The sequence below is a fragment of the Mustela nivalis genome, assembly GCF_964662115.1.
Source record: "Mustela nivalis genome assembly, chromosome: 6".
NCBI lineage: Eukaryota > Metazoa > Chordata > Mammalia > Carnivora > Mustelidae > Mustela > Mustela nivalis.
Genome location: NC_139025.1, coordinates 124,216,298 through 124,285,798, shown reverse-complemented (window position 1 = coordinate 124,285,798; position 69,501 = coordinate 124,216,298). Strand labels below are relative to the sequence as shown.

The 69,501-nt window shown below is 39.0% G+C and overlaps 1 protein-coding gene across 1 annotated transcript; it reads right to left on the bottom strand.

The window, feature by feature from the left end:
• Positions 1 to 31,524: 31,524 nt before the first annotated feature.
• On the bottom strand, positions 31,525 to 35,691 carry MAGEL2 (MAGE family member L2). Its single transcript, XM_082734214.1, has one exon. It carries the CDS (start codon positions 35,537 to 35,539, stop codon positions 31,979 to 31,981), a length of 3,561 nt encoding a protein of 1,186 aa, XP_082590340.1. The 5' UTR covers positions 35,540 to 35,691; the 3' UTR covers positions 31,525 to 31,978.
• Positions 35,692 to 69,501: the final 33,810 nt, after the last annotated feature.

Here is a 69,501-nt window from a genome sequence, read left to right as displayed (position 1 = left end):
CCTGGGACAGTGGTTCAGCTTCATTAACTGTGGCTTTTCCTATTTCTTCCAACATTGCCTCTTGCAGAATGGTGTTACCTAAATGGTTAACAAAAAATGGTAGTTAGGGTCATCTGGGAAGCAGGCACCAAGAGAAAGTTAAATATGAAAAGATGTTACTTGGGTAAACTTCTATCTGAAAAAAATGGCCAGAGGCCTAGGAAGACTGGGGGATAATCAGACAAAGTCTGATTGCAAATGAAGGACAGAGAGAATAAAGGTAGAATGGAAGGATTCTAGACTGCTGTGAAGTCTAGTGGAGGCTCAAAAGGACATCCGTAAGTCTTAAGCCACAGTCCATCATCACTGGGGTTCCACATCTTTCAGAAATAGATGTATCCACATTCAGTCATTAGCTTGGAGCAGCCCACGGGATGTATGACTTTGATATAAATGCAACAATGGATTTCAAAGAACAGTAGTTAGGGCCCTTGGTCAATTAAACTCATTATAGTTGGAATATTTCAGTTGCATTCTCATGACCGGTCAAATGCACCAGAAGGCTCGTTTCACCTGTGCTGTGATGCATGGTGACAAGCATATGATGAGATTTTAATCATGACCCAGCCATTAATACACCAAGATTCTTAATAGAGTTTATCTTTTAGGTCTTTGATTAGCCAAGCAACTATAGAATGAGAACAATGTCATGTTTCCTGACTCTGTAGTAATAAAAGCAGGCATTCCAAAAAATAAGGGCAGTGTAGTACACTAGGGCAGTTAGAACAGTTCTAAAGAAGAGGCATTTAGACTGGACCTTGACAGTGGATTTTCTCCTATGCTATGTTCCTCATAACTGCATGTGCCGTGTTTTATTTTACATATATGTTATATACACACACATATAAAATGTAAAATTATGTATGTGTATACATGTAGTTGTGTGTGTGTGTGTATATATATATATATATATAATATATGCTATATGTAATGGCACCATATATATTATATTTAATGGTACCATTTATGCAGACTGTCACAGTAAGCAGCAGAAGACACTAAACTGTGTTCAGAGAAAATGAAGTCATTTAGGGGCCAGATACATTGGAAGATGACACTATCTATTTGTCTTACTAACTTGGCCAAGTTACTTAAGTGTCCTATAGCTCAGTTTACTCATCTGAGAACAAATGGGAACAGCACCTCATTTCAAAGTTGTTTATATAAAATCTAGATGATGGAAGTCAAGTGACATCTAGATACAGTTTAAATGAAGAACTTTCGAGTGTATGGTGATCTCTGATACCAGATCATGCTGCTCATACTCAAGGATCTACAATACTCAGATAGAGACAACATATAATAATCTTCTCATGCGTTGGAGGAAGCATATCTCCCATTTCTCACCTTTCATTAATTCATTGTCCTATATATATTAGCCTGTGCAAGTTTGCCACCTTCCATTGGGGTGAGGTCCAACAGTGTACTTTAGAAGCTGTGCAGCAGGCAGTCTAATAGGGCTTACCTTTAGTGCCACCTGGATTCACATTCTAAATCAAGTCCTTCACCATATCTGACTGTGCCTTCTGGAGTCTCTGTACCAGACATGAGTCTATCTGCCTTTCTATGGGGTTTTAGACTAAGCACCCACCCCTGGGAGAAGTCTAATATATTCCCCTTGAATCCCAACATTTCTCATCCTGTTTTAGAAACTGAAGTCCTAACTAGCTGCTCCTGCACTTCTTTTTACCCAAATTTCTTTTTTTAAAATATTTTATTTATTTATTTATTTGACAGAGATCACAAGTAGGCAGAGAGGCAGGTGGGGGTGGGGGGGAAGACTACTTGCTGAGCAGAGAGCTTGATGTAAGACTTGATCCCAGGACCCTGAGATTATGACCTGACTGAAGGCAGAGGCCCAACCCACTAAGACACCCAGGCGCCCCTGTACCCAAATTTCTATAATGCTTTGGGTTAGAGATGCCTCCCAGTGAAACTCAGAAGAGCTACTCATACCTTCTTAGAAAAGTGGAAATTGTAGCTTCAGAAGAGGGTAAACTTGATGTCAAAAGCCTTTCCAAATTACAGAAGGATGTGGCTTGCCCCATGATTAGCCCTTTGATGAGGTGACTTGAAGAAATAATAGTGGTGCACCTAGCTCCTTCTCCCCCCAGCCTTAGGACTGTCTGAAATGGAAAGGGAATCCATGTTCTTTACCAGTGCCAGTGCCATCACTTAATGCAGTGTAGTCTGGAGGTCCATGACATTCCACTCAGCCTCAGGCACCTCTAGTCAAGGAGGGCATTCCCAGCTTAGCCCAACTGACAGAATGTATAATTGTTCAGCTAGCCTTTAAGGAGGCCATCAAAAGGAGTCCTTTACAGATTCACCTTTTCACAGACTACTGAGCTATTGCTAATGACCTTGTGGTTTGGTCTGGCTAATAGCTAACAGGAATCATTCATACAAGGTATGAATCTGAGGTTCCCAGATAAGGAAGGAATTAACAGAATCCCCAGTTCCTATTATGGTCTCATATTTCTATTCATCCTAACAGCCCTATGCTAGAAGCCATTTTCAACAGTAGGGCAGACTCCCACATTCTTCCCAGTATGGACCTCTCAGAGTACAGTCCTTCCCTCCAGCTCATAAAATGGACCCATGCAATTTCAGATCATCAATCAATGCAGTCCTGAATACTTAGGCTCAAGTGGAAAAGACTCCCCCTCTCCTTATCAGCAGCCAAAATTGTGATAGACCTGTGCATTGTCTGTTCCCAAATAATGGAGCCTATCCATTGGAAACATCCAGATGGGGACATATTTCCCTGGGAGATGACCCTCCAGCTGGGACACTGTATTCACTGGCCTTCTATATCCCTCTGCTGGGGCTTCCAGATATGTAGACACTACCATTAATACTTACATTGGGCTCCTTTTAGTGACCTCCACCCAGGATTCCTATTCAAAACAGGTAATATCTTCCCTTAGTAAATTTATTCTTGTTCCCTTTGGGTTTTTAGACATCAGCAACTCTGACTAGGTCACCCACTTTCCCTCTCTGGAGACCCAATAGTAGACTCTCCAACTTAATATTCTTTGGGATTTTCATTTAAGTTACTGATCCCAGGCAGCTGGCCTCGTCAAGTGGCTTAATGGCATCCTGAAAGAGACTTTTTAAATTACTTTTGGGTATGCAGTCACTGAAATGGATCAAACTCTCTCAGGCCTTCATCTTGCTTAGCTCTCACTCCCAGGGCCTTCACCCTCACATACCAACTATTAGGCATCCCAGCAAATTCCATTTTTGGTCATCTGTGGCAAGCCTCAAGCTATTATTCTCCAAGGTGATGCCTATTTTATTTTATTCTCTGACTCTACTTCCCCCTTCTTCTCTGAAGTTCCAGTCATCTCCCCTTCTGCTTAAGTCTGGTAACCTAACAAGAAATGAGAGTGGATGGTCCAGTATGATCTTCTCATGATTAAGTGCTTCCAGGCCAAAGCCCATCAAGATTTCTCTGGAAAAACTGAAAATGGTTAGGATTTTCCAAAAAGAGCCTCCTTCAGACTGGTAACTCTCCCTAAATATAGTGGCTACAGTGCCAGGTAATGAAACTAAATTCCCTTACAGGTTTGCAGAAAGTGGAAACCACCACCCCGGGGCCAACCAGTGATGCAGTTTGGGTGTCTAAAGAGGGAAAGAAACTATCCACTTGGTGGAGTCATATTTGTAGACAAAAGTGTGCAAGGAAGCTATAGGTCCCAGCCTGACCCCACACTGGATGAAGAAACCCATTCCTTTCTCCCTGAGAGCAACCACAGTCACCTTTAATCAAATACAAATAGCTCAATCAGAATGAATACAACCCAAACTCATCTAATATCAGTGCTCTGTGTGACTATGGCTATTCTTTCTGCTTTATATGGCCTGTCTAGGGTTGCTAGTAAACTGTCAGACCAAGTCATCACACAGATATAATGCTGGAACAATATGATTCCAGCTCACACTTGCATCACTGGGTCGTAAAGTGGGGAATGTCAGGGAGCCTCACTGGAAAGGCTCACACTGGCATGCCACTGAGTGTGGGGGAAGAAGGACTGACTTCCTTTTCAGGCAATGGGCTTTCTGGCAGGAATATGTAAATGACACTTGACCCTGCTTTTATGCATCGAATATTGCTACCATCTAACTGGCTGTATGATTTTTCATACAAAAACCCATTCAGCTATAGGGTCTTGTTATTATGATTTGTCCACCACCCTCACTGGTTGATTCAGGAATCCCTAAATAGCATCTGCAGATCTTTCTTAGTCTGGGATATAAATATATCCATGATCTATATATGCCCTGGATGAGCTCCTTGGAAAATGAAAGGGGATCCACTGAATTTCTTGTGGAACATGCCCTTGCTGACCCCACAGAGCTCTTTTTTAAAATATTTTATTTATTTATTTGACAGAGATCACAAGTAGGCAGAGAGATTGGAAGGAAAGCTGACTCCCTGCTGAGCAGAGAGATGGATGAGGGGCTCGATCCCAGGACCCTGAGATCACGACCTGAGCCGAAGGCAGAGACTTTAACCCACTGAGCCACCCAGGTGCCCCTACCCCCACAGAGCTCTTAATTTGTTCCAGTTGCAGCAGGCACCAGATATGCAGCTCATTCTTCTGGGAAGCCTCCAAGTTGTATCATGCCAGTCCACCTCCAGGCCATGACCGATATACCAAATGGGTAGCCACATGGATCACCCACCTCCTGGGTAGCTACCACTACAGAACACCTTACTCCTGAGTGAGAGGTCTCATCACTGAGAGGACACAAACTCAAATGACAGGGCCCCTGGAATTCATCCTATAGCATAGTGGCCCCTCAGGGGCACATCACCACATTGGAGACCTTATCACTTGCCCAGATGCCCCTGCCTTGTTTACAGTGAACTCAGAGAAGTGACATAGTGGGAACTAAACCTTTCCTGAAATGATGGATTGAATGAACTTCCCTATTGGAATCAGGGAATGTTCTAGTGGAATATTATTTTTGCCAGATTTTTCTGGCACTTGTCTGCTAACCTTATCCTCTAATGAAAGGATATAGTCAGAGTGTTAGACTGTCAGGCTATTAAATAGGTTTTATGCTGACCCCAGGACAGAATTGTATCTTATTTCCCCATATGTCAGGTTCAAACGTGCATTCAGAACAATGAAGACCATTTGCTCTTACTTGCTCCCCTTGACTTTTTGCTTCTGTTTGCTTAAATGGCAATTCCCAACCAGGCTACTACAAGTCCTCACCAAGATGATCCCCAACACTATCATGATTATCTCCAACATATTGTTTCTCATATACCTTCCACAACATCAGCAAGACTCTTCACAACACCAATGACAATTTTTTTCCAATGATCTGGGAAGACTGCCCACACATTGGGAGTCAAAAATTGCTGAACTTGTCATTTAGCTCTAATTGCCTGCCCCTCCCTTAAATGCTCTTTTGGCTATGTTCAATTTCAGTCAACACCTATTTAAAACCATATTGCGGCCTTGAGTTACCCTTCAATTAAATGGCTCACCCATTTTCTGCTTCAATTGGTCCTCACAGAGTCCTGTTGGAGTAGCTTTCAAGGCCACATTGGTGATTCAGTGCCCAGGCAAAAACAGCTCTTGGCCTGCAGGTTCCTTTAACCACACCACTAGAACTCTTAGAGCAGAGAGAGCCAGTGAACAGGCATGAATTCCCCTAGTTTCTTGCCAGAGGATCCAACGAATACTTCATACTGAGCATTTATGCCTTTGGAATTCATTGCAGGGTCACAGCACAAGACTGACATCAAGTGCATTTTCTCCATTAGCCATCTGACTGGCTTCCTCAGGGCCGTGTACTACACTGAATCACATACTATACCTCCTAGCACTGGAAGTTTATGTCAAGGGTAATAAGCCCCTGCATTTCCTACCCTTGCTGGCTACCAACAACCCAAAAGATCCATTTTCATTTGCTCAGTCCTGGACATTTCAGTTCTACTCAGACTGACTGGGCTGGATACAGTGGCCCTTGTCACCAAAACTTAAGTAATTGCGGCTAACCAAAAACTATTGGCCACTCTAACCTGATGTGTACAGTGACACCATAAATACCTGTCACTTATGCCACAGTCCCATGAGTCTTTTGCTTATACAACTACCTGACCATAGATTATCTAGATAAGGAAGGAGAGGTTGACTTGTTTCACTCAGCATCATCTCTAGTCCCATCCATGTTGATACAAAAGTTGGGTATTCATCTTTTATTTCCCTTTTTAAAAAGAATTTTTATTTTTAAAGTAAATATAGTTAGGGAGAGAAAGTAGATATAGTTAGGGATTAAAAAAATTTTAATTCCTTGAGAAGTCAAAAATTTCAGGAGCCAAACGAAACAAAAGGAAGTATAAAATGTAGATAGAAATGTTTCTCTAAGGGTAAAACAGTCTTCTGGGGGATTTAAAATCAAGAACACTCTGAGTGAGTGGTTTTCAACATGGGCTGCAAGCCCATCCTCCCACCAAACCTCCTTACTTTAAATTCACACACTTCTAACTCTGTGTGTCTTTGTGGTATCAGGAAATATTCCCTTGTAAAAAAAAGGGGGGGGGATAGGAAATCTGATGCAGTCCGCATGCCTCACCACTGTTTGTTCCTTCTAATTAAGTTATCATCACTTAGACTGTACTGGTGAGAAATGTGGCCAGAGTTCTAAATCATATCTGCTTTGTTAGTGTTACTAAAATGTGAAAAGTTTCAAAGATTTGTATATTGGCATTATATTCCATTATATATATGAACCATATCTTCTTTATCCATTCACCTCTTGAAGGGCATCTTGGCTCTTTCCACAGTTTCTTACTGTGCCCATTGCTGCTATGAACATTGGGGTACAGATGGCCCTTCTTTTCACTATATCTATATCTTTGGGATAAATACCCAGGAGTGCAATTGCAGGGTCATAGGGTAGTTCTATGTCACTTACTTGTGGAGCATAAGGAATAACATGGAGGACATTGGGAGAAGGAGAGGAAAAATGAATTGGGGGAAATCAGATGGGGAGATGAACCATGAGAGACTGTGGACTCTGAGAAACAAACAAGGTTTTGGAGGGGAAGGGGTGGGGATTTAGGTGAGCCTGGTGGTGGGTATTAAGGAGGGCACATATTTCTTGGAGCACGGGTGTGGTGCATAAACAATGCATCTTGGAACACTGAAAAAATAAAATAAATTAAAAAAAAAAAAGGACGGAAAGATTTTAGCCTTCACTGGGACCACTTGCTGTATATACATCAACTCAGAATAGGTCTAAACCTACTTATACCAGACAGCCTAAGAGGCTAAAATATTCCACAGTATTGCACAAATATTTAAACATATTCCCAGAGCCCCAAAATATTCTCAAATACTGACCTATTTTCATGTCTGGATCCCTCAACTTTGTACAATGGCTACAGACTGGGTTGCAGACTATTGCCTATATAATTACTATATTAATTTCAAGTGTGCAATATAGTGATTCACTACTTCTAGGCAACACCTAATGCTCATCACAAGTGTACTGCTTAATCTTTATCACGTATTTAACCAATCCCCCATTTACCTCCATCAGTTTGTTCTCTATAGTTAATAGTCTGTTTCTTGGTTTCTTTCTCTTTATCTTTCTTTTCCTTGTTTGTTTTGTTTCTTAAATTCCACATATGAGTGAAATCATATGGTGTGTGTCTTTCTCTGGCTGACATATTTCACTTAGCATTATACTCTGTAGGTCCTTCCATGTCATTGCAAATGGCAAGATTTCATACTTTTTATGGCTGGGTAATATTCCATTATATACATATATATAATGGAATAATGGGTAATATTCATACACACACATATATGTACACATATATGTGTGTGTGTATATGTATATATGTATACATATATACATATATATATGTAATCTCAGTTTTTTTAATCCATTAATTAGTCAAATGATACTTGGACTATTTAAATCATTTGGCTATTTTAGATAATGATGCAGTAAACATAGAGGTGCCTATATCCCTTTGAATTAGTGTTTTCATATTCTAACTCTCTCCATGTCATTACAAATGGCTGAAAAAAATATATATATATTTTCAATCTAATCATCATTCATCAGTCAATGGACACTTGGGCTTCCATTGATTGCTTTTTTTTCTTTAAGTTTATTTTAAATTCCAGTTACTTAACATACAGTGTTTTATATATGTGTGTGTGTGTGTATATATATATATATATATATATATATATATATATACTGAATTCTGTTAAATATTCAAAACACTTTAATTCTCCAATAAGTCCTAGTTACAGACATTTTAGACTTTATAGTATAGTTTTATTTTATTTTTATTTTTTATTATGTTATGTTAGTCACTATACAGTACTTCATTATTTTTGTTGTATTTTTGATGTAGTGTTCCATGATTCATCGTTTGGATATAAAACCCAATGCTTCATTCAATATGTGTTCTTTTCAATACCCATCACCAGGCTTACTCATCTTTCCACCACCCCACTCCCCTCAGTTTGTTTCCCAGAGTTCACAGTCTCTCATGGGTCATCTCCCCCTCTCATCCCCCCACTCCTTTTTTCCCTTCCTTCTCCTAATGTCCTCCATAACATCCCTTATGTTCCACAAGTAAGTGAAACCATATGATAATTGACTTTCTCTGCTTGACATAATATCCTCCACTTCCAGCCATGTCAGTGCAAAATTTGAGTATTCGTCCTTTCTGATGGCTGAGTAATATTCTAAGGTATATATGGACCATATCTTCTTTACCCATTCATCTGTAGAAGGACATCTGTGTCCTAGAGGCAGAAAGGACCCCTCCCAAGATTAAGGAGAACAGACCAGCATCCTGGCATGTAATAGTAAAACTCGCATATCTTAAAACCATGGAAGCCATCTTAAGGGCAGGTAAAGGGAAGAGATTCCTTACCTACAGAGGAAGGAACATCAGAATAATGTCAGACCTGTCCACAGAGACCTGGAAATCCAGAAAGGGCTGGCAAGACATATTCAGGGCACTAAATGAGAAGAACATGTAACCAAGAATCCTTTATCCAGCAAGGTTATCATTCAGAACAGATGGAGAGATAAAGAGCTTCCAGGACCATCAGAAACTGAAAGAATATGTGACTTCTAAGCTGGCCCTGCAAGAAATAGTAAGGGAAGGTTCTATAAAAGGAGAAAGACCCCAAGATTGATATAGAATGGAAATTTACAGAGACAATCTACAGAAACAAGGACCTCACAGGCAAACTGACGACAATAAAATCATATCTTTCAATAATCACTCTCAGTGTGAACAGCCTAAGCACTCCCATTAAATGGCACAGGGTTGCAGATTGGATAAAATGACAGGACCCATCAATATGCTGTCTACAAGACACTCACTTTGAACCTAAAGATACACCCAGACTGAAAGTGAAGGGATGGCGAACCATCTTTCATGCCAACAGACCTCACAAGAAAACTGGGGTAGCAATTCTTATACCAGACAAATTAGATTTTAAGCTAAAGACTGTAGTTATAGATAAAGAAGGACACTACATCATTCTTAAAGGGTCTATCCAACCAGAAGATCTAACAGTTACAAATATCTATGCCCCCAATATGGGAGCAGCCAACTATATAAGATAACTGTTAACCAAAATAAAGAGACATATTTATGATAATTAATTAAAAGTAGGAGACTAAACATTCCACTCAGCAATAGACAGATTGTCTATGCAGAAAATCAACAGAGACAAGAGCTTTGAAAGATACACCAAACCAGATAGACCTCATAGTATAGTTTTAGTGAAATAAAGTTCCTCACAGTAACAGAGAATACCAAATGCTGGTGCATAAACAAGGAATCTTGGAGCACTGAAAAAATTAGTAAAATAAAATAAAATAAAATATAAAATAAAAACAAAGCAAAGAAAAGCAAAGCAGAGCAAAGCCAAGCCAAGCCAAGCCAAGCCAAGCCAAGCCAAGCCGCTAGTTTTCCTAATGGCCACCAGATGGCACTAAAGAATCAACTCCACTGACATGAAATAGAGACAGAATAAAGTCAGTGTAGTTAGAACAAAATGTCTTACAAAACTCTTGTTCTTGTACACTTAAAATATAAAATAATCTTCAACAAAATAAACAAATTCACAACCTAAGAATCTATGCTATAGGATCTTGCAAAACTGGAATTGTGTAAAGCCTTACTGGGATGAGTGAGTAGTGATCTTAGGATGATAAATAATAATGCATATGTGTAAAAAATATAAAATCTTAGTTATGTGCTTAAGCTAGAAAGTTACATAGACTTCATTGCCCTACTTTTCAATAGAAAGCATAGTTCCTGACACTCATTTGACAACTCCATAGATAATGAACAGTATAAAAAAAAAAGTATAAAACCAGGCTTGCTGAAGACTATCATCGACAGGTGTCTTGAAAATTTTCTTTGGATTGTTCTTTTGCAAATTTGTTAGCAGGTTACTTATTTTCTATTTATTGACTTTTATGTGTTCTTTGTATAGTCTGGATACAAATCTTTTATCAGACATATGATGTACTAATATGTTCTTTCAGGCTGGGGTTTGCCTTTTCATTCCTTCAACAGTAACTTCCATGGCACAAAGTTTTTTGTTTTTGATGAAGTTTAATTTATCCATTTTTATTTTCATGGATTATGTTTCTCTATTATATCTAAGAACCTGTGAACAAACTCAGAGTCATTCTACCTTTCTCTTGTTACCTCTAAGCAAATGGATTGCTTTGCGTTTTATATTTAGTTCCAGGATACGTTTTTAGTTACTTTTTGTGTAAGGTGTGAGTTCAGTTTCAAAGATTACTTTTTTACATATGGACTTTCAAGTTTTTCACCATTATGTGTTTAAAAGACTATTTGTTCTCCATTAAAATACTTTTACGTCTTTGTCAAAAATCAGTTGATTGCACTGGTCATGGTCCATTTCTGGGTTTTCTGTTTTGTCCCATTGATTTCTGTATTCATAATTTCCTAATGTCATACTGTCATTTTCTTAAAGGAAAGGCATTCAGGCTCTAACCATGAAGTATGATGTTAGAAGTACATTTTCCACAGAAATCCTTTATTAGTTTAAGGAAGATCACTTCTATTTCTAGTTCTTCTAGAGTGTTGGTCATGGAAGGATGTTGAATTTTAGGAACCTGTAGAGAGATGGTATGTCTTGTCGCTCTTTCTATCACCCAGTTATTACTGCTTGGGGCTTGCTAGCATGGTAGTAAAGTTGGAGGGAAGTGGCATTCTCCAACTTTCTAATGAAGTCGCAGTTGTTGGAATATGTAGTGTGCTTCTGTGTTGGGGGTCTTTGTAAGTGTCTCTACCCCTCGACCAGGAATATAGTTTTTTCCCATCTTCTTTTATCTTCCTTTGTTATTATTTTCCCAGGCTACTTTCTTGGAGTTCTCTCCAAAGTAGGCCAAAGCTTTTTTTTTTCTTATTTCATTTTCTTAAGTTATTTTTTATTTTCAGCATAACAGTATTCATTATTTTTTCCCCACACCCAGTGCTCCATGCAATCCATGCCCTCTATAATACCCACCACCTGGTACCCCAACCTTCCACCATCCCACCCCTTCAAACCCCTCAGATTGTTTTTCAGAGTCCATAGCCTCTCATGGTTCACCTCCCCTTCCAATTTCCCCCAAGTCCCTTCTCCTCTCTAACTCCCCATGTCCTCCATGATATTTGTTATGCTCCACAAATAAGTGAAACCATATGATAATTGACTCTCTCTGCTTGACTGATTTCACTCAGCATCATCTCTTCTAGTCCCATCCATGTTGCTACAAAAGTTGGGTATTCATCCTTTCTGAGGGAGGCATAATACTCCATAGTGTATATGGACCACATCCTCCTTCTCCATTCGTCCATTGAAGGGCATCTTGGTTCTTTCCACAGTTTGGCGACCATGGCCATTGCTGCTATAAACATTGGGCTACAGGTGGCCCTTCTTTTCACTACATCTGTATCTTTGGGGTAAATACCCAGGAGTGCAATGGCAGGGTCATAGGGAAGTTCTATTTTTAATTTCTTGAGGAATCTCCACACTGTTCTCCAAAGAGGCTGCACCAACTTGCATTCCCACCAACAGTGGAAGAGGGTTCTCCTTTCTCCACATCCCCTCCAACACATGTTGTTTCCTGTCTTGTTAATTTTGGCCATTCTAACTGGTATAAGGTGATATCTCAATGTGGTTTTCATTTGAATCTCCTTGACGGCTAGTGATGATGAACATTTTTTCGTGTGTCTGATAGCCATTTGTATGTCTTCATGGAAGAAGTGTCTGTTCATATCATCTGCCCATTTTTTGATATGATTGTCTGTTTTGTGTGTGTTGAGTTTGAGGAGTTCATTATAGATCCTGGATATCAACCTTTTGTCTGTACTGTCATTTGCAAATATCTTCTCCCATTCCGTGGGTTGCCTCTTTGTTTTCTTGACTGTTTCCTTTGCTGTGCAGAGGCTTTTGATTTTGGTGAAGTTGCAAAAGTTTATTTTCGCTTTTGTTTCCTTTGCCTTTGGAGACATATCTTGAAAGAAGTTGCTGTGGCTAATATTGAAGAGATTACTGCCTATGTTTTCCTCTAGGATTCTGATGGATTCCTGTCTCACGTTGAGGTCTTTTATCCATTTTGAGTTTATCTTTGTGTATGGTGTAAGAGAATGGTCGAGTTTCATTCTTCTACATACAGCTGTCCAGTTTTTCCAGCACAGTTTATTGAAGAGACTGTCTTTTTTCCACTGTAAATTTTTCCTTATTTGTCAAATATTACTTGACCATAGAGTTGAGGGTCCACATCTGGGCTGTCTCCTCTGTTCCACTTGTCTATGTGTCTGTTTTTATGCCAGTACCATGCTGTCTTGGTGATCACAGCTTTGTAATAAAGCTTGAAATCAGGTAACATGATGCCCCCAGTTTTATTTTTCTTTTTCAGCATTTCCTTAGCAATTCAGGGTCTCTTCTGATTCCATACAAAGTTTTGGATTATTTGCTCCGGTTCTTTGAAAAATACCAGTGGAATTTGAATGGGATGACATTAAAAGTATAGATTGCTCTAGGCAGTAGAGACATTTTAACAATGTTTATTTTTCCGATCCAAGAGCATGGATTGGTCTTCCATTTTTTTGTGTGTCTTCTTCAGTTTCTTTCATGAGTGTTATTTAGTTCCTTGAGTACAGATCCTTTACCTCTTTGGTTAGGTTTATTCCCAGGTATCTTATGGTTCTTGGTGCTATAGTAAATGGAATCGATTCTCTTATTTCCCTTTCTGTATTTTCATTGTTAGTGTATAAGAAAGCCACTGATTTCTGTACATTGACTTTGTATCCTGCCACATTACTGACTTGCTGTATGAGTTCTAGTAGTTTGGGGGTGGAGTCTTTTGGGTTTTCCATATAAAGAATCATGTCATCTGAGAAGAGAGAGAGTTTGACTTCTTCATTGCCAATTTGGATACATTTTATTTCTCTTTGTTGTCTGATTGCTATTGCTAGGACTTCTAATACTATGTTGAACAAGAGTGGTGAGAGTGGGCATCCTTGTCGTGTTCCTGATCTCAAAGGGAAGGTTGTCAGCTTTTTCCTATTGAAGATGATATTTTCATGGGTTTTTCATAGACAGATTTTATGAAGTTCAGGAATGTTCCCTCTATCCCTAAACTTTGAAGTGTTTTAATCAGGAACTGATGCTGGGTTTTGTCAAATGCTTTTTCTGCATCAATTGAGAGGACCACGCGGTTCATCTCTCTTCTCTTATTGATTTGTCGTATCAAATTGATTTCCGAATGTTGAACCATCCTTGCAACCCAGGGATGAATCCCACCTGGTCATGGTGGATAATCTTTTTAATATGCTGTTGATCCCATTTTCTAGGACCTTGTTGAGAATCTTAGCATCCATATTCATCAGTGATATTGATCTGAAATTCTCCTTTTTGGTGGGTATTTTGCCTGGTTTAGGGATCAGGGTAATGCTGGCTTCATTAAAAAGAGTCTGAAAGTTTTCCTTCTGCTTCAATTTTTTGAAACAGCTTCAGGAGAATAGGTATTATTTCTTCTTTGAAAGTTTGGTAGAATTCCCCAGGGAATCCGTCAGGTCCTAGGATCTTGTTTTTTGGGAGGTTTTTGATCACTGCTTCAATCTCATTATTGGTCTATTCAGGTTGTCAATTTCTTCCTGGTTCAATTTTGGGAGTTTATGGTTTTCCAGGAATGCATCCATTTCATCTAGGTTGCTAAGCTTATTGGCATATAACTGTTGATAATAACTTCTGATGATTGTTTCTACTTCTTGGTGTTAATTATGATCTCTCCCTTTTCATTCATGATTTTATTAATTTGGGCTTTCTCTCGTTTCTTTTGGATTAGTGTGGCCAATGGTTTATCGATCTTATTTATTCTTTCAAAAAACCAGCTTCTAGTTTCATTCATACGTTCTATTGTATCTCTGGTTTTTACCTCTTTGATCTCAGCTATAATCTTGATGATTTCTCTTCTTATGTGTAAAGTTGGTTTGATTTGTTGTTGATTCTCCAGTTCTTTAAGGTGTAGAGACAGCTGCTGTGTTCTAGATTTTTCATTTTTTTTTGAGGGAGGCTTAGATGGCTATCTATTTCCCCCTTAGGACCGCCTTTGCTGTATTCCATAGGTTTTGGACCAAAGTGTCTTCATTCTCATTGGTTTCCATGAATTGTTTCAGTTCTTCTTTGATCTTCTGGTTGATCCAAGCATTCTTAAGCAAGGTGGTCTTTAGCTTCCAGGTGTTTGAGTTCCTTCCAAACTTTTCCTTGTGATTGAGCTCCAGTTTCAAAGCATTGTGATCTGAGAATATGCAGGGAATAATATCAGTCTTTGGTATTGGTTGAGTCCTGATTTGTGACCCAGTATGTGGTATATTCTGGAGAAGGTTCCATGTGCTCTTGAGAAAAATGAGTATTCTGTTGTTTTAGGGTGGAATGTTCTGTATATATCTATGAGGTCCATCTGGTCCAAATGTCATTTAATGCTCTTATATCTTTATTGATTTTCTGCTTCGATGATCTGTCTTTTTCTGAGAGAGGCGTGTTAAGATCTCCTCCTATTAGTGTATTCATATCAATATGACTATTTATCTTGATTAACAGTTTTCTTATGTAATTGGCTGCTCCCATATTGGCGGCATAGATATTTACAATTGTTAGATCATCTTGGTGGATAGTCTCTTTAAGGATTATGTAGTGTCCTTCTGTATCTCTGACTACAGTCTTCAGTTTAAAATCTAATTTATCTGTTATGAGAATCACTACCCCAGCCTTTTTTTGAGGCCCATTGGCATGAAAGATGCTTCTCCATACTTTCACTTTCAGTCTGGGTGTATCTTTAGGTTCAAAATGGGTCTCTTGTAGACAACATATGGATAGGTCCTGTCATTTTATCCAGTCTGCAACCTGTGCCATTTTATGGGCACATTTAGGCCATTCACATCAAGAGTGATTATTGATAGATACATTTTTATTCACATCGTGTTACCTTTGAAGTATTTCTTGTAGATTGTCTCTATATTTCTTTTCAATGCTATTCTTAGGATTTTTCCTCTTTTATAGAACCCCCGCCCTTAATATTTACTGCAGTGTTGGCTTGGTGGTTGCATAGTCTTTTAAGCCTTGCCGGTCTTGGAAACTCTTTATCTCTCCTTCCATTTTGAATGTAAGTCTTTCTGGATAAAGTATTCTTGGCTGCATGTTCTTTTCATTTAATGCCCTGAATATGTCTTGCCAGCCCTTTCTGGCTTGCCAGGTCTCCATGGACCGGTCCGATGTTACTCTGATGGGCTTTTCTCTGTAAGTAAGAAGCCTTTTTGTCCTAGCAGCTTTCAAGAGATTATACCTACAATTATGATTCCTCAATTTGACTATCAGGTGCCTTGATTTTTTTTTTTTTTTTTGGAATCTATAATCTTGGGTGGAGACCTTTCAGCCTCTAGTACATGAACGGTGGTTCCATTCATGAGATTGGGAAATTTTTCATGAAGAAGTTGTTCCACTATATCTTCTAGACTTCTTTCTTTCTCCTCCCCTTCAGGGATTCCAATAATTCTGATGTTGGAACGTTTCATGGCATCATTTATTTCCCTGATTCTGTTTTCCTGGTTTCTAAGCTGTTTGTTCTAGGCTTCCTCCTGATCCTTTCTCTTTATCTGTTTGTCCTCCAGATCACTAATTCTATCTTCTGTCTCAGTTACCCAAGTTTTGAGAGAATTTAGATTAGATTGGAACTCATTGAGAACATTGTGAAGCTCATCCCTGGTAGCTTTCAGCTCAGCCCTAACATTGTGAACATCCTGTCTGGTCGCTTTCAGTTTGGCCCTAATCAATTCTGTTTGGTCATCCATGGCTTTCTCCAACCTAGCTATTGCCTGGATAATTGTTAGCCTGAATTCTCTTTCTGACATATTGTCTATGTTGATAGCCATTAGCTCTGCTGCAGAAGGTCCATCCTCTGTGTTTTTTCTTCTCTTGGGAATTCCTCCTCCTAGTCATTTTGGTGAGAGATGACTGAACAGATGTAGCTGGATGTATCGACCGTGGTGCAGTCAAGGTGCTCCCTGGAACACTTCTGAGTAATCAGGATTCCCCACCCAAATGAGAGACAAAAGAAAAGAAAAAGGAAAAAAGAGAAAGAGAGAGAGACAGGAAATAAAGGGAAGATGAAAGAGAAGTTTCAGCCCAAATGGGCCCCAAGGTAAGATTTATGAAGTAGACAAACAAAAAGACTGATAAAAGTATATGACACGAGAAATATATATATATATATATATATATATATATATATATATATACAAATAAAGGAAGAATCTCATCCAAAAGAACCTCAAGTGTAAGATTTATATACTATCAGGACAAATACAAAAGCACAGAAACATCGGTGGAAGAAAAAAGATGGGAGAGTGGTTATAAATTCTCAGTGTGGGCAAGGAAGGTTGTTTTGATTCTTCCTGTATGTATCTTGATATCTTTGTTAAAGGACTCAACTTTCCTAAGATAAAGGGGGATTAAAAATTGGTTTACCTATAGGGGTAGTATTGATTGGGGAAAGGGGATTACTTTGAAGTTTAACTCTATATGAATATTTAAAAATAAAAATAAAAAGGAATAAACTAGATTAAACTAAACTAAAATTAAAAAAAATTCAAAAAATAGAAATGCAAAAGAAAAACATAGGTGTATGTATTAAAAAGATCAGGTTAGAAGGTTATTATGGAATTTACCATTAGTTAGAAGGTTATGATGTAATTCACCATCACAGCTCACTGTGATGGTAAATAGGTTAAAAAAATTATCTATATAAAAAAAATGAACCAGAATAGTGGGAATGAGTTAAAAATAAAAATTTTCCTATAAAGTAGTGGTGGTTGTTCTCTTGTCGTCCTGTTATTTATTTATTTATTTTATTTATTTATTTTTCCTTTCTTGGTTTGTTTTCTAGGGGAGGGGCCTACCACGTGGGTTTTCAGTTGATGATGTTCCCTGAGTTAAGTCCTCCCGCCCCCCTCAAGGGAGTGGGCTCTGAAGAAGCTGGTTTTTTCAGGCTTTTGTTCTCTGGTGGTTTTTATGTTTGTTAACTTTTTTTTTTTCCCTCACCTTGACCGCTTTTGATCCCTTTGTAGTTTTAGAGGAAAATGAACTGCATCCTGACCTCCCTCTCAGAGAGAAGCCTCAGTCTGGCTGCAGAGCCCAAATAAGTTCCCCCTTGGCCTTTGGCAGAGCAGGTTCTGAATCACGGTCCCTGGGGATGCAGGATCTTTTGCTTCTACCCAAAACTATGGCAGTGGCAGCTGTCTGGGAGCTCCAGACCGCCAGAGAGGTTCCAAGCAGCGAGCACACACTGAGATTTTCCCGCTGGCCTGAGCTGGGAGTGCCTGGTCTTTCTGGGTCTAAGAGCGCCTGGCTTACGTGCACCTCTTTCAGGGGAGGCTGTGGGTCACGCATGTGTTTCAGGCTCTCAGAACAGGGCGCAGGTCCGAAAGCACCAGGCTGGGGCTTCATGCACTGCTCTGGGGAGAAAGTTTGGGGCCTCTTAGGCTCTGAAACAATGGCGCATATCAAAGAGCGCCTGCTGGGCCTTTGTACCTCTCTCAGGGGAGGATGAGGGACACTCACATCTCAGGCTCTATAGCAGGGCTCACACGTTCTGCTGGCTGACCTGGCTCCCAGCCCCTCACAAGAGCTGGACCCCACGCGTTCCCAGGTGTGCTGGCGGCTTAGGGACCAAGACCCGGTTTCTCAGCCACACTCTCTCTGGCTCAGCGCCAGGGGAGGCTATCCTGGGACCAGGTACTTAAGCCCCTGTCCCTAGCCACCCCGATTCCCACAATCCCCCCCACCCTCATGATTCTTTGCTCTTTTGGAGTGCTTTCAACCAGTCTCCAAGTTAATGCTGGTCCCCAGACGCAGGGCACTCTCGCTCGTATTGGGTCGCCTCATGTGGCTCCCTCCCCCTTTTGTTTATCTTCCAATATCAGTCTGCTGTTCCCACTCCGCTTTACCTGCCCACTGGCGTATTCTGCCCCTGTAGAGATCCAGACGTGTATAATTCTGATCTCAGGCTGATTTCATGGGTGATTAGAGTTCGTTGGTAGGTAATCAGCTCACTTTGGGGTACAGGTTGAAAAGGCGCCTCCTCCTACTTCCCCGCCATCTTGTCCCCCCCTTTTTTTCTTATTTCTTAGATGACACTGGAAGACTAGTGTGAGGCCAGAGCGGGTAAACTTTCCTTTCCTGTGTTGCTCTCTGGTAAAGACTTTCCTCCTGCCTATGGCATCTCATGGCTTCTACCCCAATATTTCACATCCTGTATCTTCCTGGAGTCATTTTCCCTCCAGATTTTAAGGTGGTTGGATTATTCTGCAGCCTCAGTTCTCTGATGGGTTTAAGGAAACACCTTGATTTTCTGTTTTCTGTTTGCCTTTTTTTTTTTTTTCACTTTAGGACAAGAATGATGACTTCCAAGCTCTTTACATGTCAGAGCCATTACAAATAGTTAGTTGGCTTTTTATGAATTTGATAGGGCTGCATAAAAGCAGAATTCAAAAATATGACATTATTAGGAAGGTTTTTGTGTGTTCTTTCAAAACCTTGATTTCAGACAGTGTATTTTACCTTATGGTCCTCTGAAATAATCAGTAATTCTCAACTTTATTATGTGATTCCCTCCCTAAATGCAAGCTGTTTTCCTTTCATTTCTGCAGACTTGTCTTCCCTTTATAATTTATTCTTTGCTCCTCCAGATATCAGGAATTCCTAACCAAAGATTACAGGTTTTAATATGCCAGTGGACTAATAGAAGTTTTATCTCAGGTTCAAATGACCAGTGATAATGGACTATATTTCTAACAAGCTTCATCTTTCTAGGCATCAGCACACAGCATTTTCCTAGAAAAGTCAACTAGGTCTCTGGTTGCTCCTAGCTACCAAGAGCACAGGAATTCATTCCAGCCAGTACCACACACCCTACATGCCTCCCCAACCTAGCACAATCTATCTCTACGTGAACACCATATCAACCTTTCAGGGAATATGATATCCCAGGCCTGAGTTCATTTTGGAATCTAAGCCACATAAATATAACTCCTACAAACTCTGTAAAGGGAGATGGCTCATCTATTTTTCTAGACTTATTTGAGCATATCCAACAATTTCTGTCAAAACCCTAAGGTAGTCATCCCTAAAACTTCTATCAAGTTGGAATAAGGCCTTCTCTCAATGACTTCCAGGAAAAAAAAAAAAAAAAAAAAAAAAAAAAACTTCCCTTAGGTGTACCCTTTTTATGAGATCCAAAAACTACTAAGAAGTGAATATCATATTAGAAAGGGATGATGTTCTGCCTTCCCAAAAGCATGAAAAAAAGCATAAAATGTGATCTTAGGGCCAGATGGCTCCAGTGGCCTTGGCCAGCTGTATGAATCTGGTTGATTTATCTTCACCCATTCACTTCCATGGTTAAATTTGCTGAAGGATTCCATTTGCAATCCATAGACAAGCATACTATGTATAAACCCATAATAGGCTAATGGGATAAAGAGGCAAACTAATTTTAACAAATTACTTTGTTCATTTATGGGTATTAGTCTCAAAAAAAAAAAAAAAGCATCCACTCACACTAACCCATGATGAGACTGCTTTACTTATCCACATCAAAGTCCAGGTCGGTAATTCACAGCATGGATAGAACAGCAAAAGAACAATCTCCAGTGGCAATGTCATTATATATATATATATGAAAACCACCCTCAGGAAGCCACAGTTAAATTCAAGCATGTGAACAGTCAGCATGCATATGATAAAAAGGAAGGCAGTACCTGGCTTCTAACACTGACTCTAACACCTTATCCTTAGTTGTATGGCCTTCAGAAATTTACTACCCCCTTATAAGCTTCACTTTCATTTGTAAAATGGGAGCAAATGGTTGACTCTTCTTCTAGGGTATTTGAGAAAATTTAATATGATAATCTGTGAAACATGTTTACCATTATTGCCATGTACTACATATGCAATACTGCTATGTACTACATGTACAATAAGCATTTCCTGAGAAAATGAGTTTGGGAGCCACAACATTGTAGAATACTTGTGAATTGTTTGACATGTGTAGGCTACAGTTATTTTCCTTGACTTTCTACCAACTTCAGATTTTCCGAGCACTGTTCTCTGGCAAAGGGAATCTCCCAATCTGTCTGCCTGTCACTGACAACAGGATGGCTCACAGCTATAGCAGGGTCCCATCCTCACATCTTCAATGGCTAGAATGGGAAATGTGCCTTAAGGTAGGGGTTGAACTCAGTTACTCAGTACCAGAACTCTGAGTGTGCTATTGTAGACCATGACAGAAAGTCTGAGCACACAGCTCTATAGTAGGAAATCCAATAGCTGTTGCTAACCTCCTATATAAAGTATTATCAGTACAGATGAAGTTGTGCAAGATTGCACTGAAGCATGTCTGGTTCACTCCTAGGTTAGGTACTGCACCAAGTGGAGGTACAAAAAAAGTCATTGTATGTGAATGCTTACATCTGTTTTAACCATTACTCCTTTGAGGCCCAAAGACCATATAAAGAAAGAAAAGCTATAAGTTAATAGTGATTCATAAGTGAATAGAAGTTTATTATAACTTAAGGTTACTGATCCTCCAATTGAAACTGAAACTCTATCAAAAATGATATTGTCAAAGAAACATGACTAATGCATGAAATATAGAGTCTATGGCTACTTGGGGAGAACATGTAACTTGTTGCTCAGATGTTACTGTGAAATAGGATCAATTCAGATGCTTGGGGCTATAGGTAAAAGAAAAACTAACTAAAAGTGATTTTAAAAGGCCCACAGGTAGTATTTGTTAATTTAGCCTCTCAACCATATCACCAAACCATGGATGTTTTATATATTTGCAATGCATACTCTTTAGCATGTGAGTGATATTTCCTTAATAATTATATGATACCTAGAATAGTTCCAGGAATCCCATGCAGATACTATATGTTCCAGTTCTAAGGAGAGTTATTTTTTACTCTCCTTTTAAAAAATCTTCTCTTATTATGGAAGAAAATATTTCTGAAGGCCTCTGGCTGGACTGTATCTCATGTCCATCAATGGAGAGTGATATCTGAATTATTATGAGTTATTTAAACTACTTCTGGGGTTGGGGAAAGAAATAACCTTACATCAGTTCTTGGTCAAATGAACATTCTAACCAAACAAAGTGTCTGCCAGCAGGGAAGAGATTGGGTTAAAGGGAGAGGATAGATATGACAAACAATACACACTTGCTTTATAAATCTCTTACTAATGGGATATAGGGAAGAATAGATTTGGAGTCTGACTGGTTACACCCAAATTATATATTTAAAAAAAGATATCCTAAAATAAAACTGATCAGAGCAGGAAAATAAAGTATAACATTGGTTTTGCAATACCTGCATGGAAGATTTTTAACCCTTGATATAATCTATGTTGATAATCACACTCTGTTTTAATTTATGCATTAGGAAATAAGAGGTAGGATAAAGTGGCTACAGAAATGAAAGCATAAGTGACTACAGTAATTGTAATTGGCTATTTTAGATAGATGCATGCAGACACAGGTTAAACTCAATGGAAAAGGTATTAGGTAAATTTCATGGAATTTTTTCAATTTTTCAATTGAATTTTTCAATTGAATTTCAATTTCAATTTTTTCAATGAAAAAAATATCAAGGCGATTTGAATTTTGTTGACATGCTTTGTCTTTATTTTTCATTCTTTTAATTTTTATTTAAGTTCAATTAACCAATATATAGTACATCATTAGTTTTTGATATAATCTTCAATGATTCATTAGTTGTATATAACACCCAGTGCTCATCACAGCATGTGCTCTCCTTGATACCCATCAACCAGTTACCCCATCCCCCCACCCACCTCCCTTTCCACAATGCTCAGTTTGTTTCCCAGAGTCAAGAAGACATGAACTGACATTTCTCCAAAAAAGACATACAAATGGCTAACAAAAACATGAAAAAAATGCTCGGCATCACTAGCCATCAGGAAAATAAATACAAATCAAAACTACAGTGAGATACCACCTGATACCTGTTACAATGGCAAAAATTAACGAAACAGGAAGCAACAATGTTGATGAGGATATGGAGAAAGGGGAACCTTCTTACACTGTTGGTGGGAATGCGAGTTGGTGCAGCCATTCTGGAAAACAATATAAGAGGTTTCTCAAGATGTTAAGCATAGAGCTATCCCACCACCCAGTAACTGAGCTACTGGGTATTTATGCCAAAGATACAGACTTAGTGAAAAGAAGGGGCATGAGCACCCCAATGTTCATAGCAACAATGTCTACAATAGCCAAACTGTGGAAGGAGCCAAGATGCCCTTCAACAGATGAATGGATAAAGAAGATGTGGTACATATACACAATGGAATATTTTTCAGCCATCAGAAAGGATAAATACCCACCATTTGCATCAACATGGATGGAACTGGAGGAGAAAGACAATTATCATATGGTTTCACTTATATGTGGAACGTAAGCAATAGCGTGGAAGACCATAGAGGAAGGGAGGGAAATCAAAAGGGGGAGAATTCAGAGAGGGGGATGAACCATGAGAGACTATGGACTCCAGGAAACCATCTGGGGGTTTCAGAGGGGAGGCGTTTTGGGGGAGGGGATAACAGGGTGATGGGTATTGAGGAGGGCATATGCTATATGAGCACTGGGTGTTATACTTAACTAATGAATTGTTGAACACTGCTTTAAGGACTAATTATGTACTATACAGTGGCTAACTGAGCATAATAACAATAAAAGAGTCTCATATGGTTTGTCTCCCTCTCTGGTTTCTTTCCATTCAGTTTTCCCTCCCTTCCCTACTGTCTATATTTTTATATCTGCCACCTGATCTCAACCAATTCAACCCACTCACTCTGTCCCAGGCACATGTAAATTTATTCTGTTACCAGTCTATGAACGCCTCCTCCTTATGACCTTGGCACTAGCTAATTCCTCTGCTGAAAATGTTATTCTCCCAGGCTTTTATGTCGCCTGGTTCCATTCTGTCTTTAAGATATCATCCCAAATACTAACTGCTCATAGATCCCTTCTCTGATCACAGTATCTAAAGAGGGCCTCTGTTATTCTTTATAATTCACTTTGTTGTAATTTCAACACAGTTCTATCACTATTGACACTTCCAAAGATATTTACTATTCATCTCTCTTCACTATAATGAAAGCTCTGTGATAAGAGAAACTTTATCTTTTGCTTCACTATTTTGTTGCAATTGCCTAGAACAGTGTGCTCAAAACAGTAGATGCCTTCCTCCCCAAGACTAAAGAGTCAACCAATCAAGGAGAACAAAGGAATTCTTGAATTTTAGCTAAACTGAATATAAGCTTTGCTTAGTCACCATACCACTGCCTTTTAGTTATGTCTTTAAGTTTACTGCTTATTATAGAAATAAATTAACTGAAATCTTGATGTTTCTCTGGGCCATTTCTGTAGAAACATAGAAGTGGGCAGTACACATTTAGTAGCTAGTGCAGTGGTACTGGCTGAATCCCAGCCTATGGAACTCCCTGCCTTCACGACCACTGCATTTGAGAACTGCTTCATCCTCTCACTGTATCCTTAACAATTTCAACTTTTCTGTGTAAGGATACGGATATCTTTGTTTTTAATTACAGAATTTTCTAAGGGAGTGAAAAATGAATCACACACTGTATGAAATAGAGGAATAGCTAAGAGACCAAGGCCAAACTCTTTGTTTTCTGGCAACAGAAAGCAGAAATGGCAAATTATGTGACATACTAGAACTTGAGATATCTGTTGTAGCTGGAGCCCAGTCAGGACTTGTCCTCAGCCCTGAGGGAGGGGTTGGTGCTGAACCTGGGTGCTCCTACCAAAGAAATAATGACACCCATTTTTGGATCATCTTAAGGGAGAGGCTGATACCTTCCTTTGGAAGCTCCACTAAATGTCATGCTTATGTGCAACAGAATTCCCTCAGTCTTGAAGCAAAACTGTATTAGAAAATAATTCCTTGAAAGGTGTGTGGTTTCAATAGACAATTCTACCAAATATTAAAAAAAAATAATTAACACCAATTTACACAATCAATTCCAGAATGTGGAAGTGGAAGGAACATTTTATGTAATCAGTAATACCTGATACCAAAATCAGACAGAGTACCAACCCCCCCAAAAAAGGCAACAAGAAGAAGGGGAAAATAGATAACACACCCTTCATGAATATGGGTTTAAAAAATTTAACAAAACATTAGTATATAGAATTCATTTTATACACACACACACACACACACACACACACACACACATAATGAAAAAAGTGAGATTATTTCAGGGATATACAGCTGCTTCAAAATTTTATAAATGAACAGAAAAGAACTTCCTCATCTTGGGAAAGGGCGTCAGATAACACACAAATGACATTTTGGCTCAGGCCATGATCCTGGGGTCCTGGGATCAAGTCCCACATCAGGCTCCTTGCTCAGCAGGGAACTTGCTTCTCCCTCTCCCTCCTCCCCCTGCTGTGTTGTCCCACTTTCCCTCTCTCTCTGTCAAATAAACAAATAAAATCTTTTTTAAAAAGAATGAAATGCTTAAGTATAAATCTAAAAAAAACATATCTAGGACTTATATACTGAAAAATACAAAATGCTGATGAAAGCCATCAAAGTTAATACAACTAAATGGAGAGATATACTGTGCTTATGGATTGGAAGACTCAACATAGTAAAAAGTTTGATTCTACCCAATTGGATATACAGGCTTAATTAAATTCTCAAAAAACTCCCAGCAAGTTTTTTTTTTTTTTTTTTTTTTTAAGATGTGGACAAGGCTGGGATGCCTGGGTGGCTCAGTTGGTTAAGCAGCTGCCTTAGGCTCAGGTCATGATCCCAGCATCCTGGGATAGAGTCCCACATCGGGCTCCTTGCTCGGCAGGGAGCCTGCTTCTCCCTCTGCCTCTGCCTGCCATTCTGTCTGCCTGTGCTTGCTTTCTCTCCCCCACCTCTGATAAATAAATAAAATCTTTAAAAAAAAGATGTGGACAAGGCTATTTTTAAATATGGGAAGTTAAAGATATATAATAGCTATAAATAATTTTGAACAAAAATAATAATGTGAGGAGAATCACTGTACTTTATTTCTAGAGCTTATATAACTACAGTCAAGATGGTGTAGTATCAGTAGAAGGGCAGACACATAAATCAATCAGACAAAATAGAGAACTCAGAAGTAGCCCATACAAGTAGAGCCAGCTGATTTTTGATAAAGGTGCAAAAGCAATTTAATGTAGAAAGGATAGCCTTTCCAACAAATATTACTAGAACAATGAAATGTGCATAAGGAAAAAAGACTAGAACCTCAGTCTAAACATAACACTTTATACAAAATAATCTCACAATGGATCACAGAAGTAAATATAAAATGTAATGTTTTTAAACTTTTATAAGAAAACATAGGAGAAAATCTTTGGGACCTAGGATCTGATGAAGGGTACTTAGGTGGAAAACAAGGAGCTTGATCTATAAAAGAAAAAGAATCAAATGGGGCTTCATCAAAATTTAAATGTTTTTCTGCGTAAAGACCTTGTGCTGCTCTGATAATAGACAGGTAAACTGCAGACTGGAAGGAAATACTTGTAAACATTGTAAACAACATATCTAATAAAGGACTCAAATCTAGATTATGTAACTAACTCTCAAAACTCAGCAATAATAAAAAAAAGTTCATTTAGAAAATGGGCGAAGGAGATGAAAAAACATTTCATTAAAGAAGACATACAGTTAACAAATAAGTACAGAGAAAGAACTCAACTCCTCTCACCATCATAGAAACTCAAATTAAGAGCACAGTGAGGTATCAGTGCATACCTATTAGGATCTCTAAATCTATTCTAACAGCAACGACACCAACTGTTGGTGAGGATGCAGAGAAACTGGATCTTTCATGCATGGCTAGTGAATGTAAAACGGCATAGCCATTCTGGAAAATAGTTTGGTAGTTTCATTCAGAGTGTAAATGCAATTGCCATGCAACCCAGCAATGACTCCCATGATCCTGGTTAAATGAAAATTTATGCCCATGCAAAAGACTGTCCATGAATGTTCATAGCAACTTTGGAGTAGCTCAAAACTGGAAACAACCAAAATGCCCTTCATAGATAAATATTTTATCAGCCTTAAAAAGGAATGAACTATTGATGCATGCAACAACTTGGATTTGTATCAGTCAGTGATACAAATACAGTGTATAGTGAGTGAAAAATGCCAGTCTCAAAGGTATGATTAAGTTTATATAAGATTACCAAACTGAAAAAATTATGGAGCTACAAAAGAGAGTAGTGATGGCCAGGGTGTAGGCATGTTTAGGGATGCACATGACCATAAAGCAACAGCATGTGAGAAATCTTTGTGGTTGAAAAATAGATCTGTATGTTGATTACAGTGATGTTTATTGAATCTACATTTATGATAAAATGTCCCTGAACTACACATACACATGGTACCAATGTAAATGTACCTGGTATTACACTACAATTCAATAGTATTTAGCTGGTTAAAGTACATTAGCCCTGTATAATATTTGCAACTTCCTGTGAAGCTATTACTTCAAAACAAAATGTTTGTTAAGGATTTCTTGCAGAAGCCACAAAACCAACACTCAAACTCCACAGCTTTGTAGACCCAGCTAGCTCTACTTCAGGGAAATATTAAAAACTACAATAGAGTATGCTCCATGCAGTCTATAAGGTCTAGGAGATACTTCTGTGGTTATTGCTGATTAACCAGGCAACACTGATCCCTCTTTTGGCCATGGTTCTTAAGCTGAACGCACTTTGAACAAGTGACAGTGTAGAAAACCAGTATTACTGGCAGATGGATTGGCGACTTTCAGAGCAAAGGCATTGGCACTAAGGGCATTTCACTAAGACCACTAGAGTGATTTCTGCAGTGCCTGAAGCAAAATAGAAGGAAGCTGGTAATGAAGGAAGCTCCCCATGGATTTTGTCTCTTAAACACGAACGGGCAAGTAAAACTTGAAGAATCTAAAAGGATTAAGGGTCTGGACCAAAGGGCTCATAGTGTTATAAGCCTCTTCATGGCATTCACAAAAGAACCTTCTGGAAGATTTTGGAATAAATAAATTTCTCGCACTCAGGAAAATGAGACTTGAGTTTGAAAGGTGGATCCACTTTAGGTTTCATTTCCTAGACAGCCTATTCAGAGAAGGCAGGCCTGTTACCCTCACCATGTATTTCCTGTGCCCATATGAATTTCTGGGTTGGGGACCAAGGTAAGCAGGAAGGGTCTATGATCTAAATGTCAGGGTCTTCTGCCTTAGGACCCGTTCTTGCTGACCCAGGTGGGTTTTCAATACAGAATTCAAGGAGTTTCTCAAAACATCCAGCAGAGGGACCCCTGAACTAGTTTGCAAATGCTGATGTCTCCTAGTCCACCTCTTCCCTGCTGCTCTTTGACTCTTAGGATGAAGAGTGTGAGCGAAGGAGAGCTGCATCTAATTCCCAGGAAAACTGAGAGCCATCAAATGCTTTAAACCAATTAAAACATTATGATCGGGGCAGCCAGTGTATTGAATGGTGTGAGGGGCATTACTCAAGTTAGAGATCGTGCCAAAAGCAGCTTCAAAGTTCAGGCAAGCAACAATGTCCACCAGGATGGAGAGAAGGGAAAACACTGACCATATAAAATGGCAAAACTGCCAATGCAGGATGTCTGACTGTATGAGAGAGATGCCCAGATGTTAGGTTCTGACAATAGACACGGGGATGTCAGAACAGATTCTATATCCTTTCAAGTAGTATGTCAGTAAATGATAAGGTGACAAGAGTTGTGGGTGTCCAGGGGAGGTCACGGAGGCCCTAGGGAGTGCTCCATCCATCATAGCCACAATGATTAATTCTTGTTTGCTGACATTGTTGCTTTATGAATAGTTTAACAAGCAACTGACCTTTGTTTTTATGGCTATTGGGAGGCATGGCTTAGAGTAAAATTATTCCAAAATTCAGATCATTTTCAAGTAAATACCTGAAGATATCAGCTTGTTTATAATTTAACATCTTACACAATAGTGCACTCAGTTTGATCATATAGCTTCATGCGAAATGGCTTTTACTGAGATTGCTTTATGGCTTTCTTGAGAGTCTACTAGCACCCACTTCACTTTAATTAACTACAGATTGTCACGGCACTGGTCCACAGCATGTAATTTTGTATTCGAGCAGACAGTGAGTTGTCCCTTGAGGAAGCTTTTGATCTTTACAGCAGGACACTCAGCAGACACCTTGATGTGTGTTTGGTTGTATGGGGGGAGGTGTGAGCACACTATAAATCTCCCATAGCAGTTCTTTTGTGCAAAGGAGTCTTTGCTCCTGCTACCGGTTATTTACATTCAGCATATTCCCATATGAGGAATTTCCAGGCAAAATAGTACAGATAGTTTTAAAGCCCTTGAAGATGCTATTGGCTAAATTTATTTCAGGGAGACTTATAGTAATTTATACTTTCATCGGTAGTATGTAACAAACGGTGCCCGTTTCATAACAATTCTACTTACACTGGCTCTTCCCTGGGCTTTTATTCTATTTTATGTCCATTTAATGAATGAAAATGGGAATACTGGTCTAATATTTCTGTCTGAAATATTTCTGTCTCAAATATAATATTTGAGATGTGCATGTCTTTTTTTATCTGATACCTTTTGCCCATTTATTTATAGGGGTTTTAACATATTTTTTTCTCTATTATAAAATAAAAAACTGTGTACAACACTTATCTACATTTTGGAACTTTCAAATAAATGGGTCTTAAATTTGTTTTCACTGCTTCTTTTTTTATTATGTTCAGTTAGCCAACTTATAGGACATTATTACTTTTTGATGTAGTGTTCAACTATTCATTAGTCGCATATAACGCCCAGTGCTCATCACAACATGTGTTCTGTATTTTCATGTATTCCAAGTTTTGTTTTCTGCATTCTGATTTTATAATGTCAACTGTTCTTAACCTTTTCCATTCAATATATGGCCAATTAATTTATTTAGAGTTAAAATTCATTGTTATTATAATTTACCTCTCATTAGAATTTAACTCAGATCTTAAGCTCTTGGCATTGGTAAAATAAGGTTATTTGCCTTTATATCAGATATGAGATAAATAAGATGGACGTTTATGGCTTTGTTTCACCAAGAGCAACTTGCTCAAGCACCCAGTGAGTAAATACATGATTTGGAAGAAGCCATAGAAATGATAATAAATGAACTAAAAACAAACAAGAAATACTAAATCCATGTGACAGTTTTCTATCCCAGAAAACCCTCTTCTGGGGATAGCTGTCAGCTGGGGCCAGGCTGTTGCTCTTAATTGGCATTAGTTGTTGTCCTCAAAAAAAGTTAAGATTGATTTAGGACAGAAACACAGTACTCGCTGACCCAGGAAGTTTATAAGAAACTCTCACTCAATTTCTGGAAAATCTAGCCACTTGGACAACTTGTCAAAGATTCCCTACAGGCAAGGAGGTTATCTCGTGGGATGAGTTGCCCTAGAAAGTTGGGCTGTGCATATGCTGGGAATGGACTCTCCATTACATACCTTCATCTCATAGTATATAGGTTCAGGTTCCTAAGTGTCAATGGATTCCACTCGGAGAAGAATTTCACCTTGTCCTATGACAAGAGAAAAGAAGGGATGTTTGGACACAGATGCTGGTAAAATTACGGGCAAAATTATGAAGCAAGTAGTAGCCACAGCCCAGGTATTGAGGGTATGACTTTAAGCACTGCGGCAGATGGGATATAGTAGGCAGCTGCCGGAATAACTGACTGGACCAGGGGTACGCCACTAGGTGGCAGAAGAATTCCACTATGGCTATTTACCTGGTTTCTGGAACTTAATCTTTACCCAGAGAAGAGCGCTTTAGGGTGGGAGTCCTGATCCTTTTAGGGCGGTAGATGTGGCCTGATCCTGTGCAGAGGAAGATCAGTGCCTGATCCTGGTACAGAGGAAGAGACTCATGACTTCAGGAAACTCAGCTTGTATTCACCATTCTGGTGTGTGCATGAGTGTCTTTCCCCAAAGCACTCAGGTAGCTTCTGTTGCCTTCCCTCCCACACCAGACCCTGCACACAAAGGTTGACTAAGTTATTTAGCAACCTCACTGTATCAGCTGACTTCCCCTGTATGCTTAGGCTCATGCCCCCCACTCCAACCAGGAACGTCCCCCTTAGACCTCCATGTCACTGGTTATGTATCTCCCTCCCTTTCCACCACCACCCGCAATCCGCATTGGAGGCTCGTGTTTCCTTTTTCCTTTTATAAGCCTAGATATTTTTCAGGGAACATTTCCATTGTAGTATCAGTGTGTTGATGAAACCCACGTCTCCTTTGCTGCTGGATACCCACCATGGGCCCCATAAATCCCCCCGCTGGCCAAATTCATCTACATAGCTAATAAACCTGGATACTGGTGCTGTGAGAAGATGGTCCTTCTTTCCCACGTAGCCTTAAGGAGAAAAGTCTGCTTCAAACTGCAGTTTTACTGATTTGTGCCATTTAATTAATGTACTGGAGCCTTAGATACTCACCTACAAAATGGGAATAATAATGCCTACTTTGAAGGACTATTGTGAGGATTAAATCAGAGAAGATATTCAGCCTCCTCCTGATTCTACTTTACTGACTTGTGAAGTTTTACTCTTAAATTAAGGAAATCTTACATTTCACCATACAACACAATCCCTGCATTGTTAGGACGAACGTAGCACTGTCCTTGAGACAGGTTCATTACCGTGGTTTCTACTATCACTGGTAGTAATCTTGATGTTTTAAGTCTATTCTGAGAACATGGTAAAACTTGGCTCCCATCATCCAGAGTAAAAATGAGAATAAAGACAAACACTTTCATGTTATGCTGAAAGTATATTTATATATATAGATATAGATATTTATTTTCTGCAGACAGCTTTTACTGATGACTCATTTTAATGTTCAAAGAACAGCCTATTTCAATACTACATAATCTGTACCAGAATGAGATGGATAGCTTCTCAATTCATTTCACAAAGCCAGCACAACTCTGATACCAAAACATAACAATTATAACACAAAACAGAGAATCACAGATCTCACTTAAAAATACAGATGCCAAAATACCAAAGAGAACAGTAGCCAATCAAAATCAACACCACATGAAAATGTACAAAGCTTTGGCAGATACTAAGTTGAACCAAATTTAAATCCAAACTTACACACATAGAACTGGAACATAAACACCAGAAACAAAACGCCCCCCCACCCCACCCTGTCAGTGGCCTCTGGCCAGGAACCCAAAGGAATAAGATATCTGCGGAAAGTACCACATTAGCGGGGAGGGGAACTGCTGGTGGGGTCACCGGCATTGTCACCGGATCCAGGCTCATCCTCATCCAAATCTTCAGACTCACACTCTGCCAATGCTTCGAAGTACTGCAAAGGCCAGCACCGTGGGTCTCTCTTATGGAGCTTGGCCAGAAACCTCAAAACAAGCATCTTGCTGGTTTCGAGGAATGCTCGGGGCCCCCAGAGGAACTCATATTCTGCTGGCTCAGTATAGGGGATTCGCCTGTACTCTAGGTACTTCTGCCTTACAAACACTTCGGTGATGAGCTTCTTTGTATTTCCGAAGAGAGCATGTGTCTCTCGGACATCCAATCCTAACCTGTACAGAAAACTAAAGATCATGTCCTCCCTGACACAATTGCCTTTCATAAAGATGAGACTCAGGACCACCATCAGGAGGCCTAACTTGGGCCTGTCTAAGTAGGATGCCACTGGTTCACCCTTGTGGTGCCCCAGCTTGTTGATGATAATATAAGAGTGGTTTTCGGGATCAATCTCTTTCAGTTGATAACCGAAAACACACTGTAGCTTATTGTTGGCACGGTTGATGATATCCAAGCACTCATCTTTATATTCACGGATGATGAATTTCACCATCTCTGAGCGCTTGATGGGCACCTTGGCTTGGTCCTTGACCAAGAGGAACTGCACCAATGCATTTGCTCTCTCATCCAAGGGAGACAATGGCTGAGTCTCCAGCTTGGGGTCATTCTGGGTGACACCAAATCCCTGAGAGAGATTGGCGAACTCAGAGATAATCAGGGGCTGAGGGCTACCTGGGCTTTCCCAGAGACCCAGGGCCCTCGAAGTGCTTGGGCCCTCCCAGGCACTCAGAGCCCAAGTTGTGCTGGGCCCTTCCCAGCCACTCAGGATGCGGGAGGTGCTCGGGCCCTCCCAGCCACTCAGGCCACGGGAGGTGCTCGGGCCCTCCCAGTCACCCAGGACCTGGATAGGGTTTTCAACCTCCCAGTCATTCAAGTTCAGATTTTCCCAGGGTCTCGGAGCCTGCCAGTCACGCAGGGCCAGCATATGGCCACTGCTGTCCTCTTCGGTATTCAGATGCTTCTTCTTCCGGGTGGCTTTGCCAGAGCGACGTGGTGGCTCAGCAGACGTCTTCGAGGCCTCTTGAGTGGTGGCCATTGCCTTCGGGGCAGCTGCCGTAGCCATCAGGATGGTTGGCACTGCCTGCGCTGCTTTCGAAGCATTCACACTGGGCTGTGGAACCCATGGAGCTGCAGGCAGAGCCTCCACGCAGGCAAATGGATCCTGCAGAGCAAGTGGCAGTGACTTCGGGGTCTCAGAGGGGGCAGATGGGCCCTGAAAGGCATTAGAAGAGGCAGGCTGGAACCGGGAGGTAGTTGGAAAGACCCTTGAAGTGGCAGTGAAGGTCTCCGATGTGGCAGGCAAGTTTTTCCAGGCAGTCGGCAGGTGTGCTCGGGCAGCTGACACTGCCTTTGGAGCACAGAACGTGGCAGCAAAGATCATGCGATCCTTCGAAGGGGCCCTCCGTTCCTTTGAAGAGGTCCTCCGTTCCTTTGAAGAGGTCCTGCGTTCTATCGAAGAGGCCCGGGATTCTCCCGATGGAGTCATCAGTGATTTAGCGGAGCCCACGGGAAAATTTGCTGCCGCTATGGGGGCTCCGGGCTGGCCCTGCAAGGCTGTTGGGGAGCCTTGCCAGGAGGGCTGGAGTTGCAAGGTGGGCAGCTCTGCTTGCGGGCCCGAGGGCTGGGCCTGCTGGGTGGGTAGCTGGATTTGGAGGGCCTTTTGGGAGGCCGGGACCCCCTGAAAGGGCTGCTCCAGCTGAACCAGTGGTGGGCCCTGCCTCTGGGCCTCCTGGGTGGGCACAGGCTGCCAGAACTGCCCAGGGGCCTTGGGGGCCTGCCAGGCCAGAGCCTGGGCTTGCTGCACTTCCTGGAATTCCATCGACGACGGCAGCTCGTGTGGCACTGGGGCTTGGCCTTTGGGGGCCTGCCAGATAATGGGTGGGCAGTGCACAGCTTGCGGGGCCGACAGAGGAGCCGACAGCACAGCCTGAGGTGCCTGCGGGCCAGTGGGAGGCACCGTGGGCACCTGCGTGGCTGGCGGAGCAGTGGGCACCTGCGGCGCTGCCCGCACCTGTGGAGCTGCCCGCACCTGTGGGGTGGGCAGCCTAGCCTGCGGAGCCTGCCGCAGAGGCGGCGGGGGTGGCAGGGTCTGCCAGAGTGGTGGTGGGGTGGCCAGGACCTGTGGGGCAGGCCGGATGGGCGGCGGTGCCTGGCGTATCAGAGGTGGCGCCTGGCGAATCGGGGGCGGGGCCTGGCGCACCGGCGGGGGTCCAGGTCGGATGGGTGGTGGCCCCGGGCGGATGGGCGGTGGGCCCTGGCGCACGGGTGGTGGTGCCTGCCAGGTAATGGTCGGAGCCTGCCAGGTGACCTGCGTGGCCTGCCAAGCCAGAGGCGTGGCTTGCCAGCCTTGCGGCTGGGTCTGCCATCCTGGCGAGGTGGCCTGCCAGCCCGGGGGTGTGGCCAGCTGAGCCTGCTGGGCCTGCGGGCCCTGGGGAACCTGCGGAGGAGCCCTTATAACCTGAGACTGGATTTGCAGAATCAGAGGCTGAGCCTGTGGGGCCCAAGAAGCCAGAGGCTGCGCAGGTGGGGCGGCCGGCTGTGCCATCGGGGCTCCTGAAGCCGGAGCCTGGGTGATTGGAGCTCTCGAACCTGGAGGATGAATCATCAGGACGCCGGGACCAGGAGGCTTGGCCATCGGGGCTCCCGGAGGCGGAGGCTGGGTCATCAAGGCTCCTGGGGGCGGAGGCTGGGCCATCGGAGCTCCCGGAGCAGGCGGCTGGACCATCAGGACTCCCGGAGTCAGAGGCTGGGCCATCAGGACTCCCGGAGTCGGAGGCTGGGCCATCGGGGTCCCCGGAGGGGGAGGATGGGCCATCGGTGTCCCCGGAGGGGGAGGGTGAGCCATCGGTGTCCCCGGAGGGGGAGGATGCGCCATCGGTGTCCCCGGAGGGGGAGGATGCACCATTGGGGTCCCCGGAGGGGGAGGATGGGCCATCGGGGTCCCCGGAGGAGGAGGATGGGCCATCGGGGTCCCCGGAGGGGGAGGATGGGCCATCGGGGTCCCCGGGGGTGGAGGATGGGCCATTGGGGCTCCGGGAGCTGAAGGATGCATCATCAGGACTCCCGGAGTCGGAGGCTGGGCCATCGGGGCTCCCGGAGGGGGAGGATGGATCATCAGGACTCCGGGAGTCGGAGGCTTGCCCATCGGGCCTCCCAGAGGGGGAGCCTGGACCATCGGGCCCCCCAGGGCAGGAGGTTGGGCCATCGGAGCCACTGGGGTAGGCGGCTGGCCCTGTGGGGCCTCCCAAGCAGGCTGAGGTGCCTGCCAAGCGGCCAGTGAAGCCTGCAAATCAATCGGAGGTGGATCCCAGGGGACTGGCGGAGCCCGAGAGGAGGCGGGCGGGGCCCGCATCAGAACGGTAGGGCGGCTATAGACCGGAGGCTTAGGGGCCTCGGCCGGGGGACTCGAATCACCCAAATTCTTACTTAGCTGCGACATGTCCCTTTGCTCTGACAGCTGGTGGGCCTTTTCCTCCGACAGCTGCTGGGCCTTTTCCTCCAGAGAGAAGAGAATGCCTACGTGGCTGATCAGAGGATCCCTCCCTGCTGACTGGTGAATAGGAAGTAAGTGCCCTTAGCTCTGCAGCTTTCCGCAGTAAGGAGGAGGGGGGAAGGGGGCTCAATCCCGCCCCTTCCCCGCCCCCGACCACCACAAGTGGATAGTGCATAGGGGCGTCTACCAGAAATCCTGGCTGACACAAGATCCCTTCTCACTCTGTCCAGTCCCCAAATGCAGCCTGGTGAGACTTATCATGGATGAGTTTTCACAGAGGAGTGACAGGAACAGATCTATGTTTTAGAAATCACAGTTCTGCAGCATAGAGTAGGAACAGACCACTGGTTACATGGAAGGCATCCATGAGGGGGGAGATGGTGTGGTCTGAGCTCAGAGACAGCAAAATCGGAGTCGGAGAATAAAAGAAGTGAATCTATATATTTGAGAGATTTAGGAATCATAGCAGGCTACTATTATAATTTAATGTAAAAGGGATGGAAAAGATGTATAAGTCTGTCCTGGGAAAGTGGGGAATTGGTAGTGTGGTTGATTCTCTTAGGGACACAGTGGGAGGCACATAGCAAGAGAGATTTATGAGTATTGATTAGGACATGGACATTTGCAGTCCTTTGGGACTGCCAAAGGGAGATGCTCTCTAGACCATCTTGTATGATGGTTTGGGATTCAAAAGAAAACTGAACTGAGAGTTAAGGTACTCCTTAACTGTGGGAGTGAATGTGTTTGCAGGAGAAGTGTTAAGAGTGAAACTCCTGAGATATGTCTTGAAGAAACAGACATTTTTAGATACAGGCAGAGAAAAGGGATGGCAAAGACTACAGAGAGAAAGAAAGAAATCATGGAAATTCAGATGCTCCAGGTATCAATGGAAGACAGCATTTTTAGTACCAGGAAAATTTCCTGTGAAGTAGCTGGGATGAAGGAACAAGGTGGGTTTCTTAGTGCTGTTCATCAGTTACAGAGCAGGAAAAAAAATCATAAAAATGAAAGCCAAAAACGCACTATAAAAAATAAAATGAGTGAATAAATAGATCTAAGATTATTATATAGGGAAAACAGATGAAGAATAAAATGTGAGATTTCAGGGAAATCTTGAGCAAAATCAGTTTAAAAATTATCTATCTATCTATCTATCTATATGCAGGTAGGGCAGAAGACATAAAAATGATTGGTTAACACTATACTACTTTATGTTGAAAGGACGTGACAGTCTCACTTCTAGCTGGACAGTTTTCTGGAAATAGTCAAAACACTAAATAATAATGTTTAGTTTAGAAGAGACTTTTCACCTAGGGAAAGAGTCCAGAAAGATATGATGAAAGATACCACAAGGGGGCAGAAGAGAATGTGAAGGCCATACCCTACTCTTCCTGAGGTATCCTTAGCCGATGTTCATCAAATTTGGTAATTTATGAATTCCAGTCAAGACACAAATTCATTCTTAAGGTAATTATTGCTTTAAATAATGAGGAATAATTTCAGAATGAGGTTTCAGTGTTTTATTTTCTGGCAACTGAAGAGGTGAAGAATCAGTTATTATTCCTAGGAACACCTTCCTTTTCAAATACAAACATCTCTTTCCTGATGGGTATATATCACACATATACCCACATATATATATACCCTATATACCCACAGAACTGCTACTACTGAATGGAGACCACCATGCTTCATGACTTCCAAGTCCCTCTTGTGCATTAATATTTCATATAGGACTTCTCAATTTGGCAGGGGTTTACAAACACCTTAGAAGGACTTTCTCTGGGCATATAACCTTGGTGTTCCTGGATCACCAATCCCAACACATGGCAGTTACTGGCTATGGTTGGCTTTGAGAAATTGAGTTTATTTTTCAGCCTATGGCATTTCTACCCTCAATAAGACATACTTGCTTCTCCTCTAATTAAAAAGTAGTTTTCTGAGAGATTAAGTTCTTTTACTAACCATTTCTTTTTTTTTATTATGACATATTTAACCTTCAGTCCACCATTAGGTGAGTCATCCTACACAATAAATGGCTACTAGTAGGTTCCATCTGTCCCCAGTGACATTGGGTGGCAATGTCAACTCCCAATGTCAACTCCCACTAAGTTCATTATGTAAAAGGAGGCCCAATTTATGCCCAAAGGTGATGATACAGAAACAAAAAAGGAAGTATCGGGAATTAAAAAAAAAAATTAGCATCATTCAGGATGGAAAGTAGTCAACTTTTACTTTAGCACCTGTGTGATTCATTGGGAGCATTGTTTAATTTATAGAGAAAAACTTGGATATAAGCATTTAGTGATTCTGGTGGGACTAGGAACCCTAGATGAAATGGGTTTATTCTTCCCTGGAAAACTTTCCTATTTTATACAATCAGTGCTCTCAGACAGAGGCTACTTGAAAACCTAGCTATTTACAAATTACCTACTCCAACATCAAATACATGTGGGAAAATCAAGTAACATATAACTACTTTGCAAAGATTGACTGCTTTAATAACAGGGAAATTCAAAGCTGTCCTGAGTACAGTGGGGAATTTGGACTATAAAGTTTAAATAGGTCTCCCCAAATCTGCCTTCTCCTTATGGGATTTTTGAGCTTCTTGAAGTCATACCACCCTTCTGTGTGTATGCCCTTCCACTTCTATGCCTCTGAACCAAGACTTGCCCAACTTTTCTTTCCTTGCTTCTCCATGAAACAACTTAAAAACCCCAGGTGAATATAAAGCAAAAGTCAAATATATATAAAAACTCCAAGGGATGTAGGGGTCTGTCTTCTAATATAAAAGATTTTCTGTATTTTTTTGAAGATTTTATTTATTTATTTGAGAGAGAGAGAACAAGCAATGGAGAGAGAGGGAGAAGCGGGCTCCCCAGTGAGCAGGGAGCCTGACATGGAGCTTATTGCAGGACCCTGGGATCCTGACCTGAGCTGAAGGCAGATGCCCAAACTACTGAGCCACCCAGGCACCCCAGACTCAGTATTTTCTCAAATATATAATGAAAGGATAACAAAAGTAATTTTAAAAATTGGGGGAAGGAGAACTGAGAATAGACAAATAGAAGTAGGAAAATCATTGAGGCATGTATATTAATTTTTATATTTGTTTACTATCCAATTTAGAATAAGAATGGAGACTCCATGCCGGCTGGAACTTTGTTTTATTCACTCATTTATATATCCTGTTCATCCTGAATGGCCACTAAAAATAATAAAAGTGTAAGATTAGAATAACAACTACATACCTTTCACTCCCATATAACTGTTAAACATTTATAAGTGGGTAAAATAATCAGTTACGATTTTCAAAAAGTCTAAAATAATTTATTTATGAAATGCCTTTTATTAAGGATTCAGTATGTGCCTAGCACTCTGATGTGAGTAGTGCTGCAGAGGAAAATCTAAAACCAAACTTATACTGTATGTGTACACAGATATTGACATGGTATTTTTAGTGCAATTTTTAGTGCAAAGTTTTACTCTTTGCATTGTATAAAACTCATATTGGTCATAGTTAATGCAAATAACTGAGCAGTCACTTGTGCTTGAAACGTGGGAGGGGGTGGGGGGTGTAATGCTGGCAGTAGCAAGGAAAAGGAAAAAAAAAACAACAACTGAAAGCTGTGGGAGAGATTCATGAGTTTCTCCAAATAGACAGACTAAGCCCTAAAAGAAAAAAAAAAGTATAGGATGTATCAGAAGTACAAGGCATTTGATGGAAGAATTACAAGGAATTCATTAAAATAGCATTACTACTATTAATTGAATGCCTATTGTGTGGTCAAATACCATTCTAAAATTTTTATAGATACGGTATAATCCTCACAATATCCACAGGTGTTTGGCCCCATTTAACACATCAAGAAGTTGATGCTTAGGATGGTAATTAACTTGTCACAGATCTGGCAATGTATTTCCAAATCTGGAATTAAAGCCTGATCTATATTAGTTGCCAAAAGCCAACATTCCTCACCATTACACCAATGCTGCCAAAATATTTTTTCCAAAATATTTTTTTAGCTTTAGATTTAATTAATATAAAACAAAATGCTTAGATTTACAGTAGTCTGTTTAGTGAGCTTTTTCATGGAGTGGCCATCTCTCAAAACAAAATAAGTAACATTTTATTTATCAAATAAAGGTCCAATGTGCCTTTTCTCAGTCAAATCCTCTATGTCCAAAGGCAATCACTCTTTTTAAAATTTTATTAACATATAGTGTATTATTTGCTTCGGGGGTACAGGTCTGTGAATCATCTGTCTTACACAATTCACAGCACTCACCATAGCACATACCCTCCCCAATGTCCATAACCCAACCCACCCCTCCTCCCTTCAGCAACCCTCAGTTTATTTCCTGAGATTAAGAGTCCTCTTATGGGGGCACCTGGGTGGCTCAGTGGGTTAAGCCTCTGCCTTTGGCTAAGGTCATGATCTCAGGGTCCTGGGATTGAGCCCCTCATCGGGCTCTCTGCTCAGCAGGGAGCCTGCTTCCCTCCCTCTTTCTGCCTGTCTCTCTGCCTACTTGTGATCTCTCTCTGTCAAATAAATCAATAAAATCTTTAAAAAAAGTCTCTTATGGTTTTTCTCCCTCTCAGGTCCCATCTTGTTTCATTTTTTACCTCCCTATCCCTCCCTATCCCATGACCCGCCACCCTGCCTCTCAAATTCCTCATATGAGAGAGATCATATGGTAATTGTCTTTTTCAGATTGACTTCGTTGGCTTAGTGTAATACCCTCTAGTTCCATCTATGTTATTGCAAATGACAAGATTTCATTTTTTGATTGCTGCATAATATTCCATTATATATATATACCACCTCTTTTTTAGCCATTCATCTGCTGTTGGACATTTAGGTTCTTTCCATAGTTTGGCTATTGTGGACATTGGTGCTATAAACATTCAGGTGAATGTATCCCTTTGGATCACTACATTTGTATCTTTAGGGTAAATGCCCACTAGTGCGATTGCTGGGTTGTAGGGTAGCTCTATTTTCAACTTCTTGAGGAACCTCCATACTGTTTCCTAGAGTGGCTGCATCAGCTTGCATTCCCACCAACAGTGTTGGAGGGTTCCCCTTTCTCTGCATCCTCACCAACATCTGTCATTTCCTGATTTATTAATTTTAGCCATTCTGACTAGTGTGAGGTGGTACCTCACTGTGGTTTTGATTTGTATTTCCCTGATGCTGAGTGATGTTGAACACTTTTTCATGTAAGTCTGTTGGCCATTTCAATGTCCTCTTTACAGAAATGTCTGTTCATGTCTTCTGTCCATTTCTTGATTGGATTTGTTCTTTGGGTGTTGAGTTTGATAAGTTCTTTATAGATTTTGGATACTAAAGCTTTATCTGATATGGCATTTGCAAATGTCTTCTCCCATTCTGTCAGTTGTCTTTTGGTTTTGTTGACTGTTTCCATTGTTATGCAAAAAAAATTTTTTTTTCTTGATAAAGTCCCAATAGCTAATATTGGCCCTTGCATCCCTTGCCTTTGGCGATGTTTCTAGGAAGAAGTTACTGTGGCTGAGGTTGAAGAGGCAACCACATTCTGATTTCTCTTGCCTTATATCAGTTTTACCTGTTCTCAGATATCATATAAGTGAAATATGTATAGTATATATACTTTTTTTTGTGTGGAGTCAGCATTTGAATATATATATTCATATAGATATGAGTATATATGAATGAATGAATGAATGAATGAATGAAACATTAATAAATATATATATTTGAATATATATATATTCATTCATGTTTTGGGGTGCATAGGAGGTTTGCTATATGATTTATTTGTTTGTTTGTTTATTTACTATCATGTTATGTTAGTCACCATACAGTACATCATTAGTTTTTGATGTAGTGTTATGTAGTGTTCCAATATTCATTGTTTATGCACCACACTCAGTGCTCCATGCAATATGTGCCCTATTTTTTTTTTTAGGGTTTATTTTTTTAATTTATTTTTTATTTTCAGCATAACAGTATTCATTATTTTTGCACCACACCCAGTGCTCCATGCAATCCGTGCCCTCTATAATACCCACCACCTGGTACCCCGACCTCCCACCCCCTGCCCCTTCAAAACCCTTAGATTGTTTTTCAGAGTCCATAGTCTCTCATGGTCCACCACCAGATCTTCCCAACCCCCATCCCCTCCCCTCCAAAACACTCAGTTTGTTTCTCATAGTCCACAGTCTCTCATGCATTGTCTCCCCCTCTGATTTACCCTACTTTACTTTCCCTTTCCTCTTCTATGGTTCTCCATGTTATTCCTTATGCTCCACAAGTGAGTGAAACCATATGATAATTTTATTTTATAGATTTTTTATATGTTGTTCACTACCATACTGTGCATCATTAGTTTTTGATGTGGTGTTTAATGACTCATTAGTTGCCTATAATACCTAGTGCTCATCACAACACGTGCCCTCCCTAACACCCATCACCTGGCTACTCCATGATCCCATCCTCCTCCTCTCTGAAACCCTCAGGTTGTTTCCTGGGATCCATAGTCTGTCATGGTTTGTCTCCCTCTCTGATATCCCCCTCTTCAGCACAGGGGGCAATAGGGGAAGGAAGGGAAAACAGTGCTTTATTAAAAAAAAATTCCAGTATAGTTAATGTACAATGTTGTATTAGTTTCAGGTGTACAATATAGTGATTCAACAACTCATACATATCCAGTGCTCATCACGACAAGTGCACTCCTTCATCCCTATCACCTATTTCACCTATTTCCCCCTCCCACCTCCCCTCCAGTAACTATCAGTTTGTTCTCCATAGTTAAGATCTGTGCTTATCTTTATAAGAAACTGCAACAGTTCTCTGTAGTTGAGTTAGATCATTTTACATTCTAGCAGAATATATGAGAATTTCAGGTGCTCAACAGGCTTACAAATTGTTGTGTTGTCAATCTTTTTGATTTTGGTCGTTCTAGTGGACGTGAAATGGTGACAATACAATTTTACAGTCTTATTAGCAACGAATGAGAGTGCTAGGTGCTCCATGTCCTTGCCAAAATTGATGTAATTGACAATTTTGATTTTAGGTAACCCAGTGATGTGGAGTGTATTATTTTGTGTGTGTGTGTGTGTGTGCGCGCGCGCACATGCATGCGCGTGTGTGTGTTTTAAGACTATTTATTTGAGAGAAAGAAAGAGTGTGAGAGAGCAGAAAGTGAGGTGAGGGGCAGAGGCAGAAGCAGATGCCCACTGAACAGGGAGCCCAACATGGGACTCCATCCCAGGACTCCAGGTTCATGACTCCAGCTTAAAACAGACACTTAACCAACAGAGGCACCCAGGCACCCCGCGTTCTTTGTGTTTTTGAATGTGTGTTTATTAATAGGCTATGTTTTAGACCAGTTGTAGGTTTTCAAAAAAAAAAAAAGGAAGAAGAATTAAGAATTCCTATGTATCTTATGCCTCTACCATACATACATTCAAAATTTTCCCTTCTATCAGTATCTTACACCTGAGCAGTACATTTGTTACAATCCATGCACCTACATTGACACATCATTATTATCTGAAGTCTATAGTTTACATTAGGGTTCCCTGCTAGAGTTGTGTTATATGTGTATTTTGACAAATGTATATGACATGTATCCACAATTATAACATCATACAGAATAATTTCACCACCGGAAAAATCCTCTATGCTCTGCCTGTTCAACCTCCCTCCTCCAAGTCCCTACAAACACTGACTTTTTTTTTAAAATAGTTGGGATTTTTTTAAAAAGATTTCATTTATTTATTTGAGAGAGAGACAGCGAGAGAGAACATGAGAGGTGAGAAGGTCAGAGGGAGAAGCAGACTCCCCATGGAGCTGGGAGCCTGATGTGGGACTCGATCCCAGGACTCTGAGACCGTGACCTGAGCTGAAGGCAGTTGCTTAACCAACTGAGCCACCCAGGTTTTGTGTTTTCCAGAATGCCATCCGCTTTGTAATGACACAGTATGTAAACTTTTCTGATTGCCTTCTTTCACTTAGTGATATGCATTTGAGGTGTCTCCATGTCTTTTCATGGACTGATAGCTTATTTCATTTTTTAGCATCAAATAATATTTGATTTCTGGATCAAATATGTTTATCTGTTTATCTATCCACCTGCCTGTATTAGTTGATTCCAAGTTTTGGCAAATATGGATAAATTTATTGAAAACACCCATGTGTACATTACTTATTCTTCATTGTGACATGCTATACCACTGTATAGATTTCCTGAAGTTTTCTTATTACCATTCACATATTATAGGACATCTTGATAACTTCCAAACTTAGGCAACTATGAGTAAAGTTGTTATAAACCTTTGTGTGAAGAATTTGTGTGGAAATGTTTTCAATTCATTTGGGTAAATACTAAGGAACACAATTGTTGGATGGCATGATAAGAGTACATGTAGTTTTTTAAGAAACTGCCAAAACTGACTTCCAAAATGGCTGCACTTGGAGCTATTTAGTGTATCTTCACTGTGTATTTCACTCCATTTTCCATTTCTTAAATTGGCTTGTCTTTTTATTGTTGATTTTAACAGAAATCACATTATTCAGATTTTCTTTTTCCTCATTTGTCAATTTGAGTAAATTCTGCTTTTAAGGATTTTTTTTTTCAACTTCATTTAAGTTGTCAAGTTTTTAAATTTAAAGTTGTCAGTTTCCCTTTGTTAACAATCTGTTCATTGTTAAAAAGTTTAAAGTTAACAATTTCTTCTTACTAAATGGAGATTAATAAAATATCCCTTTATTATTATGTCAATGTCTGTATTATATGTAGTATTGTCTTTCTTTTATTCCTTTTATGAGTTACTTGATTTTTTTCTTTTGTTAACTTTTCTAGGGGTTATCAGTTGTCTTATTCCTTTCAATTTTAGTATATGTGCTGCCGAAGCGAGCACGTCTTATTCCTTTCAAAGAATAAATGATTGACTTGCGTAATTTTCTCTATTGTTGGTCTGTTTTCTCTTTCACGGATTTCAGCTCTTATTTTTCTATTCTTTTTATTCTACTCGCTTTAATTTTTATTTTTTTCTACATGATTAGTGTGCAAGCTTAGGTACTTTATTTAAAATATTTCCTTTTTTGTAAAATAGTCATTAAAGTTATAAATTTCTCTTTCAGGTTAATTATAGTAACATTTTATAAATTTTAGGATGTTATGTTTTTATTATTCACTTTGAAATATTTTACAATTTTCTTGGGATTTCTTATTTGATGGATAGGTTATTTGGTTACTTGTGTGGAAATTATATCCACACAAATTTGAATACTTTATATATTTTTTCATAATGTTAATTACTAATTTAATTCCAATGTAATCATATAATATGTGCAATATGATTCAGTTATTTAAATATATTAAAACTTGGGGCATCTGAGTGGCTCGGTCAGTTAGTGTCTGCCTTCAGTTCATGTCATGATTCCAGGGTCCTGGGATTGAGCCCTGTGTCAGGGTCCCTACTGAGTAGGGAGCCTGCTTCTCCCTCTCCCTCTGTCTCCCAACTCATGCTCTCGCTCTCACTCTCTCTCTACCTCAAACAAATTTTAAAAGATCTTTTAAAATAAATAAATATATTAAACTTAAATTTAATTCCCAGTAAGGAGTCTATTTTGAAAAAAAAAAACAAAAAACAAAAACAAACTATTCCATATATACTTGAAATAAATGTATTCTGCTATTCTTAGAACTAAGCTACACTTAGTTCTATAAGTGTCTCCAAGGTCAATTTGACTGAGCATATTGTTCATATCTTCTATATACTTACCAATTTTTAAAATCTGGGTATAATTAAGTGATTCATCACTTACATACAACACCCAGTGCTCACCACAAGTGCCGTCCTTAATACCTATCAACCCATTTAACCCATCCCCTGACCACCTCCCCTCCAGCAACTTCAGTTTGTTCTCTATAGTTAAGAGTCTTCTTTATGGTTTGCCTCTCTTTTTCACCCTATGTTAATCCATTTTGTTTCTTAAATTCCACATATGAGTGAAATCATATGGTATCTGTCTTTCTCTGACGGACTTATTTGGCTTAGCATAATACATGCTAGCTCCATCCACATCATTGCAAGTGGCAAGATTTCATTCTTTTTCATGGTTGAGTAATATTCCCATTTATTTCTTCTTTATCCATGCCTCAATTGATGGACACTGGGCTCTTTCCATTATTTACCTATTGCTGATAATGCCACTCTAAACAATCGGGTGTATGTATCCCTTCAAATAAATATTTGTATATCCTTGGGTAAATACCCAATAGTGCACTTGTTAGGTCATAGAGTAATTCTATTTAGCAATTTTTTTTTAGGAACCTCCATACTGTTTTCCAGGGTGGCTGCACCAGTTTGCATTCCTACCAACAGCATAAGGGGGTTTCCCTTTCTCCATATCCTCCGCAGCACCTGTTGTTTCCTGTGTTGTTAATTTTAGTCATTTTGAATGGTGTGAGGTGATATCTCATTGTAGTTTTGATTTGTATTTCCCTGGTGATGAGTGATGTTCATGTGTCTGCCATCACTATGTCTTCTTTGGACAAATGTTTATTAGTATCTTATGTCCATTTTAAGTAGATTATTTGTGGGTTTTTTTGGTGTTGAATTTAATCATTTCTTTATAGATTTTGGATACGAACCCTTTAGCAGATATGTCATTTGCAAACATCTCCCATTCTGTAGGTTGCATTTTAGTTTTTTTAAGTGATACTTCACTTATTTGGTGAAGTCCAAGTAGTCCAAATATTTTTTTCTGTTTCCTTTGCCCCTGGAGACATATCTAGTAAGAAGCTGCTATGGCCAATGTCAAAGAAGTTACTGCTTGTGTTCTTCTCTAGGATTTTATTGGTTTCTTGTCTCATACTTAGCTCTTTCATCCATTTTGAATTTATTTTTGTGTATGGTGTAAGAAAGTAGTTTCATTATTTTGCATAATCTGACCCTTTCATCTTAGAGCTTGTCCCCTTTAGCTCTGAAAATACTTCTTGTCTTGAAATCTACTCTGTGTGACATCAACAGAACCATATTGGCTTTCGTATGTTTAATAATTGTATACTCTGCTTATTTGCATCCCTATACATATATAAAATTATAATTACAGAATTTTATAATTTATAGATTCATTATAAAGAATTGCCTCATGTGATTGTGGATATTGGCAAGTCCCAAGATCTGCAAGGTACATTTTCAGGTTGTAAGTCCCAGAAGAACCAATTTTTTTGGTTCAAGTCTGAGTATGAAGGTCTGAGATCTGGCAGAGACTATGGTGTAGTTCCACTCCAAAAGCTGGCCAGCTTGAAACCCAATAAGAACTAATGTTCCAGTTCAAGTTCAACTGGAGCAAAAAAAACCTATGTAGCAATTCAAAGGTCTATCAGGCAGAAAAGAAGATATTTGCAAACGACATATCAGATAAAGGACTAGTGTCCAGAATCTATAAAGAACTTAGCAAACTCAACACCCAAAGAACAAATAATCCAATCAAGAAATGGGCAGAGGACATGAACAGACATTTCTGCAAAGAAGACATCCAGATGGCCAACAGACACATGAAAAAGTGCTCCATATCACTCGGCATCAGGGAAATACAAATCAAAACCACAATGAGATATCACCTCACACCAGTCAGAATGGCTAAAATCAACAAGTCAGGAAATGACAGATGCTGGCGAGGATGCGGAGAAAGGGGAACCCTCCTACACTGTTGGTGGGAATGCAAGCTGGTGCAGCCACTCTGGAAAACAACATGGAGGTTCCTCAAAATGTTGAAAATAGAAATGCCCTATGACCCAGCAATTGCACTATTGGGTATTTACCCTAAAGATACAAACGTAGTGATCCAAAGGGGCACGTGCACCCGAATGTTTATAGCAGCAATGTCCACAATAGCCAAACTATGGAAAGAACCTAGATGTCCATCAACAGATGAATGGATCAAGAAGATGTGGTATATATATATACACAATGGAATACTATGCAGCCATCAAAAGAAATGAAATCTTGCCATTTGCAACAACATGGATGGAAATAGAGCATATCATGCTTAGCGAAATAAGTCAAGCGGAAAAAGCCAACTATCATATGATCTCCCTGATATGAGGAAGTGGTGATGCAACATGGGGGCTTAAGTGGATAGGAGAAGAATCAATGAAACAAGATGGGATTGGGAGGGAGACAAACCATAAGTGACTCTTAATCTCACAAAACAAACTGAGGGTTGCTGGGAGGAGGGGGTTTGGGAGAAGGGGGTGGGATTATGGACATTGGGGAGGGTATGTGCTTGGGTGAGTGCTGTGAAGTGTGTAAACCTGGTGATTCACAGACCTGTACCCCTGGGGATAAAAATATATGTTTATAAAAAATAAAAAATTATTGATCCATTCATCTGTTGATGGACATCTAGGTTCTTTCCATAGTTTGGCTATTGTGGACATTGCTGCTATAAACATTCGGGTGCATGTGCCCCTTTGGATCACTACATTTGTATCTTTAGGGTAAATACCCAATAGTGCAATTGCTGGGTCATGTGGTATATATACACAATGGAATACTATGCAGCCATCAAAAGAAATGAAATCTTGCCATTTGCGACAACATGGATGGAACTAGAGCGTATCATGCTTAGCGAAATAAGTCAAGCAGAGAAAGACAACTATCATATGATCTCCCTGATATGAGGAAGTGGTGATGCAACATGGAGGCTTAAGTGGGTAGGAGAAGAATAAATGAAACAAGATGGGATTGGGAGGGAGACAAACCATAAGTGACTCTTAATCTCACAAAACAAACTGAGGGTTTCTGGGGGGAGGGGGTTTGGGAGAAGGGGGTGGGATTATGGACATTGGGGAGGGTATGTGCTTTGGTGAGTGCTGTGAAGTGTGTAAACCTGGTGATTCACAGACCTGTACCCCTGGGGATAAAAATATATGTTTATAAAAAATAAAAAATTAAAAAAAAAATTAAAAAAAAATAAAAAATTATTAAAAAAAATAAATTAAAAAAAAAAGATTTAATGTAATTATGGGGCACCTGGGTGGCTCAGTGGGTTAAAGCCTCTGCCTTTGGCTCAGGTCATGATCCCAGGGTCCTGGGATGGAGCCCCACATCAGGCTCTCTGCTCAGCGGAGAGCCTGCTTCTCTTCCTCTCTCTGCCTGCCTCTCTGCCTGCTTGTGATCTGTCAAATAAATAAATAAAATCTTTAAAATAAAAAATAAGATTTAATGTAATTACTGATAGGGTAGAGTACAAGTTGACTATATTGGCATTTCTCTTCCAACTATGCAATCTATTTTTTTTTCCATTTAGGATTAATAAAATATTTTATTAGTCCATTGTATCTCCTGTATTTTTTAATTTATTGCATTGCCATTTTAATGGATGCTCCACAGATTATAATATACATCATATATGTCTCTCTCTCAATCTATATATATATATATAGAAAGAGAGAGAGAGAGAGAGAGATTGATAGATCTAGATATCTAGATATTTATAGATGTCTATAGATATAGATATCTAGATAGATATCTATCTGTATATCGATATATAGATAGATATCTATCTTGATATCTAGATCTATCTATCTATCTATATATATATCTGCTATATCTATATCTATCTATATCTATATATAGAGAAAGTTCTTACTATGTATAAAACCATATTAGTTGAAAATTGTCCATAACAGAAAAGTGTACTCACTTTGCACAGGTCTTATTATAATTCAGGTTCTATGCAAAGCAAAAACACTGTTCTAATATGTGTAAGTTGCAGTCCATATAGTACTGTAGAAAGCAAAGACTGCCTGTGTCATATGTGTGTATAACTTTAAATATATAAATATTGGTGTTATTATATTAAATTATTTATATTAAGCTATAATAAATATGCATATAGATATATTGCATATTAAATATTTTACATTATGAATTTTATTATATATATTTTATATATGCCATATATATTATAAATAATATGCTCTCTCTATAATATATGTGTGTGTGTGTGTGTGTGTGTGTGTGTGTAAAATTCTGGTTCTATTCATTCCTTCTTGCACCTTAAGATTCCATCTAGCATCAATGTCCTTGAACTTAATACACTTACCTCATTATTTCTTTTTTTAAATTTTTATTTATTTTTAAAATTTCTTTTTAGTGTTTCAGATTTAATTGTTTATGCATCACACCCAGTGCTCCATGCAATATGTGCCCTCCATAATACCTACTGCCAGGCTCACCTAACCTTGCACCCTCCTCCCCTCCAAAACCCTCAGTTTTTTTCTCAGCATCCACAGTCTCTCATGGTTCATCTCACCCTCCAATTTCCACATTTACCCATTTTGCCAACCCCTCACTCCCTGCCCCTGATAACCACAGATATTTATAAGCTTGGTTTCTTTCAGAGTTCACATGCCAGTGAAATCATACAATATTGTCTTTCGCTGTCTGACTTATCTCACTTAGCAGAATGTCCTCTAGACAAAAGGCATGGTGTCCTTCCTTTATATGGCTGAATAATATTCTATATGCAAATATGCATATACCTCGCATACAGACACATACGTCTTTTTTTCTTTTTACGCTCATCTACTGATGGACACTTAATTTGTTTCCATGTCTTATCTACTGTCAGTGTGGCTGCAATGAATACAGGGGTGCATGTATCTTTTTGACCTAGTGATTTTGTGTCATTTAAATGTATCCCCAAGAGTTGAATTTCTAGGTCATATGGTAAGTTCTATCTTTATATTTTTTAGATTTTTATTTACTTATTTATTTGAGAGAGAGAGAGAGAGAGAACATGCAGAGAGAAAGGGAGAGGGAAAAGCAGACTCCCTGCTGAGCAGAAAGCCCAATGCCAGGCTCAATCCCAAGACCCTGAGATCCTGACCTGAACCAAGAGCAAACCCTTAACTGACTAAGCCACTCATAGAAGCCTATTTTTACATTTTTAAAGAATTTCCATAATGTCTTCCACAGTGGCTGAATCAAATTATATTCTCACCAATAGTGCGTAAGTGTTCTCTTTTCTCCACATTCTCATCAACAATCGTGATCTCTTGCCTTTCTTTTAAAAGATTTTATTTATTTATTTTAGAGAGAGAGTGAGAGAGCGCAAACACAAGTGGGAGGCACAGAGGGAGAGAAAATCCCACACGGACTCCATGCTGAGCATGGAGTCTGACACAGGGCTGGATCCCAGGACTGAGGGATCATGAGCCAAAACAAAGAGCCAGTCGCTTAATCAACTGCACCATCCAGGAGTCCTCTTGACCTTTTCATAGTAGTCCTTCTAACAGGTATAAGGTGATGTTTTAATGTGGTTTCAGTTTCCATTTCTCTGATTATTGGTGATGTTGAGCACCTTTTCATGTACTTGTTGCTCATTTGTATGTCTTCTTTGGAAAAATATCCATTCACTTCCTCTACCCATTTTGTAATTGAAATATTTGGTTTTCTGTTTGTTTGTTTTGTTCGTTTTTGTTTTTTATTTTATTTTTTCAGTGTTCCAAGGTTCATTGCTTATGCCTTTTTTGCTATTAAGCTCTGTGAGTTATTGTGTTTTATTTATTTTTTATTTACATTCAATTTGCCAAGGTATAGTACACCATTAGTTTTTAATATAACATTCAGTGATTCATTACTTCACTATAACACCCAGTGCCCATCATTTTTATAACTTTCATATGTTAACCCCTTTTTGGATACAGGATTTGCTAATATTTTCACCCATCCCATAGGTTGCCTGTTCATTTTGTTGACATTTTCTTTTGCCATTTAGTTTGATGTAGGCCTTCTTATTAATTTTTGCTTTTAGTGTCAAATCCAAAACAAACAAACAAACAAAAACCGCAAAACATCACTGAGACCAGTATCAATTAACTTGTCCCAGATGTTTTCTTCTAGGAATTTTATGGCTTCAGGACTTAAATGCTCAATACCTTAATTCATTTTGAGTTGGTTTTTATATATGGTACAAGATAGTGGTCCAGTTTAATTTTTTTGCATGTGGCCATCCAGTTTTCCTAATACAGTTTATTGAAGAGACTATTCTTGGATTTCAGTTTCATTCTTGAAATGTACTTTTTCTGCATAGAGAATTATAGGCAGACAATTTTTTTTTCTTTCAATACTTAAAGATCTTTCCTGCTGTCTTTTGGCAATAAGACATCATTCTTAGTGTTCTCTTATATGTAATGTCCTTTTCCACTCAGCTATTTTTAAGAATTTGGCTTTATCTTTGGTTTTCAGCAATTTGATGATAGACATACTGTGGGTTTATTTTCCTTATCCTAATTGGGGTTCACTGTGCTTATTGCATTTGCAGGTTAATACATTTCAACATTTTGACAAAATTCTCAGCCATTATCACTTTAGATAATTTACTCTCACTCTCTTTCTCTGTCTCCTCTAACTCCCCCTATTCTTTTCACTCATTTCTTTAAACCCAGTTGACAGCTTTTTCATTCACTAAGGACTTTTCTTTACTTTTCAGCTCTGCTCCTTCATCTTCAAGCCTCAGGAGGTCTTTCTTATTCCTAATTTCCCAGGCTACTTTAATGTACTCAATGAAGATTTTATGGGCACCTCGGGATGAATTGATAGCAGTTTTTTGTTTTCCTCTGCATAAAGCCTCCTGCAGACTGCTGCCTTGCATTCAGGGAAGGATCTGGGCATCTTAAGAGATATGTTTTAGCTCTCTTATCTTACATGAGCCTCCTCCTCATCACTATCTTGCACTCAGGGCATGATTCATGAGTTTGTTTCATCTCTCTGCCTTGCTCTCAGCCACTGGTATGCTACTTACATGCATCCAGTGAGATTTGAAGGAAGGATTTGGTAAGTGGATATGGACTTCTTTTAAACTCCTCAGAATTTGAATATGTCATACAGGTTAAGGTGTAGTCAATGAAAGTTTGATAGTAGCTCGAGTAGTTTCTCTTTATAACCATCCATGGGAACTTTCCTTCTATTTCTGCATTGTCCCCACAGACTAAAGTGCCAATGGGGCTCTCTTTAATCTTAGAAAGTGCTTGCCATTTCTGATATTTAATTCATTTAGATTTGAATGCATTTTTAGCTGCTTATGTGTTTTGTAAGTTTTCCATTTTGCTCTCATAACTAGAGTGAAACTTTTTGCTTCTTTTTTTTTAAATTTTTTTAATTTTTTATAAACATATATTTTTATCCCCAGGGGTACAGGTCTGTGAATCACCAGGTTTACACACTTCACAGCACTCACCAAATCACATACCCTCCCCAATGTCCATAATCCCACCCCCTTCTCCCAAACCCCCTCCTCCCAGCAACCCTCAGTTTGTTTTGTGAGATTAAGAGTCACTTATGGTTTGTCTCCCTCCCAATCCCATCTTGTTTCATTGATTCTTCTTCTACCCACTTAAGCCTCCATGTTGCATCACCACTTCCTCATATCAGGGAGATCATATGATAGTTGTCTTTCTCTGCTTGACTTATTTCGCTAAGCATGATACGCTCTATTTCCATCCATGTTGTCGCAAATGGCAAGATTTCATTTCTTTTGATGTCTATGCTACCTAAAGCAATCTACACATTTAATGCAATTCCTATCAAAGTACCATCCATCTTTTTCAAAGAAATGGAACAAATAATGCTAAAATTTATATGGAACCAGAAAAGACCTCGAATAGCCAAAGGGATATTGAAAAAGAAAGCCAACGTTGGTGGCATCACAATTCCGGACTTCAAACTTTTTGCTTCTAATTCAAAAGTGGAAGTCCTTTCCAAATATTTTAGCTGAAGAATCTCCACAAAGTATAGGTGATTCCTTATTGAGATAAACCTGAAAGATACTACTGTGATTGTCCTGCTTGAATCTGAGATTTCTTTGAAATGTCATGATTTATATTTAAGATGTCACCTAAAGTGTGTATTCATCCTCATAATATGACAGGATCAAAAAATAATGGTGCCAGTGACTTGATCAAGAGTCATTAATTTTCCATATTTGTTTTAATTTCAAATGACAGTTTGAATATCTTTACCACACTTTGTGATCAGTGCTGGAATTACATATTTGTGCCCTAAGTTGTGAATCACTTAGCACAGCATGGAAATGTGTGATAAATAGCACTGCTATTACTGCCAATATTAAGTGTACTCAAGGCTTGCATCTAAGAAGCAGAGAGGGAGAGGTGGAAAATGCACTAGGGTGAGCTGAAGGAAAATTGCTGTCTTAACTGGTGGTGGTGGTGCAAGAATTCTATTTATAATTAATTAAAAAAAAAACAGAAAAGGGGGTACCTGGGTGGCTTAGTCAGTTACGCATCTGACTTTGGCTCAGGTCATGATCCCAAGGTCCCAGGATTGAGTCCTGCATCAGGCTCCTTGCTCTGTGGGGAGACTGCTTCTCCCTCTGCCTCTGCCTCTGCCTCTCTGTGTGTCTTTAATGAATAAATAAATAAATAAATTTAAGAAAAAAAAAAACCAGAAACCTGGATTTAAACATCTGTCTTGGACAGTGAGAAGAGTAAGCATTGAAGGAACTCATGAATGATAGCCTGGGTTTCCTCATGAACTAGAAGGACAATGGACTTGATGAGAGTGAGTATCAATTGTAGTATCTTGTCATCAGGAAGGGGAGGGGGAGATGCCTATGAATAAGCAGGTACATTTCCCGACAAGAAACCATGAATGTGCAGTAACTTCAGTCTCAGGTGTACATGTAGAGAAAATAGATGTGAGATTCATGAGAGCTTGAGCATTTGTTATACAGAAGGGAAAGACAATCAAGTAGAGTTCCAAGGAGGAATGATGCATGGGAGATACATGCCATTTAATTCCTTATTTCTTCTTTCCCACACCTAACCTCAAGTTCTTTGTGCCCATTACTTCTAAATCATCTATAATTTATACATGACCCCTAAGGCCTTTTCCTCACAATCCACCCTTGTATTACCAAGTATATCTTTCCATTTAGGCTTAAATTTTATTAGAAAATACTTTAGTGACTTCTCTTCCCCATGTTCTGTGATACTTTCAAGAGACTGCCCAGAAAATTAAATTTACATTCAAGGCATTTCTAGAGAAGCATTCATCAGATGGGAAGGGAGAAATGGAATCAGTCACAAGGTGGCAGAAGAGTTCAGCCACACCCTTTACTGTCTTAAGAGGCCTCAATTTCTTCTTCAACTGGTGGGGAAGATTCTGGAATTAAGGTTCTATTTGATCTTCTGGGTCTTCTGAAAAAGGGAAATCAGGATTGACATAAGCTCCACTGAGCTCTCTCAAGGCCATACTCAGGTGAAACCCCATCAGAGGTGCCCATGAAGACACATCTCCCAAATAAACCTAAAGGACTACACCCAGTGGAAAATGATTTTTAAAAAGTGGACAGAGCAATATTACTTGCATGTTGGGTTCTGTCTGGATTGGGAAATACTAGAGTCCTTAAAGTAAACAACAAACAAACAATAAAAGGAGAGAGAAATGTAAGGTAGCAGTTGTATAAAACAAATTACTGACCGAGCCATGTAATCTGGGCAGTAGAACATGATCCTGGCTGGATCTCTAATACATTCCATCTCCGTTGCCCAATCCCATCCAACTGGGCCTCCTTGCAGACCTTGGATTGAGTCCCAGAACCTGGGAAAATGCAGGTATAATGCCCTCTGCTAAGAATGTTCTACTCATTTGCCAAGAAATCCCCATGGCTGAATCCTTCATTTCTTTCAGATACCTGCCCAAGTGTCATCGCTTCAGTGAGGTGTCTCTTGACAACTCCCTGTTAATTTTAATCTCTTATTCTACTTTAAGACTTGAAGTGTTCTTATAATTTTTATTTGCATTGTCTGTTTCCCCCACATTGGACTAGATGCCCATGCAGGCAGAAGTTTACTACTGTAGTCCACATTTGCAGAAAAAAAAATTAGAACATTATACATGTTTAGTTAATACTTTATTTATTGATGAATCAACAAATTAATGAAAGACACATACCAAAAAGAGAATACATTAAAAGTTGTGGCTATTTTCACTTGTGTAATTGTGTTCTCATTACCTTTGAGAATTTAGTTTTATATATTTTTCTGTATTCTGTACAGATTCTAGGGTCAGACCACCTCAGGTGAAAATTCCATTAGGATTATTGACTAGCTCTGTTATCAAAAGCATATGAGTTAATATTTATGTGTCTCAGTTTCCTCATCTGCAAATGGTGGTAATATATATACTGTTAACTCATTGTAAGAATTATATGTTAAGTGGTTTATAAATATCAGTCATTATTGTTAACATCATCATTAACATCTCATCATACCATGTGGCATTTTCTAATTTTATAGCCTTCTTTACGTGCATTCTTTATCCTTTTACCTTTCCAGTCTGCTTTTTGCTGATTTTAGTTTTCTCACATTAGTGGGCACATTGAGTGTTCAAAAAGAAAGGTGCTACACTTTTATTTTTTCTATTTTTAAAATTTTTAAATTAAAATTCAATTTAACTAAAATGTACTATATTATTAGTTTCAGAGGTAGAATCCAGTGATTCAGCAACTGCATATAACACCTAATGCTCATTACATCACATGCTCTCCCTAATGCCCATCACCTGATTAGCCCATCCTCCCATCCCTCCAGCAACCCTGAGTTTGTTTCCTATACTTAATTTGACTCCCTCTCTGTTTTCATCTTATTTTATTTTTCTTTCCCTTTCCACATATTCATCTGTTTTGTTTCTTAAATTCCACATTTTAGTGAAAGTATATGGTATTTATCTTTCTCTGGCTGACTTCTTTTGCTTAACATGATACACTCTAGTTATATCCAAATAATTGCAAATGTCAAGATGTCATTCTTTATGATGGCTGAGTAATATTCCATTATATGTGACATATATATATATATATATACATATATATATGTATATATATATATAGTGATATATATATTCTTTACCAATTCATTTGTCTGGGATCTTTCCTTTTTTTTTTTTTTTTTTTTTTTTTTTTTTTGTTGCTATTGTGGACATTGCTGCTATGAACAGTGAGGTGCATGTACCCCCTTGAGTCTTTATAGGTAATACAATGGTATATCTTCATATCTTTCAATAATTACTCTGAATATAAATAGACTATATGCTTCCAAAAAAAAAAAAAGATATAGGGTATCAGAATAGATAATAAAATAAGACCCACTGATATGTTGCTTACAAGGCTCTCATTTTAGACTCAAAGACACTGCCAGATTGAAAGTGAGGGCGTGGAATACCATTTATCTTGCTAGTTGACATCAAAAAAAGCTGGAGTATCCATTCTTATATTAGAAAAACTACATTTTATTTTATTTTATTAAAAAAATATTTTGTCGGGGCGCCTGGGTGGCTCAGTGGATTAAGCCGCTGCCTTCGGCTCAGGTCATGATCTCAGTGTCCTGGGATCGAGCCCCGCATCGGGCTCTTTGCTCAGCGGGAGCCTGCTTCTCTCTCTCTCTGCCTGACTCTCCGCCTACTTGTGATTTCTCTCTCTGTCAAATAAATAAATAAAATCTTAAAAAAAATATTTTGTCTATTCACTTGAGAGAGAGAAAGAAAGAGACAGAGCACAAGAAGGTGAGACAGAGGCAGAAAAAGAGGGAGAAGCAGACTCCCCACTGAACTGGGAACCTAATGTGGGGCTCAATCCCAGGATCCCAACATCATGATGACCCAAAGGCAGACACCTAATCATCTGAGCCACCGAAGCACCCCAACAAACTAGACTTCAAACCAAAGACTGTAATAAGAGGTGAAAAAGATTATATCATAATAAAAGTATCTATCCAACAAGATGACTTAACAATTATAGATTTTTATGCCCCTAACTTAGGAGCAGCCATATTTGTAAACCAATTAATAACAAAAATAAAGAAAACCATTGATAATAATGCAATGATAGTAGTGAACTTTAACACCCCTCTCACAAAAATGAACAGATTATCTAAGCAGTAGATCAACAAGGAAACAAGGGTTTTGAATGACACACTGGACCAAATGGACTTCACATATATATTCAGAGCACTTCATCTTAGAGCAACAGAATGCATATTCTCCAGTGGACATAGAAGAGTCTCCAGAATAGATCACATACTGTGTCACAAATCAGGTGTCAGCTAGTAAAAAGATTGATATAATGCCATACACATCTTCAGACCACAATGCTTTAAAACTTGAAGTCAATTACAAGACAAAAAAAATGAAAGAACCACAAATACATGGAGGTTAAAGAGAATCCTGTTAAAGAAAGAATGAATGATGATGGGTTTTAAGGAGGGCATGTATTTCATAGAGCACTGGTGTTGTATTTAAACAATGAATCATGGAACACTACATCAAAAACTAATGATATACTGTATGGTGACTAACATGACATAATAAAATTTAAAAAAAACTAGGAAGTTAAAGAAGAATTAAAAACATACATGGAAGCAAATGAAAATGAAAGCATGACTGTTCAGAACCTTTGGGATGCAGCAAAGGCCATTCTAAGGAGGAAATATAAATCAATACAAGACTTTCTCAAGAAAACAAAAAAGTCTCAAATATACAACCTAAGCTTACACCTGGAGGAGCTGGAAAAGGAACAACAAATGAAACCTAAACCCAGCAGGAGAAGAGAAATAATAAAGATTCAAGCAGAAATCAATGGCATAGAGATAAAAAAAATATATAGTAGAACAGATCATGAAATTTGCAACTGGTTCTTTGAAAGAATTAATAAGCTCAATAACCTCCTAACCAGACATCAAAAAGAAGAGAAAAGAGCTGAATACATAAAATTATAAATGAAAGAGGAGAGATCACAACCAACACTGAAGAAGTACAATCATAGGAGCGTATTATGACCAACTATATACAAAAATTAGGCAATCTGGAAGAAATTAATGCATTCCTTGAAATATATAAATTACCAGGGCATCTGGGTGGTTCAGTGGGTTAAAGCCTCTGCCTCCTCTCAGGTCATGATCCCAGCGTTCTGGGATCAAGCCCTGCATCAGGCTCTCTGCTCAGTGGGGATCCTGCTTCCCTTCCTCTCTCTGCCTGCCTCTCTGCCTACTTGTGATCTCTGTCTGCCAAATAAATAAATAAAATATTTTAGAAATAATGAAAAAATTAAAAAAATATATAAAAACTACCAAAACAAAACAAAACAAAACAAAACAAAAAAAAAAAACCAGGAAGAAATAGATAACCTGAAAAGACCTATAAACAGAAAGGAAATTGAATCAATAATAAAAAATCTCCCAACAGGGGAACCTGGGTGGCTCAGTGGGTTAAAGCCTCTGCTTTTAACTCAGGTCATGGTCTCAGGGTCCTGGGATGGAGCCCTGAATCAGGCTCTCTGCTCAGCGGGAGACTGCTTCCTTCTCTTTCTCTGCCTAACTCTCTGACTACTTGTGATCTCTATCAAATAAATAAATAAGATCCTTAAAAAATTTTTTTAAAAATCTCCCAACAAACAAGAGTCAAGAACCAGATGGCCTTCCAGTGGAATTCTGCACTTTTCATTAAAAGTAATTCTACATCAAGTGCCCTCCTTAATGCCCATCACCCAATACCCAATAACCCTTTCCCCCTACCCATCTCCCCTATAGCAACCCTCAGTTTGTTCCCCACAGTTAAGAGTCTCTTATGGTTTCACTCACTCTGAGTTTTCATCTTATTTTATTTTTCCTTCCCTTCCACCAATTTCATCAATTTTGTTTCTTATATTCCACATATGAGTGAAATCATACAGCATTTTTTATTTATTTTCAGCATAACAGTATTCATTATATTTTCACCACACCCAGTGCTCCATGCAATCTGTGAACTCTATAATACCCACCACCTGGTACCCCAACCTCCCACCCCCCGCAACTTCAAACCCCTCAGATTGTTTTTTAGAGTCCATAGTCTCTCATGGTTCACCTCCCCTTCTAATTTCCGCCAGCTCGCTTCTCCTCTCTAACTATCCTTGTCCTCCATGCTATTTGTCATGCTCCACAAATAAGTGAAACCATATGATAATTGACTCTCTCTGCTTGACTTATTTCAGTCAGCATAATCTCTTCCAGTCCCATCCATGTTGCTACAAAAGTTGGGTATTCATCCTTTCTGATGGAGGCATAATACCCCATAGTGTATATGGACCACATTTTCCTTATCCATTCGTCTGTTGAAGGGCATCTTGGTTCTTTCCATAGTTTGGCGATCATGGCCATTGCTGCTATAAACATTGGGGTACAGGTGGCCCTTCTTTTCATGACATCTGTATCTTTGGGGTAAATAACCAGGAATGCAATTGCAGGGTCATAGGAAAGTTCTATTTTTAATTTCTTGAGGAATCTCCACACTGTTCTCCAAAGAGGCTGCACCAACTTGCATTCCCACCAACAGTGGAAGAGGGCTCCCCTTTCTCCACATCCCCTCCAACACATGTTGTTTTCTGTCTTATTAATTTTGGTCATTCTAACTGGTGTAAGGTGATATCTCAATGTGGTTTTAATTTGAATCTCCCTGAGGGCTAGTGATGATGAACACTTTTTCATATGTCTGATACCCATTTGTATGTCTCCATTGGAAAAGTGTCTGTTCATATCTTCTGCCCATTTTTTGATATGCTTTTCTGTTTTGTGTATGTTGAGTTTGAGAAGTTCATAATAGATCCTGGATAACAACCTTTTGTCTGTACTGTCATTTGCAAATATCTTCTCCCATTTCGTGGGTTGCCTCTTTGTTTTTTTGACTGTTTCCTTTGCTGTACAGAAGCTTTTGATTTTGATGAAGTCCCAAAAGTTTATTTTTGCTTTTGTTTCCTTTGCCTTTGAAGACATATCTTGAAAGAAGTTGCTGTGGCTGATATCGAAGAGATTACTGCCTATGTTCTCCTCTAGGAGTCTGATGGATTCCTGTCTCACGTTGAGGTCTTTTATCCATTTTGAGTTTATCTTTGTGTACAGTGTAAGAGAATGGTTGAGTTTCATTCTTCTACATATAGCTGCCCAGTTTTCCCAGCACCATTTATTGAAGAGACTATCTTTTTTCCACTATATATTTTTTCCTGTTTTGTCAAAGATTAATTGACTATAGAGTTGAGGGTCCATATCTGGACTCTCTACTCTGTTCCACTGGTCTATGTGTCTGTTTTTATGCCAGTACCATGCTGTCTTGATGATCACAGCTTTGTAAAAATACAAGAGCCCAGGACCTGATGGATTCCCCAGGGAATTCTACCAAACTTTTGAAGAAGAAATAACACCTATTCTCCTGAAGCTGTTTCAAAAAGTTGAAACAGAAGGAAAACTTCCAGACTCTTTCTATGAAACCAGCATTACTCTGATCCCTAAACCAGGCAAAGACCCTACCAGAAAGGAGAATTTCAGACCAATATCATTGATGAATATGGGTGCTAAGATTTTCAACAAGATCCTAGCAAACAGGATCCAACAACATATTAAAAAGATTATCCACCATGACCAGGTGGGATTCATCCCTGGGCTACAAGGATGGTTCAAACATTCACAAATCAATCCCAGTGAGGGCGCCTGGGTGGCTCAGTGGGTTAAGCCGCTGCCTTCGGCTCAGGTCATCATCCCAGGGTCCTGGGATTGAGCCCCGTATTGGGCTCCCTGCTCAGTGGGAAGTCTGCTTCTCCCTCTCCCACCCCCCCGCTTGTGTTTCTCTCTCCCTGTGTCTCTCTCTGTCAAATAAAAAAATAAATCTTAAAAAAAAAAATAAAGAGCTAAATATGAGACACAACACCATTAAAATCCTAGAGGACAACACAAACAACTTCTTTGACGTCAGCCAAAACAAAAAAATAAAGTATTGTGGGTTCTAAAAACAAAAACAAAAACAGAAACAAAATCCATTTTGCACAGCAAAGGAAACAATTAACAAAACTAAAAGGCAACCTACGGAATAAGAGAATATATTTGCAAATGACATATCTGATAAAGGGTTAGTATCTAAAACATATAAAAACCTTAAAAAACTCAAAACCTAAAAAAAGAATAATCCAATCAAACAATAGGCAGAAGATGTGAACACACATTTTTCCAAAGAACACATCCAGATGTGCAACAGACTCATGAAAATTACTCAAAATCACTGAACATCTAGGGAAATGTAAATCAAAACTACTGTAAGAACAGCTAAAATGAGGAGCATAAGAAAGAATAGGTTTTGGCGAAGATGTGGAGAAAGAGGAACCCTCATACATGGTTGATGGAAATGCAAACGGGTGCAGCCACTCTGAAAAAAGATATAATGGTCCTTCAAAAAGTTAAAAATAGAACTACACTATAATTCATCAATTGCACTATTGGATACTTACCCAAAGAATACAAAAATACTAATTCAAAGAGACACATATATCCTGATGTTTATAGTGCAGTATCTACAATAGCCAAACTATGAAAACAAAACAACCCAGGTGTCCATCAGCAGATAAATGGATACAAAAGAGGTGAAATCTGCGGGGGGGGGGGAAATATATATATATATATATATATATATATATATATATATATATTACTGAGCCATAAAACAAAGAATGAAATCTTGCCATTTGAGTGATGTGGCTGAAGCTAAAGAGTAAAATGCTAAAGGAAATAAGTCAGAGAAACATACCATATGATTTCACTTACATTTAGAATTTAAGAAACAAAATAAAGGAGCATAGAATAAAACGAAGAGAGAGAGAAAAATCAAGAAACAATCACAAATATAGAGAATAAACTGATGGTTACCAGAAGGGAGGTGGGTGACAGAATGGGTTAAATAGATAATGAGGATTAAAAGGTGCACTGTGCTGAGCACCAGATGTTGGTGGGAAGTGTTGAATCACTAAATTGTATAACTGAAGCTAATATTGGGCTGTATGTTAACTAACTGGAATTTAAATAAAACTTAAACAAATTTTAAAAAAGGATTTTTAAATGAAAAGTTCTATTTCTAGTACTATTTACATTTGTTGATCTTAATTTTTTAAAAATATTAAAACCACATTGAGATATCACATTGCACCATTTAGAATGGCCAAAATTAGCAAGACAGGAAACAACATGTGTTGGATGGGATGTGGAGAAAGGGGAAACCTCTTACACTGATGGTGGGAATGCAAGTTGGTGCAGCCTCTTTGGAAAACAGTGTGGAGATTCTTCAAGAAATTAAAAATAGTGAAATAAAAGTCAAGCAGAAAGAGTCAATTATCATATGGTTTCACTTATTTGTGAAGCATAACAAATAGAATGGAGGACAAGGGGTGTTAGAGAGGAGAAGGGAGTGGGGGAAATTGGAAGGGAAGTGAACCATGAGAGACTATGGACTCTGAAAAACAATCTGAGGGGTTTGAAGCTGTGAGGGGTGGGAGGTTGGGGGAACCAGGTGGTGGGTATTGGAGAGGGCACAGATTGTATGGAGCACTGGGTGTGGTGCAAAAATAAGGAATACTGTTATGCTGAAAATAAAAATTAAAAAATGATCATAAAAATAATTTATAAGTATGTATATATATAAACATTACATAAACCAAAAATAAATTTGAAATAGTTTCGAACCCCCATAGAAGTTTCAAAAATAGTACTCAGAATTCCAATATATATTTTAACCATCTTCCTCCACAGATACCAGTTTATATAGTCAAGTACCAGTTATCAAACTAGGAATTTAACATTGATACAATCCTATTACATAAGCTACAAGCCTCATTTGGATTTCATCGATTTTGAAATATATTTATTTTTTACAGAGTATATAGTTCTATGACACTTATTACAGACCCAGTTCTGTGTTATCATCAACAGAGGATACAAAACTGGCCAATACCACCAAGAAATTTTCTCATGTTACCCCTTTATAGTCACACCCTCCCCCACTCACCTTGGTGACCATTTATTTGTTCTCCATCACTATAATATTGCCATTTCACAAAGAGCTAGTCTATCAAAACAAGTTGTAGATTCAAAGTACATTGTACTTTTAGACATTTTTTTGAAAGTGAGTATTTTTTGAAAACTGGAAACTAATTCCTGCAAATCTAAAAATCTACTGCAGCTGTTCAGTAAATTCCTAAGTGTTTTATGCACAAAAGCTTTTTGTTGAGAAAACATTTAGCTTGATGTGATCACATTGGACTGACACAAGAAATTAGTGTAATGTAGAATTCAATAAGAGCATAGCTGGAAGTCAAAGTGCTTATGTGTGACTATACTCATTTTCATTCCTACATAAAAGTATATCACGAAATATATAGGCATTGTAGAAAAATATTATTGGATAAGGAAACAAAAGGAGAAATGATATCCTATGTATTATGGGACAGAAAGAATGATGGCATGATTATTTTCAAATTAAATATTTTAATATCCTACATCCTACTTTTTATAATTATTATATTTATGCATTTTATTTTATTTATTTTTTAAATATTTTATTTATTTATTTGACAGAGAGAGAGAGAGATCACAAGTAGGCAGAGAGGCAGGCAGAGAAAGAGGGGTATGAGACTCCCTGCTGAGCAGAGAGCCCAATGTGGGGCTTGATCCCAGGACACTGAGATCAAGACCTGAGCTGAAGGCAGTGGCTTAGCCCACTGAGCCACCCATGTGCCCCAATATTTATGCATTTTAATAATAACTAAAATATAATCTATAATATTTAAATATGCAATCAAGAGTTAAAATAAATTTCTGCATCAGATAACAGAAACCAAAATATTTTTATATTTCCTGACACATGCTACTTATTTGATCAACTATCAATTATTACCAATTACCACTGTTAACTAGTCCTATTTTTGTATTTTTTTTCTTAAATGCAATTTATGGTAACATAAATCTAAATGAAAAAAAACTCATATTTTTCATGTAATGCTAAAATAATAATACAAGTGTGTATTATAATGCTATGCTGTTAGAGTTTATTTTGCCTGGTATAATTGTGTCATGGTATGACTTTCCAAAAGTTTGCCCCTTAAGGTATAGACAAGCTAATTTTAAAATTTATATGGAGAAGCAAAGGAACTAGAATAGCTAAACTGTTTTTGTAAAAGATGAATAAAGTGGGAGGAATTGCCCTACCCAATATTAAGACTTACTATACAAATCAGCAATTGTGGTATTTGGTAGAGGGACTGACACATAGATCACTAGAGCCTAGTAGAGAATTCAGAAATAGGCTCACCACAAGAACAGTCAAGTGATTTCTGATAAAGGTACAAAAGCAATTCAGTGGAGGGATAGTCTTTTCAATAAATGATGTTGGAGCACTTAGCCATTCAGATGAAAAACAAACAAACAAAACCATGAGAGCCATAATATAAACCTCACATCTAGAAAGTTAATTCAAAGTGAATTATAGATCTCAATGTAATATGTAAATCTCTGCGTGATTCATCACTTACATATAACACCTGGGGTTCATCCCACTCTGTGCCCTTCTTAATGTGCATCACCCATTTAGCCCATTGCCCCACCCACTTACCTCTAATAACCATCACGTTTTTTCTCTATAACTAAGAGTCTACTTTATGGTTTGACTCTCTCTTTTTTTTTCCTTTCCTTTGCACATATCTGTTTTGTTTATTTAATTCCACGTATGAATGCAATCATATGACATTTATCTTTCTCTAACTTATTTCATATAGCATAATATACTCTAGCTCCATCCACATCATGGAAAATGGCCAGGCTTCATTCCTTTTGATGGCTGAGTAATATTCCATTATGTATATATAACACTTTTTTAATCCATTAATTGATCAGTGGATATTTGGGCTCTTTACATCATTTGGCTATTGTTGATAATGCTGCTGTAAACATGGGGGCACATATGCCGTTTCAAATCTCTATTTTTATATCCTTTGTGTAAATACCTAGTAGCATAATTGCTGGATCATACGTTAGTTCTATTTTTAACTTTTTGAGAAACTGCCATACTGTTTTACAGAGTGGCTGCTCCAGCTTGCATTCCCAACAACCCTTTAAGAAGGTTCCTCTTCCTCCATATCCTTGCTAACACCTATTCTTTCCTGTATTGTTAAATGTAGCCATTCTGAAAGATATGAGGTACAATCTTATTTTACTGGGTGTTTTAGATTCCTCTGATGATGAGTGATGTTGAGCATCTTCTCATGTGTCTGTTAACCATCTATATGTCTTCTTTGGAAAAATGTCTATTCATATCTTCTGCCCATATTTTAACTGGGTTATTTATTTTTCAGGTGTTAAGTTTGATAAGTTCTTTATCAATTTTGTATCCTAACCCTTTATCAGATATGTAATTTGCAAATATCTCCGTTTCTGTATTAGTGTGTGTGTGTGTGTGTGTGTGTGTGTGTGTGTTTTCCCTCTTATCATTTCCTTCACCATACAGGAGCTTTTTATCTTGGTGAAGTCCCAATAGTTCACTTTTCCTTTTGTTCTCCGTGAAATCAAATTTAATTCTAAATAAGTTATAATTAAAAAATAAATTGAGAAAGTCCTGTTTGTCTTGACTATCTCACTCTCTCTCTTTCTTATTTCTTTCTTTTTTTTTCTCTCTCTCTCTGGTACCAAATCTAAATATAGTTGGTTTAAGAAATTTTGTTTTCCATTCACAATGCAGTGCTTATAAAGTACCATGTTATTTCCTTTCCCTGTGCACATATTCCATATGGAAGGATGGAATACTATGTCATATATAAGTCCATATTTAACCATTCAAAAATACCCAGTTTATTTACTATATTCTCCATGAAAATTTTCCCAGTCTGGGGAATGGAACCAGCGTTCCTGGCCTAGAGGCAGAAATGCCACCCCAAAATCACAGAATCTAGAAAGACCTCAAGACACCTGACTGTGAAACTGATAAATCATAATTTTAGACAGGAGCTCCTGAAAGCAGCTAGGAGAAAGAGATTCCTTACTTACAGAGGAAGGCCCAGCAAAATAACATCAGACCTGTCCACAGAAGCCTGGCAAGCCAGAAAGCGCTGGCAAGATGTAGTCAGGGCAATAAATGAAAAGACCATAGAGCCAAGAATACTTTGCTGAGCAAGACTGACATTCAAAATGGATAGAAAGATAAAGAGCTCCCAAGACCTAATGTTTGAAAGAGTATGTGACCACCAACCTGGAACTACAAGAAATATTAAAAGGGGGGTTCTATAAAAGAAGAAAGAACCCAAGGGTGTCATGGAACAGAAATTTATGGAGACAATCTATAGAAACAAGGATTTAACAGGCAACATGATGTCAATAAAAACATATCTCTCGGGGCATCTGGGTGTATCAGTGGGTTAAGGCCTCTGCCTCCAGCTCAGGTCATGATCACAGGGTCCAGGGATTGAGCCCCTAATCAGGCTCTCTGCTCAGTGGGGAGTCTGCTCCCCTACCCCCGCCTGTCTCTCTGCCTACTTGTGATCTCTATCTGTCAAATAAATAAATAAAATCTTAAATATATATATATATATATATATATATATATATATATATAATCAGTAATCACTCTCAATGTGAACAGCCTAAACGCTCCCATAAAATGGCACACGATTGCAGATTGGATAAAATGACAGGACCCATCCATGTGTTGTCTAAAAGAGACCCATTCTGAACCTAAGGATACATCCAGACTGAAAGTGAATGGATGGAAAAGCATCTTTCATGCCAATGGGCTTCAAAAGAAGGCTGAGGTAGTGATTTTTATGTCAGATAAATTAGATTTTAAGCTAAAGACTGTAGTCAGAGATAAAGTAGGACTCTACATTATTCTTAAAGTGTCTAACCACCAAGAAGATCTAACATTTGTAAATATTTATGCCCCTCAATATGGGAGCAGCCAACTACATAAGGCAACTGTTAATCAAGATAAAGAGTCATATTGACATGAATACATTAATAATAGGGGATCTTAACATGCCACTCTTATAATAGACAGATCATCCAAGCAGAAAATCAATAAAGACAAATAATATTTAATGACACATTGGACCAGATGGACCTCATAGATATGTACAGTACATTCCACCCTAAAACAATAGAATACTCATTCTTCTTGAGTGCACATGGAACTTTCTCCAGAACAGATCACACACTGGGTCAAAAATCAGGACTCAACCAATACCAAAAGATTGAGATCATTTCCTGCATGTTCTCAGACCACAATGCTTTGAAACTGTAACTCAACCAGAAGAAAAAATTTGGAAGAAATTCAAACACCTAGAAACTAAAGACCACCCTCCTTAAGAATGTTTGGATCAATCAGGAAATCAAAGAAAAACTTGAACAATTTAAGGAAACCAATGAGAATGAAGACACTTCAGTCCAAAATCTATTGATACAGCAAAGGTGGTCCTAAGGGGGAAATACATAGCCAGCCAAGCCTCCCTCAAAAAGTTTAAAAAATCTGGAATACACCAGCTGTCTTTACACCTTAAAGAACTGGAGAATCAACAAGAAATTAAACCAATCCCACACACAAGAAGGGAAATAATCAAGACGAGAGCATATATCAATGAGATAGAAACTAGAGGTACAGTAGAACACATCAATGAAACTAGAAGCTGGTTTTTTGAAAGAATCAATAAGATCAATAAACCATTGGCCAAACTAATCCAAAAGAAAAAAGAGAGGACCTAAATTAATAAAGTTATTAATTAAAAGGGAGAGATCACAACTAACACCAAGGAAATAGAAACAATCATGAGAAATTATTATCAACGTTATATGTCAATAAATTAAGCAACCTAGATGAAATGGATGCATTCCTGGAAACCTATAAACTTCCAAAACTCAATCAGGAAGAAATTGAAAACCTGAATAGACTGATATCTTGTAATGAGATTGAAGCAGTGATCAAAAACTCCCAAAAAACAAGAGGACAGGACCTGATGGATTTCCTGGGTAATTCTACAAAACTTTCAAAGAAGAAATAATACCTATTCTCCTGACGCTGTTTCAAAAAGTAGGAACAGAAGGAAACCTTCCAGACTCTTTTTATAAAGCCAGCATTACTCTGATCTCCAAACCGGGAAAGACCCCACCAAAAGGGAGGATTTCAGACCAATATCCCTGATGAATATGAATCCCAAGGTTCTCAGCAAGATTCTAGCTAATAGGATCCAACAGTACATTAAAAAGATTATCCATGATGACCAGGTGTATTTTATCCATGTGATACAGGGGTGGGTCAACATTCACAAATCAATCAATATGATAGAACAAATCAATAAGAGAATAGAGGAGAACCACATGGTCCTCTCAATTGATGGAAAAAAAAAAAACAAGATATAGCATTTGTTCCTGATTAAAATGCTTCAAAGTATAGGGATAGAAGGAACATGCCCCAACTTCACAAAATCTATCTATGAAAAACCCACGGCAAATATCATCCTCAATGGAAAAAAGCTCACAGCCTTCCCATTGAGATCAGGAACACAAAAAGGCTGCCCACTCTCACCACTCTTGTTCAACATAATATGAGAAGTCCTAGGAACAGCAATCAGACAACAAAGAGAAATAAAATGTATTCAGATTGGCAGTGAAGGAGTTAAACTCTATCTCTTCACAGATGACATAATATTTTATATGGAAAACCCAAAAGACCACCCCCAAACTACTAGAACTCATAAAGCAATTCAGTATTGCGTCAGGATACAAAATCAACGTACAGAAATCAGTTGCTTTCTTATATACTAACAATGAAAATACAAAAAGGGAAATTAGAGAATTGATTCTATCTACTATAGCACCAAGAACCATAAGACATCTGGGAATAAACCTAACCAAAGAGGTAAAGGATCTGTACACAAGGAACTACAGAACACTCATGAAAGAAATTGAAGAAGACACAAAAAGATGGAAGACCACTCCATGCTATTGGCTATCTTTTTTTGATGACCATTTCTTTAAAGGTTTTATTTATTTATTTG

Excerpts from the sequence above, each read along its gene's own strand:
- MAGEL2 (XM_082734214.1), bottom strand. The coding sequence starts at position 35,539 with ATGTCGCAGCTAAGTAAGAATTTGGGTGATTCGAGTCCCCCGGCCGAG.